We start from the raw sequence: 69572 nt of genomic DNA, 5'->3' as shown, positions 1-69572 counted from the left end.
GAAGCACGGCTTCCACTCATCTGGTGACCAGCTGCCTTCCCCCACAGCCCTTGGAAGCAGCAGCCGACGGTCGCATGTGCAACCTCAACGTCTCATATATATTACCGGAGATTAGAACGGAATATATCCCTAGCCAAAATGCATAATGAATGACTTTTAATTTGGGGGGTTGCTCCTTTGCCCTCCACATGCAGCTCGCCTTGCACCATCCAGGCAGGGCCGGTGCCAGACTATTTTGTGCCCTTGGCAAACACATCGACACTCTGCGCCCCTCTGAGGTCTGCACCCAAGGCGGCTGCCTAGTTGGTCTAATGGTAGCCCCGACCCTGCATCCAGATCTGCCTCAGGAAACTGGTTTACTGTCATGCAGACATAGGAAGCTGCCTTATCCCGAGTCGGGCCAGTGGCCCATCTAACTCAGTGTTGTCTGCACAGACTGGCAGCGGCTCTCTCCCGGGTTTCAGGCAGGAGTCTTTCCCAGCCCTACCCAAAGATACTACCAAGGTTTGAACCTCCAACCTGCCCTATCCTCCAAAGATCAAGGAGTGCTCATAGGAACACAAGAAGCTGCCTTCTAGTCAGGCCCTGGGTCCATGTAGCTCAGCATTGTCTACACTGACTGGCTGCGGCTTCTCCAAGGCAGGAGTCTTTCCCAGCCCTTCTTGGAGATGCTGCCAAATATTTAACCTGCAGCCTTCTCCATACGGAGCAGATGCTCTGCCACTGATCTATGGCCCCACCCCATATTATAAAGTAAAGAATGGTTTCACTTGTTATCAATGTCATGTTTTCCTTGCACAGGGCAGTACACACAGTCTCCCTCCTATTTTATGCTCACAACAACCTTGCAAGGTAGGCGAGATTGAGTGAGAGCAACTGGGTCACCAGTGAGCCCCGCTAATGAGCAGGGATGTGAACAGGAATCTACCTGCCCCAGTTTATCCACTATAGCACATTTTACTGTCCATTGGGATCTGTTTTATTAAGACTTTTGGATGAAGGAAGCTAACATACTTCTTGGTAACCAACCAACTATGTCTCTTGATCCTTCATGGCAGGTCGAAAGACCCCTCCGTCTGGGGAGGTCCATATCTGGGTCAAGGACACCAAAGATCTGCCCCAGTTACGTCCCTCCGGAGTGGGCTCCTTTGTGAAATGGTAGGTGTGTCATGGGGCGGGGGGTGGATTTCATACCCACACGGACCCAAGCAAGCACAACCATATGCTTCCATGGTGCTCATTCATCACACATACCTTCGCTGACAAAGAAATGCTCAGAGGTGTCCCTACCACTTTAAACCCTAAGCAGTTTAGAGCCAACATATCTGAACATGACTCCACCCACCATATAAGATCCATGAGGGAAGCCCTCTTTTTGTTTCTCACCTCTGTCTGATGCTCAGTTGGTGGCGATGCAGGACAGAGCTTTTTCGGATCCCCCACTCTGTAGAACTCCCTGCCACTTGAGGTTCACTTGGTGGTGCCTTCCCTGCTCGTTTTCCAATCATCTCTTGATATTTTTTTTATCCCAGCAGGCCTCTTAAGTGTGTTAAATGTTGCCACTATGAATTCCGCTCTCTTGGCTTGGGATCCAAGTTCCATCGTGGATATTAAAGTAATAATAAATAGTAATAGCTAGGCTCCGGAGGGCTTGAATTCTGTTTGCTTAGCTGAATGACTGGAAAAAATAAGTGGAAGATGACATTTCTCTGTCGCCATTCTGCCTGATGTCAGATGCTCTTTCTCCCTTGCAAGCTACGTTCTTCCAGACACCAGTAAAAAGAGCTACCAGAAGACCCTCATTGTACAGAGGGACTCCAACCCAGTGCTTAACCACACCATCGTGTACGACGGCTTTCATACAGAAGATCTGAAGGATGCCTGTGTCGAGCTGACCGTCTGGGATCATGAGAAACTGACCAATCACTTTCTGGGAGGGATCCAGCTGGGACTTGGGACAGGTAATAACGAGGCCCTTTCGCCTCATTCCAGTTTCGACATGAAACATGTTCTCCTTGCCCAGAAAATATAAACAGGGAGAGCAGACATCCAAAGGGCATGTTTTGGACCGCAAATCAAAATGGAAAGGGCTTCTCTTCAGAAGCGTGGCTGGGCGGAAATTAGAATTCACAGCAAGCCAGGCCTCTGCACCATTGAAATCAATGAGTACCGTTCATTTCCCATTAATTTCCCATTAATTTTAGTAGGATGTAGTCATGACTAACATAGCCCGGATGATTTCAGGGGTTGAACCTGAAGCCATCAGCATGCAAGTTGTACACTGGACTCGGGTCAGGACATCCTAAAATGAATGACAGCGAATGCCCACTAAAATGCACTGGTTCTTTCCAAATGGCAAGGGGACTGCATGGAATTTCTGAATGGCCAATGGAGAGGAGAGGAGAGCTGGTCTTGTGGCTGCAAGCATGACTTGTCCCCTTAGCTAAGCAGGGTCTGCCCTGGTTGCATATGAATGGGAGACTAGAAGTGTGAGCACTGTCAGAGATTCCCCTCAGGGGATGGAGCTGCTCTGGGAAGAGCAGAAGGTTCCAAGTTCCCTCACTAGCATCTCCAAGATAGGGCTGAGAGAGATTCCCGCCTGCAACCTCGGAGAAGCCACTGCCAGTCTGTGAAGACAATACTGAACTAGGTAGACCAATGGTCTGATTCAGTATATGGCAGCTTCCTATGTTTCTAAGCAGTGCATCTTAGTGGGCATTCCCTGTCATTCTTGACTATATGATCCTATTGATATATTTGTGCAAGAGTTTGTTTCAATTTGTCGCTTAAGATGATGGTGAAATGCAGCAGTCATGCTAACTGAGGAAAGAGGCACCTCTTAGAAAGTGGTCTAGTTCTCTTGCATTTAGCAGGGGGAGAGCAACTGTCCCTCTTCAGACCAGTACACTGTCCCTACAGTGGCTGTTGGCTGGCGTCTCTCTTGTGTCTCTGTGGGGCAGGGAACCATCTTCTCCTTGCTTTTGCTATGAAAGCTGTTTGGGGAATTTTTCTGCTCGAGAAGCAGGGTAGACAAGTGAGGGGGATAAATAAGAAGTGGGGCAAAGACCGGCCTTGCTGAAGGGGCCCCTGCTGACTGGGCCGAAGGGCACCTTCTCAAAATGGCGGCTCTCTCGTATCCCACAAGAGGGGGAGCAACTGTCCCTATTCAGCCCAGCCCAGTGTCCTTCCCAGTGGCTGTTGCTGGCGTCTCGTTGGTGTTTCTTTTTCGCCTGCAAGCCCCTTGGAGGCAGAGAACCATCTACTCATGCCTTTTGCTGTGGAAGCCCCTTTGGGAACCTTTTCTGTGGAACGGCAGAGGGGACAGCTGCTCCATAAATAATAAATGAGCAGCCCCCCTCAGGCAAAGGTCGGCCTCGTTAAGTACCTGCTGACCAGGCTAGGGGGCACCTTCTCAAAATGGCAGCTCTCTTCCATTTAGAGGTGCTGTCCCTGTCCAGCCCAGCCTAGGTGGCTGTTGCTTGGGCTCTCCTTTGTCTTTCTTTTTAGACGGTGAGCCCCTTGGGGCAGAGAACCATCTTCTCACTCCTGTTGCCTTGGAAACTGCTTTGGGGACTTTTCCGGTGGAAAAGCAGAGGGGACAGCTGCTCAGTGAATAATGAATGAGCGGCCCCCTCAGGCAAAGGTCGGCCTCGTTAAGGGGCCTCTGCTGGGCCAAGAAGCGCCTTTTCAAAATGGCGGCCGGGGAGAGCAGCTGGCCCTATTCAGCCTAGAATAGCATCCCTCCCAGTTGCTGGGGGTCTCCCTTGTGTCTCCCTCCCTTAGATTGGGAGCCTCTTTGGGGCAGGGAACCATCTTTTCTCCTTGCTGTTGCTATAGAAATTCCTTTGGGAACTTTTCTGTGGAAAAACAGAGAGGACAGCAGCTGCTCAGCGAATAATGAATGAGCAGCCCTCTCAGGCAAAGGCCGCCCTCCTTCAAGGGGCTCCTGCTGACTGAGCCAAACGACACTTTTCCAAAATGGCGGCTCTCTTCCATTCAGCAGGGGGAGAGTAGCTGGCCCTGTTCAGCACACAAAGTATAGCAGCCTTCCCAGTGGCTCTTGCTAGGATCTCTCCGCGTCACCCACCCCTCTCTCTCAGCTTGTTTTAGACCATGAGCTCTTTTGGAGCAGAGAGCCATTTCCTCATCCCTTTTGCTATGTAAACTGCTCTGAGAACTGCTGTGATATATATGTGTTGCAGCTGGGGACAATGGGAGTTGTAGTCCACCAACATCGGGAGAGTCTCAAGTCGGCCATCCCTGCTTCCGAGACCAGTGTCGTTGAGCCTGGAAGAGCCTGTGGGTTAAATGAGTGGCCTTGAGTAACAGGGTTGCCAACCCTGACTGGAGCTCTTCCTGCAAGGTTCCCCCTGCTCCCATTTTTGTAATGCAATATCTTTCACCACACCAGGCCAGAAGAACCTCCAGGATTACTTTCAGTAGTGGATCCTGGAGGGCAGGGCTGGCAAACCTCAGGTCGCTCAAGAAAAACAGCTAGATCTAACCGCTGTGACTATACTGTATTTACCTGAATACAAGACTAGGTTTATTCCAAGTATTTTGATCTTAGAAATCAGGAGGTCATCTTATATTCAGAGTCCTGTTATTTTTGAGTCAATGTAGGTATAACTTGAATGTAACCTCTACTTTTTAAGGGGATCGTCTTAAATTCAGAGTCATCTTCCATAGGGTATTTCCATTTTAGACAGTCAATGGTGCTTTTCTTCTGTGTTTGACAAGAAACACCATTAAGGGAGGAGAGCTGGTCTTGTGGTAACGAGTATGAATTGCCGCCTTTGCTAAACAGAGTCCACCCTAGTTTGCACTGAATGGGAGTCTACATGTGTGAGCACTGTAAGATATTCCCCTCAGGGGATGGGGCCGCTCTGGGAAGAGCACCTGCACACTTGCATGCAGCAGGTTCTATAACTCAGTGGAAGAGCATCTTTTTACTTGCATGCATAAGGTTCCAAGTTCTCTCCCTGGCAACTCCAAGACAGGGCGGAGAGAAACTCTGGCCTGCAGTCCTGGAGAAGCCGCTGCCAGTCTGTGTAGACAAGACTGAACTAGATGGACCAATGGTCTGACCCAGCCTGAGGCAGCTTCCTATGTTCCTATGATACACACAGTCCTACCATGAACTTGACTGCTTGCAGCAGAGATTATGACCTCTCAAAAAAGGAGCACGATCATAGGTTGCCCCTTTTCATAGCCGCTGATACAGCAGTTCATAGGAATATAGGAAGCTGCCTCATACTGAGTCAAACCCTGGGTCCATCTAGCTTAGTACTGTCTACACTAGGGATTCTCAATGTTGGGTCCCCATATATTATTGGACTTCAACTCCCATAATCCCCAGCCCCAGCGGCCTTTGGCTGGGGATTATGGGAGCTGAAGTCCAATATCATCTGAAGACCCAATGCTGAGAATCCCTACTCTACACTGACTGGCAGCGTCTCTCCAAAGTTTCAGGCTGGAATCTTTCTAGCCCTACCTGGAGATGCTGCCAGGGATTGAACCGAGGACCTTCTGTATGCAAGTCCTACGGTGGGCATTCTAAAATGAATGGCATTGAATGCCCACTGAAATGCACTGGTTTCTTCCTAATGGCCATGAAATGCACCGAATGGCCATTTGGAAATGCCATGCATTCCTATGGCCATTTGGAAGGAACCAGGGTATTACAGTGGGCATTCCCTGTCATTCATTTTAGCACATTCCCTCGAGTCCTCATGATCAAATGCATGGTGTCAGCCTAGCGGACATAGGACCCTTGGTCTGTCTGTCTGAGTATTGTCTACACCAGGGATTCTCAACGTTGGGTCCCCAGATGTTATGGGACTTCAACTCCCATAATCCCAACCAAAGGCCGCTGGGGCTGAGGATTATGGAAGTTTAAGTCCAATAACTTCTGGGGACCCAACCTTGATAATCCCTGGTCTACACTGACTGGCAGCAGCTCTCCAAGGTTTCAAGCAGATGTCTCTCCAGCCCTACTTCCACTGAACTACCGCCCCATCCCCCAAAGGGAATATCTGACAGTACTCACATGTAGACAGCCATCCAAATACAAACCTGGGCAGACCCTGCTTAGCAAAGGGGATCATTCACATTCTCTACCCCAAGACCAGCTCTCCTCCTCCCCGAGGCTCACTTGTTTCTTGTTTCTTTCAAAGGCTCCAGCTATGGGATTGCCGTTGACTGGATGGACTCCACACAAGAGGAGGTCGCATTTTGGCAGGAAATGATGACCACGGCGAATGAATGGATTGAAGCGTCCCTGCCTTTGCGCTCTCTGGCTGGAAAAAGGAAGCTGAAATGAACAGCTGGCAGCAGCCCACAGAGGAACGGAGAACCGTTTACACAGAGAAGAGGGCCAATGCAAAGCTGGCTGACCTCAGGATTGCCTGTGCAATGCACTTCGAAAGGACAAGGTATTATTACTCATCCCAAGAGAGGACTGAGCGGATTTTACATCCCAGCTAGCTGAAAGACCTGCTGCTCGTCACCTCTCCATCATCTAGACCTTAGATTTTATTCGACTTTGGGTTTGTACCCAGAGAGCAGGGAAGAAATGGTGTAAATATGTTTATAGTTTATTTTATTACAGTGTCCATGATGCTGTTTCGTTTGTGCCTCCCCATAGAGGAAGTTATGACAAAACTTTGGCTAGTACAGCCACCAGTACACACAGTATCACAACAAAGTTGAAGCAAACCATGATGCAAATGAAACATGAAAAATCTGTACTAGGATATGCCTGGGTTACCAGCTCTCCAGGATCGACTGAGGGTTCTCCAGGAGCTGGCATTCATCTCCCATCCACATGTTATGTTCAACACTTGTACAGGTGCACAATGTATACAGGTACAGATCTGTACACAGGTACACTCATTCACATGTTATGCTGAACACAGGTACAGAAGTACCTCTCTATACCAGGCATTTGAAGGGCCTGTATCCAGGTTCACTTTTGAAAGGAACAAAGGGACAGTACAGTCATTCACACAAACACATGTACAGCATAATGTTTGAATCGGGCTCAGAATGCTGAAGATTTTAATGGTTTGATATAATGAAAAATATTTCATTAGCGAGTCTCCAGGAAGCACTTCAGTCTGCTATCGGACCACAATCCCATTTCTGACCTTTTGTGTGCTGACCCCTGGAAACAAGTGTTGAATACAGTCTAATCCAACAAGGTACTTCCTACATCCTTAAAGGGGAAGGGGCATACCCCAAGAGGGATCCCTGTGGGATTTTAAAGACGAAAAGATTTATTGGGGTCCCTGGTGAAAGAGCCTCTTGTCCACAAAAACATTTGTTGCAATAAATCCACCAGTCTGTCTGACTGGTACAAGATTGGAGAAGGTCCAAGGTTGAAATCATTTAATGTTGGGGTACTGTAACAGACTTCACATGGCTACCCCTCAAGAATTTAATACGGGCAACTTACACCTTAACTGCTGCAAAATCCTGAATGCCTGTGTTCTTGCTTCGTAAGTTTAGACCACAGAGAATCTAGTAAGGGGGCCGGGTGACAGGCCACAGAAGAATTAAGCCTTCCTCTGCTGTAAGAGTTCTCAGCCGATGCCATTGTAATCCCCATATGTGGTTGGACTGCAATTGTCATCACCATGGTGGCTGGGGATGATGGGAGTTGTAGTCCCAACAGCTGGGGACCCAAGGCTGATAAACCCTACCTGACTATATCCTAACTGGCTGCAGTGGTCTTCAGGTGGGGGCCTTTCCCACCCCCACCCACCTACTTGAAACTGTATATTCAGTCATAGGAACATAGGAAGCTGCCATATACTAAGTCCAACCATTGGACTCTCTAGCTCAATATTGTCTACCCAGACTGGCAGCGGCTTCTCCAAGGTTGCAGGCAGGAGTCTCTCTCAGCCCTACCTTGGAGAAGCCAGGGAGGGAACTTGGAACCTAGATGCTCTTAGCAGCTGCATCCTTTGAAGGGAATATCTCACAGTGCTCACATGTGGTCTCCCATTCAGACCCTGCTTAGCTAAGGGGACATCATGTTTGCTACCACAAGACCAGCTCTCCTCTCTATATGATGTCTGCAAAGAATGGATCTTTGACAAGCCAGGCATGTTCTCTCTCACTGAGTTGTGGTCTCTCCTCTGGCATCCAAAGGCTTTATTTATTTGACAGAGCTGTGCTCTTTAGTGGACGCATTAAACGTCATTACTCAGATTTCCCTTCCTTCCTTGCCGTTCCTGTTAAGGCAAACCTATGCAAATAACTCTCTTTGTAACGGGTATGTTCATATAACCAAGATGTCCCTTACCTTCATCAGGGGCAAATATTTGGCACTTTATTCTGTTCATTTCATAATCTGCGTTTAAATGAACTCTAATTTAAGAGAGAGTGCTTTATAGGATATTAATTAATATTTAATACTGTGGTTAATAGTAATCACAGTAGCAGATTACGCTGTCCTTCAATCTCTTTGCAGGATGATTACGCTGTCCTTCAATCTCTTTGCAGGATGCCACGCAAATACGTGGCAATACCATCTCTCTTTTACTTTAACAGTTGAAAACACTTTATAAACCCGCAAAATAGGTACTGGTCAATGTCATGAACAGGCCTGGAAGGCTTTTGACAAGTGTGAAGATACTGTCCTTGTTCTCTACGCTTCACGACCTGGCTATATGACTTTTATGCATTTCACTGGGAAGCAGGAAAAATGTTTCTTAATGCTGTAGGGCCTTGTGCCTTACACCTATGAAAACATGTCTTGATGTTTAACTGATACATAATAAACCAAAAGATTTTGTTAGTCCTTCTCAGTTCTTCATTCTGAAACACTTTGCTATTTTTTTTTCTCCACTGCAAACCTGTATTAATGGTCTGCAACATGCAGACTGGATCAGCCAGACACATCTTCAGACGGTAGAGCTCCATCATCTATACCTTAGATTTTATGTGACATTGGGTAGATGCCCAGAGAGCAGGGAAGAAATTGTGTAAATATGTTTATAGTTTATTTTTTTACAATTGTCATGAGGAAGAGCGGGATATAAAAGGTAATAAATACATACATACATACATACATACATACATACATAAAGTGGTGTTTTGGGGTCCCCAACCCCATCCAAAAGAATTGTCCCTTTTCTAAGCAGGAGTCACCTTGGTTTGCATTTGGATGGGCAATTGCAAGTGAATGCTGGAAGATATTCTTCTTAAGGGATGGCCCCATAGCTCCGTGGAAGAGCATCTGCATGCTTGCGTGAAGAAGGTTCCAGGTTCAAGCCCTGGTAGCATCTCCAGAAAAAGACTGCTGCCTGAAATTCTTGGAGAGTTGCGGCCAGTCAGTGTAGAATGTAGACAAATCTTAGCTAGATGGACCAATGGCCTGACTCGGTGAATGGCAGTTTCCAAGAAGGTTTGCCCCAGTCAATCATCTTCTGAATTCTGGAAAATAAAAGGTGAAGGAAATGATGATGAAGGGAAGGATCCTGGCTGATATTCAGAGCAAGGAAGTATTGGTGCAGTGAAAGAGCAGTCCAGTGCAACTTGCCTAAAAAATGCCCACTGCAGTGGGGAAGCAGTACTTTTTGACACTCCCTTTCCCCAGGATGCCCTCAGTTAAGGTTACCAACAGGGTGACGTAACCTCAGGGCAAGTTTAATTGTAAACCGCCCGGAGACTCAAGTTTTGGGCAGTATAAAAAATGTTAAACAAACAAACAAACAAACATAAACCTTGTACACTGATCTGGGCTTCTCAGAGGAAGGGCAGAATATACATGTAAAAATAAATAAAATAAACCGCCCCTTATTAGCAGGGACTGCATTTATTTTAGCCCCAAATAGTCTGTCCCTCATGGGGTGCCATTTGTCCCTTATTTTTCAGCTTACAGCCATCAATGACGGACTCACTTCGCATTCTCCAGGTATCAGGATCATGGAAACCATGCAAGTGATGGCTGCTCGATTGTGCTCATGGCTGAAGCTCTTTTCACTGGCTAACAATGCTTCTCTTTCTAGAAAGCAAAATGACATCACACCCAATTTGGCTGATCATGGTTATATCCATAAGTGGAGGAGAAGCAATCCAAGTTGGAACTCAAACCATGGTTTAAATTGAAAGCGGTTTTTTAAAAACCCAGCCACAGGCAACTGCACAGTGCCACCTGAACATATGTCCCCGAGGGCTGTGCAGCCCTCTGCTTCCCCACTGCACCGGTGCAGTTAGTTTGGAAATCCTATTAGGCTGTTCTCTTGCCCCGCTGGGACATCCTTGCGCTACATCAGCCAGTGTACTTAAGATGCAACAGAAATGCTTTTCCACAGCTGAAGGTGCAGAGTGGCCTTCCTGGATGAAAAACGCACAAGCAGCCCTGAGGGTTATTTGAGTTGTGCCTGTGCACCCTTCCTATTTGGGGCTGTGTTTTCCAACAGAAATGAGCAGAGGCTCACATGAGAGTATGCAATCAACAACACTGTCTCTGTCGGCGCTTCGCTGGCCCCCATGCCTAACTTATCCCAGCTGGTTGGTTGTTTCAGTGTACAGTGTGTATGCAGGTACAAATCTGTACACAGGTACAGTCATTCACAAGCTATGCTGAACACAGGTACAGAAGTGCATTTCCTATCTGTAACCTGCATTTGAAGGGCCCGTATCCAGGTTCACGTTTAACATGAACACAGGTACAGTCATTCACACAAACACCAGTATGCGTGTACAGACATCCGCACATTTGCACAGCATAAATTTCTGAATCGGGCTCTAGGCTTCTTCCCAGGATGTCCCTTAGCAGAGTCAATCATCAATCCAGGTTCTTCCTTAGCAGCTAACTGTATCCCCTGAGCAGACACATGCAAGCTAGCTTTGCCCATTGATAAATCTGAAAACTTCCTTGGAGAGAGGCAGTGATTGCTGGAGGGTATTGTCATGCCCCTGATCACCTTTTCCCATCCATTCTTTACTGCTGCTTATCTGATCTCTCCTTTGCTAGCCAATGGCTCCTCCCCTTCCAATCCCCTGATAGAAAAAGCAATTGAAAGAGAACTAGGACAAGCAGCAACAAAGAAAGGCCTGATTCACACCGGCATCCAAAGCTAGGTTTAATGTGGGTTACCAACATTAGGTTGATTGCGGGAACCCATGCCAAGATGAATTATGGCCCGAGCTGAAGCTGAGATGCTTGCCTTGGAGTGGAGTCACACAATCACACTCATGACAATAACCCGAATTAAACCTAGATTCAGACAACTGTGTGGACTCGACCAAAGCATGGAGAAAGGCGACCATGGACTCTCTAATCTTCCACCAGCTTGCTCTGGCCACCTCGAAGAAAGCTCCAAAATCCCCAGAAGGCAGAGCCCTGACTTATGTGTGGCTAGATTCCCCAGAGGTTGAGTACAACATCTGGATCCTGAACAGGATCCTGTTCACAGTTCTTGCCCCATCTTGGCCGAGCACCCAGACAGGCCAGAGGGGGAGGTCCCGTGGGGTGCCAGGAGGCAAAGAGCAGAGGATCAGCCAAGGGTGGGTATCAGATGCGGACAATGAGGCCAGAGGCATGGCTGAGGAACAGCAAGCTGATGAAGGGCCAGAGGCAGAAGATGCAGCGAGAGAGCTGGGCTGGTGGCTGGATACCAAAGGCGAATACTCAATCATACTACCTAGGAAGCTGCCTTACATGGACTCAGACCATTGGTCCTTCCCTCTCAGCACCGACTACCTGACAGAAGCTCCCCAGGGTCCCACAATGGCTCCTCCCTCCCTCCCTCCCTCCCTCCCTGGGGATTCCAGGGGCTGAAGCTCAGTCCTGCTGCATGCTAAGCAGAAGCTCTACCGTTGAACTACAGCCCTCTCCCCGCAACTCGGCCTGCTAAAAACCTTTTGTGTTTTTAGTAGCACCAACACCCTAAACAACTGAGCTAACCAGCCAGCTTCTGCTCAGAGGTTTTAAACAGGATGGGTGTGTGTTCTTCTCCCTGGGTGGTGGTGGGGTCACCCTGAATGAGCCGACATTTGCTGATGATGGTGCTCAGCCCAGCACTGCAGCCGAGAGAATGCCCGGGACCCCCGCCCACCCACCCCTCCCTGGCCGGAGACCAATCTGCCAGCTGGCGGAAGGATTAAGAGGTGGGTAGCACCTAGGACTGGCTGCTAGAAGTCCCAGCAGGAGACCCCCTTCCTTCCACACCCTACTACTGCCATGCAGATGAATACTCACTTCGGCCAACTTTCATATTCTGAGCACACGTGATCCGTTTGCATGCCTGGCCCTTCAGTTCCAGTCTCCTGCAGAGGGCTGGAGACCTCCGAGCCCCCTTCCTTCCCACGCCAACATCCCATGTGCCAGTGGCTTTTCTTTCACGCAAAGCTGTACATTAGGGATCTGCTAAACCTCCACACCTCCTTGAGGAATTTCAGCTCGACTTTCCAAACCTCTGCTAGCTTCCCACAGTGGGCTGGCAAGCTGGATGCAATTTCGGTAGAGCCCATGTCAGTTGCTAGATCTGCTGGGAAACGGCTTTCAGTGTGGACTGGGGGAGTGATTCAGCATCTGGTTTATGCAGAGCCCTCCATGTATAACTATTATGTGGCTTTGCCTTTTAGGACAGACTCCCAGGGGTGCTCAGCCTTGGGTCCCCAGGTGTTGTTGGACTACAGTGCCCATCATCCCCAGCCATGTTAGCCTTTGGCCATCATAGGAACATAGGCAGCTGCCTTCTACTGAGTCAAACCATTGGTCCATCTAGTGCAGTATTGTCTACACAGACTGGCAGCGGCTTCTTCAAGGTTGCAGGCAGGAGTCTCCCTCACTCCTGCCTGGAGATGCCAAGGAGGGAACTTGGAACCTTCTGCATGCAAGGACGCAGATGCTCTTCTCAGAGCGGCCCCATCCCCTAAGGGGAATATCTTACAGTATTCACATGTAGTCTCCCACTCAAATGCAAACCAGGGTGGGCACTGCTTGGCAAAGGGAAGAATGCATGCTTTCTACCACAAAACCAGCTCTCCTCCCATAAATTCCCATCGTGGCTGGGGATGATGGGAATTGTTGTCCAACAACATCTGGGGACTCAAGGCTGAGAATCCCTGCAACAGCTTATTCTGCAGAATTATTTGCAATTAAAATAAAAAATAAAAATAAAAATAAACAATAATAAAAATAAACAATAATAAAAATAAATAAAAATAAAGAATCAAGTGACTCTCTCATCATCTTGTCTTCACTTTCTCTGAGTGGAACCCTGTTTTTACAACTTCAGTCTCAGGAATGAGGGGACATCTGCAAGTTCCATTCCAGTGTGGGGATCCCTTTGCTCCAGCCAGAAACCGCAGGCGCCACCCCCTTCCCTCTCCCCCCACTACCCCACCCCACATCCTGCCACCACCTAGAACTCTGAGGAAATTTCACACATCACCATGACTCTGATTTTTACTATTGTTTTGCATGGCTCAGCTGTTCCAAGGAGACTTTTGGCCCCAGTCTCCAACAAACACAATGACGGAAAATGTGAGGTTTAAGGCATTCTCTTTGCAAAAACAGAAGGCTGCTGTTCAGTGCTGGAAGCTTTCTCTCTCTCTCTTTTTGCCAACTCAAGGGAGCTTACTAGTTTGCCCTCTCCCCACCTTGATGAAGACATCAAGATAAACTATATTTATGGAAAAATATATATCAAAAAATGCACAAATTATGGGCTTGATCCAGCCAAAGTTAAACATAAACAACGACAAATATTTATATCCTACTTATCAACAAAAGCTTCCAAAGCGATTTACTTAGAGAAATAATAAATAAATCAAAGGGCTCCCACTCCCCAAAGGGCTCACAATCTAAAAAAACAACATGAGATAGACACCAGCAACAGTCACTGGAGGTCCTGTGCTGGGGGTGGATAGGGCCAGTTACTCTCCCCCTGCTCAATCAAAGAGAATCGCCACGTTAAAAAGGTGCCTCTTTGCCAAGTTAGCAGGGACAAACGTTAAACCCTTGTAAGCTCCAATATTTCAATGCACAGACTCAACTCTCCCATTGAAAGCAACGGGCTTTCATTGTGCTTAACTCTAGCTGGATCCTTCCCCATGTATATCATCCAAAATGCATATAATCCAGAATGGATACTAGCATAAAATATTTTTCGTGCCTCCATTGCGTCCCCTCTCCAAATCTACATATGCTGCAGCAACTGGTGGTCTTGAGGTAGCAAAATGGGTAGTAACAAAATTGATAATACTGTGACCCGCTCAAGAACCACCAGGCTCGCAGCCCGATTTTCTGCAATCGTGGGAATAGCCTCCGTTTCTATTGCTGTTGCTTTGCATCTTTGATGGTTATATTATGCTTGTTTTTAAATCTCTTAATCAGATCTGTATTTTTATCTTTTTGCTGATATTCTTGCCTCCCCATCTCTGGCAACTTTTAAAAAGGCACTGAAGACATATTTGTTCACCCAGGCTTTTAATTAGCTGTATAGTTTTAATACTTTTAATGTTGGGTTTTAAATTATTTGAATGTTAATGATTTTAATGTTTATATTATTTTAATTGTAAACCACCCAGAGATGCAAGTTTTGGGTGGTATAGGGATATGTTAAATAATTAAAATAATAAACAAACAAATGATATTTTAATTGTTTGATTTTTGTAGTCTTGTGTTAACTTTTGTGTGACCCACCTTCCAATGGTTTTAATGAAAAGAGGTATAGAAATGTAACAATAAAGAAAGAAACAGAACGGATTGCTCTGCGAGGCACCATTGCTGTGGGGACGGATGGGTCTATTGTGTGCTGTATCGGTGAGTTCCAGAGGCTCCTTGTTGTGTGACAAGCCATAGAAGAATGGGTTCGCAGAATGACAACAGAGTAGCACCATCCGTGTGTGTGCCCTGAAATGTGCCTGACACAATTGTTGCTTCTTTCCTCCCAGGGGCCTGAAGGCGTCATGGCGCCAAGCCAGTAGACCTGTGAAACATCTAGCAGGACGTGAGACTTGACTGGCCATCTGCTGCGCCTGGCTTACTGGCCACAATGGCCTTCGGAGGGCAGCCCTGCTATGATCCAGAAAGGAGGAGATTCCTGGCCCGGACCCCCTTTTACAAACACCCCCCCCCCCGCTCTGCCAGGTTTTCTGCTCCTCAGAAACTCTATGATCCAAATGTATTAGCAGCCTCTCCTTCAGGCACCGTAACACCTGTGTGGTGGAGACGTCTCCCTTTGCTTCTCTGGAGATCTGGGGGTCCAAATGTTGGGAAGATTCCTCCTGCCCCTTGGAGGAAAGGCACGGCCCTGTTGTCACCCAGCCATGTGTGCTCAGGAACAGACTTCAGTCTGGATCCCAATCTGAAGGGTTGCCAACCTTTTTTACTGGCCTGGCTCCTTTAAAAATGTCTTGACATTCAAGAATTAAGCAGCTAAAGCTTTTGCTGTCATGGAAATGCAGACATGGGAAAAGCTTTGGCAATTTAATTTCTGTAACCAGGTATCTTCTAAAGGAACAGGAGCAGGATTGGTTAGAGAGTTGGCAACCCTGGGTGCTTGTGCCCCATGCCCACCACTAGGCCCTGAGAATTCTGCACTGGGGGTGGGGTGGGAGATGGAGGGAGGATAGAAAGGGCCAGTGCTGCCAAGTGGCACTTATGTGGAGGATGGGAATTGCCCCCTCTTGATGTAGCCTGGCTCCTCTGCTCGGATCAAAAGCTTGACCAGTTTGAGCAGGTGAAGCCATTCCTAGCCAAAAGAGATGGGAAACTGCTTCACTAGCTTAAGCTCTGCATGTCAGGCGTCTGCTGAAGTCACAGGAGCAGGACCAGGTAGAGAGTTGGCAACCCTGCCTGTGGGTGCCTCGTGCCCACCACTGGGCCTGGGAGTTCCGCCATCCTTGTTTAGATCCAAATATGGCAGTTGCTGGGGGGGGGGTGTCCCCGGCCAGGAGTGTTTACCGGTCGCCATGGGGCTGGAGGTTCCGCTGCTGCCTTCAAACTGTCTGGACTCGACCCTTGGCAGGAGGACTTTCTGGCCTCTCCTGCTGCTCACGGCAAATTTCCGTCCCATTTTGGCCACGAGGGAGCGCAGAAGATGGCCTCGGGCAAGGAGTCCAGAGTGAGTGTCCACCGCCCGGCCCCAAATAGGTTCATGTGGTGGCAGGTGACCCCCAGGTGTTGGATTTGGGTCAAGGTGGAGACATTTAGGAAGCGACACTGTCCTGGCCCCTTTGGGCTGACCATGGTGGGCAGGAAGGGATTGGCCCAGCCCATCTTCTCAGGGTCTTCATGGAGCACCGGCCCCTCATCGATGGGTCAGCCCCCCCTCCTCCTCCAGGACCTCTTCCAGCAAGGAAGCACAGAGTGGAGCCACCTGCAGAGAGCTGGAGAAGGAGCTCCTGACCTCTCTGAGCTGCTGCCCAATATAGGGGTTTCTCATTGTCTGGAAACACACCAGCAGGGATTCAAACCAACAGCCTCCTGCTCTCTAGGCAGGTTGCTTCCTTGCTGGGCCATTAGGTGGCTTTAAAAAAACATTGGTCATTCTTGGGAGCTGCCGGGTATGCCTGCATTGGATGCTCCAAAGGGGTCAGGCTCGGGAACACTTTAAGTCTCCAGCAACACCCCTGCAGAGAGGCCTTCTCCCTCCCTCCCTCTTTGGATCGATGGTGATGATGACCTCCTTGTTTTGGAAGGCCTCTTCCTCGGTAGCTTAGAATGAGAAAATACGAGTTTCATTGTTTGTAAGCCTCTTTGATATTGTTAAGCTAAAACTAGGATATAAAAGAAATGAAACGTTGTGGAGGGGGATGGAGGGGAGGTAGAAACGGCAAGATCTGCCAAGTGGCACTTATGTGGAGGATGGGAGTTGCCCCCTCTTGATGTAGCCTGGCTCCTCTGCTCGGAGCAAAAGCTTGACCAGTTTGAGCAGGTGAAGCCATTCCTAGCCAAAAGGGATGGGAAACGGATTCACTAGCTTAAGCACTGAATGTCAGGCGTCTGCTGATGTCACAGGAGCAGGACCAGGTAGAGAGTTGGCAACCCTGCAGATGTTGGTGCCTCGTGCCCACCACTGGGCCTGGGAGTTCCGCCATCCTTGTTTAGATCCAAATATGGCAGTTGCTGGGGGGGGGGGTCCTCGGCCAGGAGTGTTTACCGGTCGCCATGGGGCTGGAGGTTCCGCTGCTGCCTTCAAACTGTCTGGACTCGACCGTTGGCAGGAGGACTTTCTGGCCTCTCCTGCTGCTCACGGCAAATTTCCGTCCCATTTGGGCCGCGAGGGAGCACAGAGCATGGCCTCGGGCAAGGAGTCCAGAGTGAGTGTCCACCGCCCGGCCCCAAATAGGTTCATGTGGTGGCAGGTGACCCCCAGGGGTCAGATCTGGGTCAAGGTGGAGACATTTAGGAAGTCCCTCTTGGCCCCTTTGGGCTGACCCATGTGGGCATGAATGAACTGGCCCAGGGCACCTTCACTGGGTCTTCATGGAGCACAAGCCCCCCATGGATGGCTCAGAGCTCCCTCAGCCCCCTCCCTCCTCCAGGACCTCTATCTTCCCGCGAGGAAGCACAGAATGGAGCCACCTGTACAGAGCAGGGGAAGGACTCCTGGCCTCTCCGAGCTCCCGGCAGGCAGCTTCCCCCTTCAGAAGTCACAGGAGCAGGATGAGTTAGAGAGGGGGCACCTTCCCAAGTGGTGAGACTCTCCTATTGAGCAGGGGGGGAGCAACTGGCCCTCTCCAGCCCCAGCACAGCATCCCTCCCGTGGTGTTGCTGCCATCGGCTTGAGGTTTCTTTTTGGACTGAGAGCCCTTTGGGGACAGGACATCATCTCATTCAGGTGTTCTCGGTTCCTTTCTCTGTGCCTGTCATCCGCTTGGAGTCTTTTGGTTGGAGAGTGGTCTGGAAATATGCGTAGCCGCAGAAGTCCTTGCTTAGATTCAAAAAGTGGCCGTTGCTGAGCTGTATCCCAGGGCTGGGTATCTTGACCTGGTTGCCATGGCGCTGGGGTTCCGACGATCCTGATGGGGATGGAGGTTCCGCTGCTGCCCTGGGAGCCTCTGGACCGGACTGGTGACAGGAGGGCGTTGCGGTCTCTCCTGCTGCTCACGCCAAAGGTTGTCCATTTGGGGCCACCAGGGAGTGCTGAACGTGGCCTCCTCTGGCAAGGGGATCAGCGGGAGGGCTCACCACCCTGCCTCAAACAGGGTCAATGGGGGGTGGGGTGGCGACCACCAAAGTTCTCAAAGCGGTTTGGGTCATGGTGAGAAATCTCGGAAGTGAGTCCCTCCTGGTCCCTTTGGGCTGACCCCGGTGTGTCTGAACAGACTGGCCCAGCCCATCCTCACTCCTGCTCTCCTCTCTCCTGGACAGGACAAGGGAGAAGGAGGCCCCTTACTCCGCGGCGTGGGCAGCCTTGATGGGGCTACTCCTGTGGCTCCACTCAGGTACGTTCTCCTGCTCCTCCTGGGTTATCCGGGCCCAGTCTCGATGGATGGCACCATGGATTTGAAGACCACTTGGGACCCTTTCAAGAAACATGGCCCCGGCCAGGGTTTCATAAGCTGCCCCCCCCCAAGAGGTCCCTGTTCACAAGAAGCACCAGACAGAAAGGAATGACAGCAAGGGCAGGCCAAGGGGTCTCCAAAGCCCATCAGTCTGAACTACCTGGGCTTTGGGGGAGGCTCCAGGGGTTCAGGCACAGGAGGCGAGGCAGGGCTCTCATGCACATGGAGCTCTCTAGGGTTTCCAATGGGGAAGGGTCCCCTAGCCTGCTCTGCCAGGACTGGGGGGCTGAGAGGCCCCATGGGCTGGTGTGCCTGGCCCACCATTTCTCTGTGCCTGGATTCCAGGTGAGCCCTGCAGCCACCCAGAGCGGGAGACTGGAGCCAGGGTGTGGCTGGCTGCTTCTTCAGGGCTGGATCCCCTGGTGCCTCCTTGAGTGGCAGCAGGGGAAAGGGAGCAGTTGGGGTGGGGAGCAGTGGAAGCCCCTCTGGGGGGCAGAGGAGGAGGTCGTGGCAGCCCCTCGGAACAGGTGGTGCTGAGTCAGACCATTGCTCTACTCGCTTCATGGTGGTCTACTCTGACCAGCAGCCACTCTCCAAGCCCCAACCAGGGGAGCTGAGACGTTTTAGAGGTTTTCACACCAGGCGACATACAAGGGCGCAGCAAGGTTGGAGAGGCCCAGAGACCAGATTTTAAAATGGGGCCCCCCTCAAAGTCCAGGGCCTCCGCACACCCCAGGCCCCCAAGGATTTAAGTCTGATATTTCAAAATAAGTATGCTGCCTGGAAATACATTTCACTGAATACACACACACAAACACTTCACAATATATAGTGATATACATTGAGAACTATATATTTGTGCTACATTTAATGCCCAGAACACTCTAGAAACACTAATTATTAAAATGGGACCCTCGCTGCAGATTAGCAAAGGAGACTTTCAACCATGCAGGGTGAGCCTATGTCTGTTTTCTCAGAATTTTGAACAAATTCGGTAATGTTTGATTGCAGGAGGTTTTTCACAGGAGGCTTTTAAAGCCCTTTAACAGACATCTCCTCTGGAATGGAGGTGCTGCATTCCCAGGTTGGCCAGATTGACCCTGAAGTCCCTGCGAGTTCTTGGGGAGCAGTTCACACACAAGAAAAATAAAATAAAATAAAATAAAATAAAATAAAATAAAAGCACCACACATGCTTCACAGTTCTCACTCAGACTTTCTGGGTTGTAAAACAACTTGAGCATCAGTACATTTATGAATGAACTAGTATTTTTTAGCCCGTTAAAATAATGGGCACTAGAACCTTTTTTCTTATTTTTGGTTTCCTTTTTTCCTTCTCCCTCTCTCTCGCCCTCCTTTCCTTCCTTCCTCTCTCTCTCTCTCTCTCTCATTCCTTCCTTTTCTCTCCCTCTTTCTCTCTTTCTTTTCCTTCCTTTCTTCTATCTCCCTCTCCCTCCTTGCGGTTTTCTTTCTCTTTTCGAGAGTGCCGCCGGTGCCGCGGGCGGCTGGGTGGCCGGGCCTACAGTGCTGCCGTCGCTGTGGGCGGCTAGGTGGAGAGTTCCGCCGCCGCAAAGAGTTCTCCCCGGTTCCCGCTTGTTCTCTGTTATTCCGGTTCCCGCTTGCTCTCCCTCGCCACTGCCGCCTCTGCCCTCCCCGGTTACTGCTTGTTCTCTGTTATCCCGGATCCCGCTTGCTCTCCCTCGCCGCTGCCGCCTCTGCCCTACCCGGTTCCTGCTTGTTCTCTGTTATCCCGGTTCCTGCTTGCTCTCCCTCGCCACTGCCGCCTCTGCCCTCCCCGGTTCCCGCTTGTTCTCTGTTATCCCGGTTCCTGCTTGCTCTCCCTCGCCACTGCCGCCTCTGCCCTCCCCGGTTCCCGCTTGTTCTCTGTTATCCCAGTTCCCGCTTGCTCTCCCTCGCCACTGCCGCCTCTGCCCTCCCCGGTTCCCGCTTGTTCTCTGTTATCCCAGTTCCCGCTTGCTCTCCCTCGCCACTGCCGCCTCTGCCCTCCCCGGTTCCCACTTGTTCTCTGTTATCCCGGTTCCCGCTTGCTCTCCCTCGCCACTGCCGCCTCTGCCCTCCCCGGTTCCCGCTTGTTCTCTGTTATCCCGGTTCCCGCTTGCTCTCCCTCGTCGCTCCCGCCTCTGCCCTCCCCGGTTCCCGCTTGTTCTCTGTTATCCCAGTTCCCGCTTGCTCTCCCTCGCCACTGCCGCCTCTGCCCTCCCCGGTTCCCACTTGTTCTCTGTTATCCCGGTTCCCGCTTGCTCTCCCTCGCCACTGCCGCCTCTGCCCTCCCCGGTTCCCGCTTGTTCTCTGTTATCCCAGTTCCCGCTTGCTCTCCCTCGCCACTGCCGCCTCTGCCCTCCCCGGTTCCCACTTGTTCTCTGTTATCCCAGTTCCCGCTTGCTCTCCCTCGTCGCTCCCGCCTCTGCCCTCCCCGGTTCCCACTTGTTCTCTGTTATCCCGGTTCCCGCTTGCTCTCCCTCGCCACTGCCGCCTCTGCCCTCCCCGGTTCCCGCTTGTTCTCTGTTATCCCGGTTCCCGCTTGCTCTCCCTCGCCACTGCCGCCTCTGCCCTCCCCGGTTCCCACTTGTTCTCTGTTATCCCGGTTCCCGCTTGCTCTCCCTCGCCACTGCCGCCTCTGCCCTCCCCGGTTCCCGCTTGTTCTCTGTTATCCCGGTTCCCGCTTGCTCTCCCTCGCCACTGCCGCCTCTGCCCTCCCCGGTTCCCGCTTGTTCTCTGTTATCCCGGTTCCCGCTTGCTCTCCCTCGTCGCTCCCGCCTCTGCCCTCCCCGGTTCCCGCTTGTTCTCTGTTATCCCAGTTCCCGCTTGCTCTCCCTCGCCACTGCCGCCTCTGCCCTCCCCGGTTCCCACTTGTTCTCTGTTATCCCGGTTCCCGCTTGCTCTCCCTCGCCACTGCCGCCTCTGCCCTCCCCGGTTCCCGCTTGTTCTCTGTTATCCCAGTTCCCGCTTGCTCTCCCTCGCCACTGCCGCCTCTGCCCTCCCCGGTTCCCGCTTGTTCTCTGTTATCCCGGTTCCCGCTTGCTCTCCCTCGTCGCTCCCGCCTCTGCCCTCCCCGGTTCCCGCTTGTTCTCTGTTATCCCGGTTCCCGCTTGCTCTCCCTCGCTGGTGCCGCCTCTGCCCACCCCGGCTCCCACTTGTTCTCCTTCCCCGCTTCTTCTTCTTTTGACCTGGGAGACAACATGGCCACCCGTGTCCCTGCGGCCGTATCTTTCTCGGGCGCTCTGAGCATGCACTCTGCGCATGCCCAGAATGCCCAAGAAAGACATGGGCGCAGAGACATGGGTGCACACTTTAGCTCTTTGAATGAATGAATGAATAAATAAATATAATATTGTGTGTTCCAGAAGTTTTTGTAATTTTCTGCCCTGAAACAAGCCACTTATAGGGCTTTTTTTTAAAGCCAGCAAATTTCCCAAGCTGTTTTAAATTAAATATTCAGAGACTTCTCAGTCTCTCTCCCCCCCCCCCCCCATATCAAAGCCCTATGGCAAGCAGATCCCTATATATGGGCGGGGGGGGGGGCGGTGACCACAAAAAGGAGTTCAGGTTCTACCTGGCAAATGCTGGGCTGGGCGGAGGGTCTGCTGCAGAGAGCTCTGGGGGCCACCCTGCCTGCCTCCTTCCTTCCTTCCTTGCTTGCTTGCTTGGGGCCTCCCTCCATGTCTACTCCAGTTCAGGCTTCACTGGGGCCTACACGGAGGCCTCCCTGCAAGCCTCGCCCGGGAGAAAAGCAGCTCTTGGCAGGCAGCTGGTCTGGTGCCTCGATTGCCGGCCAGGAGGACAAGCAGGAGAGAGGCGGGCAAGCAGGGCAAGTGGCCGAGGGGACCTGGGGCTGGGCAGGGGGCAATGGGGAGTCATGCGAGGAGTCTCTGGGGCCCCCAGGCAACCGCCTCCCCTTGCCTAATAGTAGTTACGCCCCTGGCGATATATCAATTAGATTAAACTAAACAAAGTCCATGAATGTTGCAGGGAGGGGGAGGGTTCTTGCCTCCACGCCCTGCCACGAGGCATCCGGCTGTCCGTTGTTGGAAACGGGGTACTCGGGGTTCCTTCGACACACTCACTCCCTTGTGTCTTTTGTCTTTTTTCTCCTCTCAGTGACTTCCAGCCACAGGAGATTAACGAACAGCGCTCCGTGACCGAAACCAGCAAATGGTCACTGGTAAGGGATGGAAATCCAGTCCGTACATGGCAGGGCTGGGAGGGGGTGGGAGAGACCCCATTTGAAGCGAGTCTAGAGGGAGTGCGGGAGACCCAGTCTGAGCAGGTGGGAGGAACGTTTTGAGAACTTGTCTTGCAAAGCCATAGGCTTCGAAATTTGCAGTGGTAGTAGCCGTGAATTGGGTGGGTGGGATGAGTGACCATCGGGGCTCAACTGCAAGTCACTCATGCCAAGGTGGAAGCCCCTCCCTATGGAGGAAGTAGCATGGGAAATTGGGGGATGGGAAGTGCTGAGAGGGAAGAGGGGTGTCTCTACCTGCCTTCCACCCCTCGCTTCTTCATTCCGCTCTCCTGCCCCAAATCACTCCCTCCCCGCAGGGTTCCAGACTTTGATTTTCTTCTGGACTACCAAGCACAAAACATGTCCAGAAAGGGAGCAGTCTGGAGGGGAACTAGAGTGGGGAAGTCTTCCTTGGGGCAGATTGGGCACTCCTTCCCCTCTGCCCCTGCTCGGCTCCACATCACCCCCTTTCCGGCTTGGCTTAGCATATAGTTGAGCATCAGAAGGGCCCTCAAAAGACGAGGCTGCATCAGACGGCCAGTAGCTCTTCCCAGCAAAGAGACAAACCTAGCTAGGCTTCTCTGATCTAAAAGCACCTCCCCTGAATGTGAAACCATAGTGTCCCTTACAGCAAGAGGCCTGACTCTCATCCGGGATCCTGTGACTCCAAATGGTCTAATACCTAGGATCTCACCCAACTCCCCAGGAATGGGGGGTGGGGGGGGGGAGGCTGATCTCTGGGCTTCAGTAGATTTTGGGGTTTGGTTCCTCTCTGAGCATTTATTTTTTGAATGAATGGAAACGGATACCATTCCTATGTGTTTCCATTCGCTCTGACACAATGGCACCCATGAAATAAATGGCCATGAAAGTGTGTCCAGTTTGTAGGTCCCATTCGCTGACATTGGTTTTAGGACTGGCTTCTTGTGGTGTACCTGGGCTCCCACTCAAGGCCGGTCGATCTCTATCGGAGACCGAAGGGGCAGCCATCTCTTCCCCAAAGGCATTGCCCTCCATTCTGCCACCCATGACATTCTGGCAGGGCAGGGCCTTGTTTTTTAAGGAAGGTCCCACGCGCTGGAGCTTCCATTCAGACCCGGTACTTCAGGAAGGATGCACTCTCTTTGTGGTGGGGAAAGAGAAACCAAAACCAATGAGTGTAAAAATAGACTAAAATAAACACACACACACACACACATATAAATCAGCTGAATGAAAAGAAAATATGAAGACAAAAATTTTAAAAAATCAAGTTTCAATGAGATAGCTATAGATATATATTGCAAGACTCTAAATAGTAGCTTAGATGCATCATCAAGAAAAGCAATATGAGAACAGGAAGTGTCTCTTTTAGTCAGCAACGCAACTGCAGGGGCCCAGTTCTGTGGGGGAGCGTCCCCAGCACCGTTTTGAGGTGCAAAGGAGCCACTTCCTGCTTTAAGCGCATCTGTTAAGGTCCCTTTGAAGGAGGTGTGACGTTTGGCTCCCAGACGCCCTGGAAAGATCAAGTGGGCGTCAGAGCACCCATTCCTCTCTCCTCTCTCCTTCACAGAAGTCATTCTCGGACGGCTCCAGGATCCAGCATGTCAAGAGTGGGAACGGGATCCTGGATGAAGCGGTTGCCAGCAGTTCCCAGAGGAGGTAGAGTTTCTTCTTGAAATGTTGTGTAGGGAAGATTTTCTGTCCCACAGCCGGCCTGGATCTGGGATGGATCCAGTGCAGCTGACTGGCAAGAGGTGCAGGACCTACAGAAATGATGTCTTCATACATTTTGTAGAAGAATTCAGTCCTACAAGATGTGGTGGTGATGTCCACTAGCTTGAAGGTCACAGGGGACAGCTTCCTGGAGGCATCCGGCTGTCCCCTATTGGAGGCAGAGTGCTGGGCTAGATGCATCTTTGGTCTGACCCAGCAAGGCTTTTCCGAGGTACTCATGCCATTTTATTTCTTCCTGCAGTGTCTTCACGGTTGAGGACGATGGGTGGTTCCTGCAGACCATTGCCACCGCATGGTCTTGTGAGGTAAGGACACAGTTCCTGTCACTTTTGTGGATGGGATGCTTGAGGAGTGAGGGGAGATTGCATCTCCGCCTGCAGCAGACAGAAGTTGGGACGGATCCAGAAAGGGAACCCGAGACCCTGACATGGGTCAGGAGATGAGAGGGTCTTCCTGGCAGAGAGACTCAATGTCTCTAGACTGAAGAGGCATTTCTTGAGAGACAATCATCACCCGCTCAGGTCAAAACAGCAGCCCAGAGTCTTCACAGCAGGAGGGATGGCCCTCGCTCCAGACTCAGGGGCCCACCTTGTCTCTCCCTTTGGAAAGAGGGAGCTAACCTGGGAATAGGAGAGCAGAGGACATGGTGGGCTTGCATGAAGAAGACTCTAAGGGCCAAACTATAAATACCAGGGGGTCCCATTCGTATTTGTTTCCATTCCCCATGAAAGGAATGCAGGAAAAAATGGCAAGAAATGACAACAAGAAATTAGCATTCAATTCTAGAGCTCCTATGCACTGACCTTTCTGTTAAGGACTGCTTTTCTTTGGGTAAAGAAAGAGATCTCGGAGACCTACCTGACATGCTGTCTTTGGACCAGAGCTCCAGAATGCTGCCATTTTGTTGACCACAGCAGAACGCATATCACAGTGGAGGTTCATTGTTGGGCATACCATGAAAGAAAATGGCCACAAGCATGTGGTGGCTGTGCCCTGGCACTCCCAACAACAGTTAATGTTAGAGCACATTGTTTATTTTTTTTAATAAGACTTTTTTATTTAAAAATCAAAATAATCTAAAGAAATAAACATGAATTCAAAGAAAATGAAGAGAGAAAACCTAAACCCCAAGGCCCTAGGGAGATCAGAGTGAGCACAACTTCACGCATTGCTCTCCTTTTTCTCTCATTTGCAGGGTGCCGACATCGAAGAGGCCGAGATCCCAGAGGTCAACACAAGGGATCAGGAGCTGGACGTGGAGAGTTTCATCAGTTCCCATAGGTACTCTTTTCTCAGCTGGAGGGGCAGATCCAGAGCTCATGGAAGCAGAAGACTTTCCTTAAGAGCCCATCCTGGGGCTGGGGGAGGTGGTTAGTTTAGCAAGAAGCCAGGGGTGGGCAGAAGCTCTGAGCATCTTGGAGAGTTGTTTGTCTCCTCCTCTTTCCACAAGGGGACAGGGGTCTCCATGCCCAGCCTGTGGGCTTCCTGCAGGCATCTGGCTGTCCACTCCTGGAAACAGGGTGCTGGGCTGCATGTCTCATTCTTCTCATCAAGCAGAGCTCTTTCTAAGCACTGCTCTTCTGATCTCACGTGTCTTCTTTCTTTCTTTTCTTAGCGTCCAGAGGCCAAGCACCGTACAGAGGAGGCTGCACAACACTGCTGCTGACGAAGAGCCATCCCTTGGAGAGGTCAGAAAGCATCAACATCCAGTCCCTCCCTTGGAAGGACTGAGGGTTGGGCTTGTGGGTCCCCCGTGTTGCCCAGGAGTAGAGAGAATGTGGAATGGCTCCAGTTTGAGAAGCTGCAGGGTGGGTGGCCACCTTCTGACAAGAGTTTGCTTAAACCTCCGAAATGGCCATGCTGTGGTGCAGAATTGGCCTCCCCTGTAGCTCTTCTGGGACATCAAAGGTCTACTTCCGGCCCACTTCCTGTATCCAGCTCACCTGGCGATGACCGCTGGGAGGTGCCCGGCTGGCCTTTTCCCTGCCGAAGCCTGGAAAGCTCAACGCGAGGGCCAGAGCAGCCATTTCTCCCTCCTCTCTCCTTCACAGAGTTCTTCCTTCCCGGGGGCCGAGACTCCGCAAGCCAGCGTGGAGGACAAGGGGTCGGAAGGGGACGGTGACACCAGTTCCCCCAGGTACCTTTCTCAGCTGAAGGGCAGCTCCTGGGATCATAGAGGCAGATCACCTTCCCTGGGAGCCTGGGGTGGGGGCGTTTCTGAAAGGCCTGAGCACCCTGGAGGGATATTTCCCTGCCCCCCTCACTGCACGAGGACGGGAGCTCAGCACAAGGAGTAGACTAGCATTGGGTGCAGCACAGAGCCCAGAAAATGCATTTTCTCCCTCTCGCCCCACACACCTCATATTGAAAGCTACGGAATTCACAACCACAGGATGGGCTAATGGCCACTAGGTTCAGCAAATGATTAGACACGTTCATGGAGGAGAAGCCAATTGCAGACTATTACCCATGATAGCCAAGGAACTTCAGAATCTGCAGGGGTGTGTGTGTGTGTGTGTGTGTGTGTGTGTGTGAATAAACACATTTTGATGCCACATATAACCAGGTCTCAAGTGGTTCACAACCAACTAAATAGGCATCTGGCTGTCCACTGTTGGGCTACACGTGTCTTTCACCTGACCCACAGGGCTCTTGGCATGCATGGATGTTCTTATGCCCCGTCTCTCCTTTCTTCTCTCAGAGTCCCGAAGCCAAAGAAGTGGCTAATCAAGAGGCTGCTGAACACTGAAGTGGTGGAAGACTCGTCCTCGGCAGAGGTCAGGAATGCTCATCCATTTTTTCAGGTGGATGGGCTCTGGGTTGTGTGTGTGTGTGTCCCCTGTTCCCCGATAGGAGACAGAACCTGGAACAGTTCCAGTTCTAGATGCCGCAGGGTGGGAGGGATTTGGATGAGTGGGGTGGGAAGAAAATGCAGGGCTCCCATTGAGGCACTGGGAAGGGGTTGGAAATGCGGTGGAAGGCTCTTCTGGGCAGAGATGCCAAATGCCTTTGTTCTAAGAGGCATGTCTGGTTTTAGAGCATGGCTGCACAACCTTGGGCCTCCTGCAGATGTTGGCCTACAACTCCCATAATCCCCGACTATGGGCCACTCTGGCTGGGGATGATGGGAGTTGTAGTCCAACCATGTCTGGAGGGCCGAAGTTGTGCAGCCCTGTTTTAGAGGGTCATCCGTTCATTGGAACCCTCAGTGCCCCTTACAGCACGATGGATGACCCCAAACTACCTGCTCCTCTGGAAAGTGTGGTCAAGCCCTACTCAGCAGGAACAGGGTGCTGCCTGGACTCAAAGCTAAGTCCCTTGGGCTCAGTTCCTCCTCTCAGAAGCCTCACAAGGTCAATGCAAGCCCTGGAACAATCCCATTTCTCTTCTCTCTCCTCCCCAGTCCTCCTCTACGGACGAGGATGACACCATGTATGAGGTGAGCAGCATCGAGGACGAGGTGTGGGACTCTCCACCGGCCCCCGGTTCGGCCAGGTAGGTACCCTCCTCTCAGCTGAAGGGCCTTAGGAGCCAGTAGGGAGCGGGGGGGGGGGGCTTTTAGCGTAGCCAGCAGAAGGCTGCAGGGGACAGGGGCAGCTCCCCCATGTCTGAGCCCCACAGAGGGATGTTTCCTCCTCCTTGCCCTCTGAGGACTCTGGAGGGGGAGTTCAACCAAGGAAGCCGATTGGCAGCAGGTGCGAGACAGACACCAGCAAGTCTATTGCTGGCTGTTAGCAGAGGGAGCTCCGAGACCCCCATGCTGTTGGCATGACCCGGTGTTGGGGAGAAGGAGCAGGGGAGGGCTCCTGTCTCGATGCCCTCTCTGAACACTTCCCAGGGCTTCTCAGTGGGGCACGAAAGGCTGGACTTGGGAGATCTCTGGCCTGGTGAAGTTCCCCTGCCAGCCACCTCCCAAGGGAGGCGAGATCCTTGCTCAGCATCTCTTTGGGTGCTCGTGTTCTTCTCCAGCTGGCTGCCATCTCCAACAGGACAGACCTTTGAGCAGCTTTTCTCTCTCCTCTCCTCTCTCAGGAACATCGGCGGCGGCGAAGAAGGAAGAGGACAGCTGGCCCCAGACTGGTTCTCCTCGGTCCATCTGGGAGAGGTAAGGGGCGGAAACCAAGGGTGACTTCCCTCCACCCCTCCGCCCTTCCTTTCCTGCACTACGCAGCATGGCGGCTTGGATGGCAGCCACTGTTTACACGGGAGGCGGGGACTTGCCCTTCCCCCTTGGGGATGTCTTTCCCTTGCAGTGGACCTCATGCTCCCTGAGCCAGAGGCAGCACCCTCCAGGCCCAGATGTGCGTGCAGACACCCATGGCACTGGCCTGGCCCCGGGGATTCTCCTGACCCATAACTGTCCCTCGGACTGTGTGCTGAGGCCCGGCCCTCCCCTTCTCCTCAGGGGAGAGCAACAAAGAAGATCGGGGACGTCATCCGGTGCGTGGAGTATGCCAGTGAGGTGGAGGAGAGGTTCCCCGAACTCCTGGTGGGCCTGGTGAACAAGATCCTCACCGGCCTGCAGAACACCACCGAGGGAGTGGGGAACCGGGAGAGCCAAGACCTGCCTCCTGAGTAAGTCATGGCGCTGGGGAAAGCGAGGCCAGCAAGTCCTCCTTCCAGCACTCTGGGAGGACAGGCTAGGGCCATTTGTCCCATGTCCCACTCTGATGGGTGAGGAGCATTTCTGGCCTGTTGGGGTGACTCTGGCATGGTGGTCCCCTCCCTCAGCTACACAGAGGAGACCCCAGAATTTGCAGCCCTCTTGGATCTGCAGAGAGCCTTAAAATGCGTCTGCAGTGTTAAAAAACCAGCTGTGGGGAAAGTCACTTCACCCCTGTGGTCTCCCTCCCATGGTCCAAGACAGTCCCTCCACCCCTGACACTACGCCACCCCGCAAGGAGACACACACTTTGGGGACAGCCACCTCCTCTTCTCTTCTCTGCAGGGAGACCTCGCAGATTATCCGGACCCTGCTGGAGAGGGTGGCACAGGTGACCCCAGAGAAGACCTGCTGGGAATCCCTGTGCTCTCCGCAGAGCTGCCTCCAGGGTGTGGCCCTCTTGGTGAGGTAAGTAGGAGTGAAGAGGAGATTTCTCAGGAGGCCTGGGGGCTGGGGTGGTTTGGGTCAGGTCTGCTCTTTCCGGGCCTTCCGCCCAGGACTCAGCAGGGTCCTTTGGTGTGTTGCAGGGCTCTCCTACAGACACCATCCTCCACAGTGGCCAGGCTGAAGGCATACCTGGCTTCCCTCTTCAGCCTGGACAAAGATCCAGAACAGCATTCCCTCGCAGAGGTGGCCTTCTTTGTGGAGGTGAGCAGCGAGTTCCTCGGCGTGGGCTTCCCTGAGAGGAGGGTCTGGCCCCAGGGGCTGATGGATGTTTTCCTCCTTTCCCTCTTTTAGCTGCTCCTGAAAGACAAAGACTTCGCCGCCTTGGAGAAGACTTGGACGCTCCTGGTAGCGTGGCTAGTCCACCCCAGCCAGAACATCCGCTACCTGAGCGAAAGGGGACTTCTCCAAATCTATGGAAAGCTGAAGGCGGTGAGTGACCCAGACCCACGACCCCGGGAGCATCTCTGGGCATGGAAACTCCTCTCTTTGGGGAGGCCTACCTGAGGCTGGTGCTCCTAGGCATCCCCAGGTGTGATGGGGAGATTTCTCCAGTTGGGTGGATTGAGCCTGTGGAACCCTTGCCACAGGATGAAGGAGAAATCCTTAAGGGAAGGCACAGAAATGCATCTCTCCGTGGGAGCCCTGATTCCCCACGTGCTCCAATGCCGCCTTCTCCCCCCTCTTTGTGCCTCCGGCATGGCTTGAGTGATCTCCTCCCCAAGGCAGTGGATGGAGGCCAAGCGGCATCAGCCCCCCGAGAGGCCTGTGGTCTGTTTAGCAGGGGGTGGACTAGCATGGGTTTGAAAGAACTCCAAGGATCCACCTTTTTTCACCCTAGGCAAAGAAACCCCAGGATTTTAGTGCCGGGATCCTGGGAGGGCTCAGGACCTCCAGTCTGGAAGCCACTTTGGGGGTCCTGGCCTTCATGGAGCGGCTGAGGCACTGCCCATCGGAACATCAGGCCACCGTGAATGCTGCCCTGGCTGCCCTGTGCCGCCCTCTCTTCCACCACGTGAGTACTTGCACGCCAGCCCTCCCCCCCCCCCGGCTCTATGAGGGCCGGCCAACCTGTAGATTCCGACCGGCTTGGAGAAGGGAAACCGGACACCCCCTTGAGACCTCTTGCAAGAGACCCATGCAAGCTCTTCTTCATGGTGATGGAGGTGAGGAATTCCTCCCTGCCAACGACAACCCCTGTTTTTTTGTAGGAGGAGGCTAAGATCCGAAGGGCAGCCATGAAGACCCATCTGGATCTCCTGCAGCACCGCCACCACCATCATGAGGGTACAGAAGAGAACATCACGACCCTCATCGCGGTGCTGATGCATGTGGAGGATGAGGACCTGGAGGTAGCACAGGTGAGAGCCCACTTTTTCCTGCCTCCTCTACGAAGGTGTTTAGGCTTCCCCAAGTCCAGCCGCCCAGTGGCAGGCCTCAGAGCTAGCCTCACGGCGTGGTGAATCATCCAGCTGTCCCGCTGTGGCTTGGCCCATCCAGGCCTCTCTGAAACCTTTCAGGGAATGGACCTCTCCACCCCCTTCTACTTTCTCTTCCCAGAGTTCATCCAGGGCCCTTCTTTCCTGGGATGGGGAAAAGCTTCCCCTCTTGAATCTGGCTGCCCTCGGCTGTGCTTCAGCCAACGAGAGGCCACCAAAGTCCAAAATCTCCCCTACTCCTTGAAGCCCCCTAAGAGGTTTCTTGGAATCCCTTGGGAGGCTTTCCTACTCCCATTCCGGTCTTTCATTGGCAGGCTGCAAAGGACAATCTGAGCCTCCTGGCGGAAGCCCTCCTATGGCACCTGGAGGGCAGGCTGCTGGCGCGGGACTCTTACAGCCTGCAGGAGCTGCTCCACAAGATCGCCAAGCGTCTGGTAAGGGCAGCCCCTCCCTGTCCGTCCCTCGGCTCAAATGGCTCAAGGACCTTTGGGCGATGCTTTGCTCACTCGGGATTTGTCTTTGCTCTTGATCCCAGATTCGGCAGCTCGGCACAGAGGACGCCGTGGAGATGGAGACCACCAAGATCCTGGGCTTCTTCCGCAGCGAGCAGCCTTCAGTGAGGAGAACAGCTGCCCTGCTGATCGGTAAGGGAAACAAGACCTTTGGGTCTCCCTTCGTGGGTCGTCTTGGTGGGCAAAGGTTCACTCTCCTTGAGCGCACTTCCAGAAGGGTGGGGGGGCAGGAGCTGTTCCCTCCCCAGGAGGACTGGCCCAGTGAGCTAGGAGTCTTGACTTCATTTCCTCCCAAGGTGACATAAGAGTCCCTGGAGGAATGGCTCAATCTGTCAGTCCCAGAGGGAGCAGAGAGGGGAGGACTTCCTCTCCTGAATGATGGGAAGTGAGCTGTCCATGCGCAGGGTCCTGAACTGTGGTCCCATTTCCTTCCACCCTTGTTTTTAGGTCACCTGGTCCACAAAAAGGGCAGCATCCTCACTGAAGGGAACATAGAGACCTTCCATGCTGGTAAGTGCGGGTTTCTGGGTGGGAAGGGGCAGTTTCTGTGAGGGGAAAGGCCTAGGTTTAGGGACCACAGACCCTCAAATGGAAGGTCCCAGTTGCATCCTCAGGGATGCCCAGCAGTAGGGTTTCCCAGAGTGAAGGGGAGAAAGAGTCAGGACTTGCTCCCTCTTGGTGTGGAAATGGTGGGGCTTGGCGAAGGGTGGGGTGATCTCTTCATGCCATTGCTGAAGTTTCTCCTTCATCCTTCCAGCGCTGGAGAGCTTGCTTGGCGACCATGACCCCGAGGTCGGGAGAGTTGCCTGCAAGACGGAGAAGATCGTGAAGAAGGCCTTTTCCCTCCACTCCCGGCACGGGTTGCGGGCTGCCGTTCGGCGCTTGTGGGCAGGCTGTAAGAAGAAGAGACACCCGCCAGAGTACGGTGATCTCTCCACCTGACCGACTGGTGAGCAGACCAAGGCAGGGCTTGACTTGAAGGGGCCCCGATGGTTAGGGAGGGGGCTGGGGCTGCAGGAAGGGCGGGCAGGAATCTGGGCAGCCCTCCCTCGTGTTGGAATGCCATCTTCGGCCCTTGTGGCCAGTTGTACAAGTAGCCCAAGGGAAAGAGGAAAGATCTCTCTTCCCTCTGGGAAATGAGGACACGGATATTCTGCCAGGAGTCCCTGGTGCTGGGTGGTATCATGGGGGAGAGTGTGAGAAGACCCCCAATCTCTGAACCAATGTCCTTCTCTCTTTCCAGGAACAACAGCCCCGTGCTCTCCCCTGGAAGATCAGCAGCTGAAGGGAGACTGAAGAAACACCATGCAGCGCAGTGGATCAAGACCAGCCAGAAGACCTCCTCCAACCCCGTGGATAGAAAGAGCTGTCCACAAGACGGCAGCAGGGAAGTGCAGTTCTGTCTGAGGAGTGAGGGGGAAGCAGGCTCCACTCCCCTGGCTGAAGGAAGCCCCGCCTCCGGGGTGCAGAAGCCCCTCCCCTTGCCTCTGCTGCAGGCTGTGGGAGGAGGCTACAGGACCACCCTGCCCCCAAGTGGCCCTTGGGAACCATTCTTGGGCTCTCCTTGGGTCCGGGGAGGCTGTGTGGCCCCAGCAGGAGGGCAAGGTCACCGCCTCCCTCCATTTCCACCAGCTGGCCGGGGAGCGCCCCCTCCTCCTTCCACCTTTCTCCCCTTCCCCAGCGGCCTGGCTTCCCCTGGCAGGGGAAGCACCATCCAGGCATCCGCCCCCTCCCCTGCCGAGGGTGTGCTCCTCCCCCCTCCCCTCCCGCAGCCACGCCTCCCTCCCCCCTCCGCTCCCTCCTCCGCCCTCCCAAACCGGGGCAGCAGCAGAGGAGTCCGGGAGACTGGGGGGCCCCCTGCAGCCCCAGTCGCGCCCCCTGGTGCTGCCCGGTGGCAGGCCAGAGAACCCTCCTCTCCCTCCCGCTCCCTGCTGTGTAGCACGTGATGAGGCGTCCAGCGGCAGGCCTCCCCTCCCAGGCCTCCCCAAGTCTGGGGCGCATCCCCTCCCCTCCCCTCCCCTCCCTGTTACACCAAAGGGGCTCCTCCTTCTCCACCCCAGAGGCGAGGGGGCAAGGGAGGCATCAGCCACCAGGTCTGCCAAGGAGGCCGAGGGAGGGTGCTTGGGCCAGGCTGGACGATGCCTCGACCTCCCGCTTCCTCACTCACCCCTGCTCCCTTCCATCTGCTCTGGGCAAGCGAGGAGCCCCTCTTGCTCCAGCGGGCAGGGGGGAGTGAGCAGAAGATCCTCTTCGGAGCGGGGCGGGAGGTGTGGCCATGACACCGTCCCTTGCTGCACAGTGGGGAGCTGAGGTCAAGCAGAATTCTCTGGCTTGTCCCCCCCCGTCAACCCCCACCCCCCTGCCCGATCCCCGCTTGCTGGGCTGCCGGAGCGGAAAGGGAGGAGGAGCAGGGCAACCCCACTGACGCTGCTCTGTGCTTCTTGCAGGCATGTGCTGCTGCTGGGCGGCTGGAGGAGTCAGTCGATCCGCCCCAGAAGAGGAGACCAAGTGAACGTGCCTGCAAGGAGCGGGGTGGGGGGCTGGCTGGGACTCCCCCCAATTTTGTTTGCCCTCCCATTCCCTTTGTGACCCTGGGCTTCCTTCCTTCCCTCCCAGGGGCAGAATGGGCTTTGCTGGTCGCCCTGTTGGGGGCCGAGTAGGAATTTTTGGCTTTCCCACAGATTGGCCGAGATGGAAAGCTTTTTTGCCTACTCCATTCTGCCCTGTTTTGTTTCCTTTAGTTAGAAAGTTAAGTGACGACTTGTGGCCTAATTGAGTATCTTAATAAAGTTGCCGCTTTTGTTAGCATCCCGCCGTTTCTTCCTCTTTCCTTCTCGTCTCCCTTGGAGTCTTTGTGCCAGATCTGGTCAGGGCCGGACGGGGGGCACTGAGAGGGCGCCAGAATGTGTGTGGGGAGGGCGCCAGATCTGGAGAAGAATCGGTCGTGAAGGGTGAGAGTTGGGGCGCACGGGTAGGGCACCCCGGGAATCTGCCCTGTTGGCCTGTGGGCCAGCCCGAGCCTGTGTCTGGTCCGTGATGGTGCTCGGTCGACATCCTTGTTGCTTCTTCTATGATGCTGCTGATCTCAGCCTTTTGTTTCACTGGAGAGGGCGCTAGAGAGAGAGATCCTCAGCCCCCCCCCCAGTGCCCCCCCATCAGAGCTGCCCCGGCCCCATAGGCCAAAGGCCATCAATATCAGAGCGAGCGAGAGTGCCCCAGTCCCCCCCCCCAGAAGAATCCCACCCAAATTCGAGCTGCAGCCTCCACCATGAGGTCTAGAAACTTCTTTTTTTGAAGAGGAAAACAGAAAGCTGGAACTCTCACCATTCTGCTCAAGCAGTCAGATGTCATTTCTTGTACTTGCACATAAACCCTCTTCAGACAATACGTTGTATGGGTGTACAGATGGCAGTACGCGTATATGTGTTTGTGTGAATGACTGTACCTGTGTTCATTCTGAAAGTAACGCTGGGTCCAGGCCTCTCAAATGCATGATTCAGATCGGAAGCATACTGCTGAACCTGTGAGCAAGGCTTCCCCTGGGGCGACCCGGGGCTGGGGGCGAATCAGCGTGTGCGAGGCCTCCTTCACACTTCAGTATAATTCACATTACATGTTCACACACACATATAACTTCTTTATTTGACACATTTGCGTCCCTCTCTTACCCTCTTGTCAGCCGTGTCCTAATGGCCGGACAGGGCTATCGTCTCACCCACACGATTCCCAGAATTCTGGGGAACCGTTTTACGATCACGAAAACCTTTCCTCCGAAACAGTCGGATCATTTTTCATGGTTCGTGGCTCCCGACTGGCAGCCTAGTTACTTCCCATTTTCTGAGATTGTGGACCTCTGGCCGGCCACGTTGGCTTGGAAGATGGGGCGCTCCTTCCCGTCTGGGCTCGGCCGTGCTGGAGGGGCAGTGCTTGCTTACCTCCTCTCCGGTGCTCTCGGGGGAGCCTGCAGTGCTGGGTGGGGCCGGAGTTGGTGCTGGAGGCAGGGGCTGCGGTGGTGTTCCTGGCCCGGGTCTGGTGGGCAGCGGCAGACCTGGCCTCGGCTGAGACTCCTGGATGCAAGAAGAGGAAGTGAGGCGTGCGGAGGGTGCCTGCTGCATCCTGGCCCTCCAAAAGGCGAGGCGCGACTTACGAATAAGAATCCGGTGAATATTTATTGACCACTTGTCAACAAGAATTTCTGCAGGCGATTCACATAGATATCAACGATATCTATGCCCACTGCCCGTGAGCCCGAATTAGTTGCGAGGCAAGGCGACCCCTTTACGGCCGGAAGAGGTGCCTCTGCCCTCATCTTGGGATGGGGAGCTCCCTGCTCCTCTTCTGTCTCCCACCCTGGCCTGCAACTCTGCCTTGCCCTCCAAACGGCACATTCGCCTTCATGGGTCCCTGGGAGAGACTGGACAGGATTCTGCCCTTTGCCAGGGATGGAAGCTGGGAGCTGCTGCAGAGAAGGCACACAGTCTACCACTGAGCCGTGGGCTTTCCTGGCCTGCGGGGGGGGACCTCTGGCCGGCCACGTTTGCTTGGAAGATGGGGCACTCCTTCCCGTCTGGGCTCGGCCGTGCGGGAGGGGCAGTGCTTGCTTACCTCCTCTCCGGTGCTCTCGGGGGAGCCTGCAGTGCTGGGCGGGGCCGGAGTTCGCGCTAGAGGCAGGGGCTGCCGTGGTGTTCCTGGCCCGGGTCTGGTGGGCAGCTGAGTCTCCTGGATTCCAGGACAGGGAGAAAGGTGTGAGGAGGGTGCCTGCTACATCCTGGCCCTCCAAAAGGCGAGTCACGACTTACGAATAAGAATTCAGTGCATATTTATTGACTGCTTTTCAATAAAAGGTTCCTCAGGCAGTTTACATAGATAGAAATAAAACGGGCCCCTGTCCCCAAAGGGCTCACAGTCTAAAAAAGAAACATAAGATAGACCCCAGCAACTGCCACTGGAGGGATGCTGTGCTGGGGATGGACAGGGCCAGTTGCTCTCCCCCTGCATCTGGCATATGATGTGACCAAGAGAGCGGGCAGGAGATAACGCTCCGCAGCACCCTCCCGTTTCCGCCTGAAGTCCAGCTGATCCCAGGGGATGGCCACGTTGGCTTGGGGAAGGAGAAGCTGCTTGCAAGCTGCCCAGTCTCGGCTCACCAGTGTTGGAGGGGCAGAGCTTCCCACTGGACTGGGGGGGGGGCTCCAATCTCCACCTGCCCCCTCGCAACTGCAGCAGCACTGAGGCCAAGACCCTCCTCCTCTCTGCCTGAGACAACCCACAAAGGGCTGAGCGCAGAGGGAAGCGTGTCCCAGAGAACTGGGTTCTCCGTGTGGGGCCCACATGCTTCTGATTTCCTCACCTCATCCAGCTTCCGGAGGGACCTTAATCTCTGGAAGCGGCCCTCCTTCCTGTATTTGTCCAGGATGCTTTGTTGCTGCAAAGCCTTTTCCTTTGGACCCTGGTGGGGAAAAAGAGCCATTCACCAGCCAAGGCCGAATGAGGTGTCTGCATGAAATTCATCACAAGCTAAGCTAAACAGCACCCTTCGTTTTCAGTGTGATATCCATCTGACCCCTCCACCTGCCAGACGTGTGTTCTCCGGACCCTGGTGGAACAAACTGCAATTCCCCAGCTAAGGCATGAATGATTGGCTACTTGCTTTGAAGGATTCTTCCTGCTGCTAGATATGATGTGATGATTTAGGACAGAAAGAATGACCCACCTTGAATCCACTCTCATTCCGATCCAAGAATCTACTCTGAGAAGAACAGCTCTGATACAACAAACCCCTGTGCCCCATGGGTTTTGGGTTTAGGGATGGTTGGAACCCTATGTGCACTACATCACCACTCGCTCGAAGCAACCCTGGTGCACCCCAAGTGGAGTTATGGGGCTGCTGAAATTCCCCATTATTCCCGACGGAGAGGAAGCTTAAAGATGCGCAAACTTCAGAAATTCTTTTAAAAATCACCCCTTTCACCAAATTCTTTGAAATCTGGGTGGTAGGAGGCACCCATTGGGACACTACTACCTGACCCACTCTTCTGCCCCCTCTGACACTGTCAAGAGTCAGCGCCCACCTCCCACAGGTTCCTCCCCATCTCCTCTGATCTAGTTTCTGATTTAGTACTGTCAAAAGGGCCCCCGCTTGGGAAAGTGTCAAGATCACTGCTCTGAGGTCTCGATCCCTTCTCGGACTCTGGAGGCATTTCCTCCGACTTGGGTCATATGCTGTGCTGGGTGGCCGGACCCTGTCAGTGTCTGTCCCCACCTCCCACAGGTTCCTTTCCCTCTTCGCTGATCTTCGCTGAAACACGTTTGCTCAGAGGGTGGTGGCTTCCATCCATTACAGCAGCAGAGCGCTGGTGGAAGGAGGTTGCAGAAGTCCAAAACGGAGGCACTAGCCAGCCACCCTAACTAGCCAGCCAAAGATCCAATCCTGCACTGGGCTTGTCAACATTGCTGAAGCAACGTCTACCCTGCTCTGGTCTCCCCCACCAGCTCAAGGGTCCCTGTCGGGAGCTCCTGAATTTCCTGCCAGAATCTCTCTCCCCCTCCGAGTAGTGTTCTTCGGCGGCAGGCCCATTTAGCCTAAGTGACTGTCCAGTCCTGACTGTGACAACTTGTTCCTTGGGCATGTGTGCAGCTTCAGAAAAATCGGAATACTCTACAATGTCCTCCTGGCTGCATCTTTGGATGAACTTCCTGACGGTACAGTGCTGGCATCTGGACCGGGCTGGGGGTGGGTGGGGATGCTCCCTGAAGGGAAAAAGGACCCCTTTGTTCCCTGCACCATCTTGTTAGGCCTGCAGAGAGTACTGGGAAGTGCAGCCCTCCACAGAGAGCTCTTCAGAGAGGGCTCCATCTCTCGGAAAGGGCCCTCCTAACACTGAGGAAAGAGTAAAACTGTGCAGAGGTCAGAACCGTGGGAAATGGCGCTCAGGCTGAAGGGTTTCTGCCCAAATGCCCCCAACTTGGAAATGTGTCGAGGTCACTGCTCTGAGGTCTGGGTTCCTCCTTGCACTCTTGCCTGCACCCTGACCCCTGAGACTGCTGCAACTCCACCCTGGCCAATGACCCAGCAGGGAAGAGGATCCTCTTGGAACCTTTTCCCCACCCCCTTGCTTTAACTATGCCAGTGGCCTCCCCATTGGCCACAACTGCCTTTTCCAAAATTGCACCAGCAATACAACTCAACTGCAGTTGCTTTCTGCTCATGCATGGATGAGACCAAGCCAACGAGTATTCCGTGTTGTGTCTTGACCAAACCCCACGGAAAAGGGTGCTCAAAGAAGGGCAACCTTGTTTTCCAAACCCCTTGCTTAAGGGGTTGGGTGGTCTTCCACTCTAGGCTGGACGATGCCATACAAGATGCTCCTCACCTCCTTCCGAGCAAGCTCCCCCAGATGCTCCAGCTGCCACAGGGGGTCTGGCTTCATACGCTCCTATGGACCAAGGAAAGAAAGACAGCTCTTATTTCCTGGCACCTCAGCCTCGACCATCCCAGTTCCCCTTGGGCCCCTACTCCGTGGGAGAAGCGCTGCTGAGTGTGCAGAAGGCCCCAGGTTCCTAGGAGCTCTCTTGCACCAATCCCCACCACTAGCATCCCCACAGGCTTGACTGACAGCAGCACTTCTCTCCGGTCGAGAGCTGTAGACCTGCTGCCAGCCCACCACTCTGCTCAAGCCTCACTTCCAGCCCTTGGAATCAGATGGAAAGGAGAGCGAGAGCTGGGGACACTGCGACATAGCCAGCTGCCTTCTACCGAGTCTGACCAGTGGTGCATCTAGCTCCGTATTGCCGACACAGTCTGGCAGTGGCCGCTCTCCAAGCTTCTTTCCCAGCCATAGCCGGAGATGACAGGGATGGAACCTGGGAGCTTCTGCATGCAAAGTAGATGCTCCAGCACTGAACTACGGCCCCATCCCCTGGGGGTCCTCGGCATGGTGATGGCATCACACCCAGATCCCTGGATGGCAGCCAGAGGCCACACCTCAGCATCCTCTGCACAGCTTGAACACCCTGGGAAATATCCTATGGATGCCACCTGCTGAGTGGTCAGAGAGAAATCTCTCTCCCTCTCTCCCAGGACTAGAACCAGAGGTTCTCCCATGAAACGGACTGCCAGGAAATTTAGGACCGACCCAAGGAAGGACCTTTTCACACAGTGCCTCTCAACACCAGTTGCAGGGGAGCAACAGCAGGAGGGGGGCAGCTTCCCAAGACATCTGGTGGGCCTCTGCGGGAAACAGGGTGCTGAACCGGATGGGCCTTGGGCCTGATCCAGCAAGGTTCTTGGATCCCCTAAGCCCATCTCAGATTCCCTCTCACACTGTCTCTTGCAGCAAAGCCAGTAGACCGGCTTCTTTTCCCTTGGACCTGGCCCATTTAGCATTAGCCCCTTCCACTCTTTGCCCATACTCCTTTTCCAAGACCCTGAGGACTTCTCTTCGAGATCAATCCTCTTGGCATCCAAAGGAGGAAATGCTGTCCTCATGGCTGACTCTGTTCCCCCTCGCTAGGTAGATGCATGTCTGGGTCAGGACAACCATCCCTATGAAACCCCCCATTCTTAAAGATCTGTCACTGTTTGGGAAACAGGATGCTGGGCTTGCTAGACCTTGCTAGAAAGAGAGGCAGAAGTCACACAGCTCCTCCCTGGGGGCAGCCAGAAAGATGAGGAGAGAGCCTGCAAGCAAGATGGAGAGGAGGGGTGAGGCTGCTAAAGCACACCTTTGCTCGGTGGCCACTCCCTGACTGTCCTTTAGCTCCCGCCCTCCCTTCATCCGCAGGGCCCACTTGGCACCAGGTGACCCTTCCTACCTTCCTCAGCAGGGAACCCCAAATAGGTTTGCAGACATAGGCCACAACCAAGAAGATGGGCCTTTGAATGGCCACAGCCAGTGCCTTGAGGCAGAAGGCCATCTCAGTGTCTGGTCAGTAAGGCTGAAGTTGGCCAACTGTCCTCTGGAGCATCTTTTGCCATGGACACCGGAACTCCCAGCTCTGTTCTATTAGGGGGATGGGCACCGGCCAGGCAGAGACAGCTGGGAGGGGGGAGACGCTGACTGGGGGAGCAGAGACTGTGGACTGGGGTGCTGGAACTGGGGTAGGAAAGCTATTCTTGGAGCCTTGGGGTGCCTGAAGAAGAGGCATCGTGAGGAAGAAAGAGAGACCACTCCATCTCTCATGGGTGTGTGTATGTGTGTGTGTTTGCATTTGAAACAGTTGTGGAGCCTGAGGGCTGAGCCCCATCCTTTTTCACCTTTCGGCAACCTGTCACAGTTTTCAGGCACTTCATATGCTTTCACTGAAATCAGACTAAGGAAATGCATGGCATGGACTGGCTTTGTGTGATCGATATGGGTGCCGAATGCAGCTTGTCTTGGCACAGAGTTGGGTGAAATTAACAAAGAGTGTCCCACCTTTGGGGAAGCCCAGAGGACCCACAGGCCTACCAGTTGCCCTCCGGGCAAACCACTGCCAGTCAGGGTGGCCAACTGCTTTTCTTAGCCACGCTCCTGTGTCTTTAAGAGCAGCCCTGACACACCATCAATTCAGAATGGTGATGCTTTCCCAGGTTAGGGGACAGGCCGCCACCAAGGAGGTTTCTGCAAAAACGTCTTGAGAGCTAATGATGACCACACAAAACGCCCCAGTTGGTGCAATTTAATGAGGAGCTGGAAATGGAAACTGACCCTCTCTGATAAGAAGAGAGATCCGCACACTGAGCAACCGCTGCCTCTATGCAGAAGCCACAGATTGCTTCGGTCTGATTCCATTCCTCTCCTTGGCCTGCTTTTCCCAAAAGAGAAGCTGGCTCTTTCCCCGGGTCCGGTATTCTCTGGCCATCAGAGCACATGCAAGTCAGACCGTCGAGAATCTGCCTCTGCACCTGGGAAGAAGCTGCAACGTGGCGTTGGTGAGCAGGGCACCTTCTGGCTGTGTTCATTTCCTCCTCACCACGGCCAGCTCTCCTGAGGCCACTTGGTAGAACTGCCCATGCCAGGAAAGCACGGAGGACGTTTCCCTTCGACTCTGAATTAATAGGGAGGGGAAGCAAAGGCGAAGGCAGTCCTGGGCAGGCTTCCTCGGAAGCAAGCCCCCCCCACCCCCACTGCTCCCCCTCCCACTTGGCTCATACCCCCCACCTGGTGGTCCCCACCTCTCCTGCCCAGGTCTCCCCCTCCTCCCTCAGGCTTCACCTTCCATGACTCCCAGCGCAGGATTTGGGCTGACATGAGATTCCGGGAGGCCAAGGTTTTGCAGCCTGCAGAACTCCCAAAGTTGCCAAACTGCTGCATTAGGCACCTGGTGGGTCAGCCTCGGAGCTCCATTGCAGGACGATGGAGAGCTGGTCTTGTGTTAGCAAGCATGACTTGTCCCCATAGCTAAGCAGGGTCTGCCCTGGTTGCATATGAATGGGAGACTTGATGGGTGAGCACTGCAAGATATTCCCCTCAGGGGATGAAGCCGCTCTGGGAAGAGCAGAAGGTTTCAAGTTCCCTCCCTGGCTTCTCCAAAATAGGGCTTCCTGCCTGCCTGTAACCTTGGAGAAGCCGCTGCCAGTCTGTGAAGACAATACTAAGCTAGATAGACCAATGGTCTGACTCAGCATATGGCAGTTTCCTATGTTCCTATCTCTCTCTTTCTCAATGGACTTGATAAACTAGGAGAGAAAGATCCCCACCATCAGTCAGGCCAACGCTCAGCATTCCAGATCCCCATCGCAAGGGGGGCCATGTCAAGCAAGGGCTCCGTCAGGCTTCCTGGGCTTTGGAGAGCCAGATCACAAACACCTCTCTTGCTCTTTTGGCCTGACATTGTGCTGGGGAGGGGAAATCTGGCCCTCCAGCTCTTGCTGAGCGACCATACTGATGTGGATGGGGCTCGTTCCTGGGTCAACGTAACCAGTCAGTCAGACACAAGGATTGGGAATGATTCATTGAGGCTTTATTGCTTCTGCAGATAGCAATAGGTAAGCAGTAGGCTCATGCTCTCAAACCGATTACAGTTTGGTTACAGGTGCACCTACATTTATACAGACAATCTAAATGGTGCTGACGCCCTAGACACAGTATGGTGGTCCAAGTATCTAGTACTGACTTTGCGTCTTTCATACCGCAGTGATTTCAGTGAGTGGAAACCGTTGACTGGGGAGCCCTTTCACCTCCCGCCAAGCGTCTCCCTCCATCCCCAGCTTCCGCTTTGCCAAACGTGGCCCTATCTGCCAGCATTGGCCTTTGTCAGTTGACAGCGATCCCATTTTGAGATCCCGTCTTTTGGAATATGCAAAAAAAATCATGTGTCTAAACAGAGCAAGGATGGGCTTCATCACGGAAGGTGTGTGAACGCCTCCAGAGAGAAAGCCACCGGGAGGTGCCTGCCTTGGAGGAGCACTGGGGAGAAGATGCTCTCTGAGTCCCGCTGACTTCGGAAGCATCTTTGACCATTCTCCATCTCAACGGATGCTGGGACTCCCAGCGCTGTGGTATTGGAGGGGGGGGCACTTCCAAGAGGGCAGGCAGAGAGAGCTGGGAGGGGAGAGATACGGACTGCTTGCATCCGAGGCCGTGACTCACTCATCTGGCGCTTCGACCTGGCCTGATTATTCTTCATCCAGATTCTGGCTGTCTTTTATCTATACTTAATGAAGCCCATTTCTCTATATTACTCTTTGTATTACTACTACTAAGGATATTTACAGGTGAAGCTCGGAAAATTAGAATATCGTGCCAAAGTCCATTAATTTCAGTAATGCAAATTAAAAGGTGAAACTGATACATGAGACAGACGCATTACATGCAAGGCCAGATAAGTCAAGCCTTAATTTGTTATAATGGTGATGATCATGGCGTACAGCTCATGAAAACCCCAAATCCACCATCCCAGAAAATTAGAATATTACATGGAACCAAGAAGACAAGGATTGAAGAATAGAACAATATCGGACCTCTGAAAAGTCTACAGTGTACTGTGCTTGATTGGCCAGCAAACTCGCCTGACCTGACCCCATAGAGAATTTATGGGGCATTGCCAAGAGAAGGATGAGAGACATGAGACCAAACAATGCAGAAGAGCTGAAGGCCGTTAATGAAGCATCCTGGTCTTCCATAACACCTCAGCAGTGCCACAGGCTGATAGCATCCATGCCACGCCGCATTGAGGCAGAAATTGCTGCAAAAGGGGCCCAAACCAAGTACTGAATACATATGCATGCTTATACTTTTCAGAGGTCCGATAATGTTCTATTCTACAATCCTTGTCTTCTTGGTTCCATGTAATATTCTAATTTTCTGGGATTGTGGATTTGGGGTTTTCATGAGCTGTACGCCATGATCATCACCATTATAACAAATTAAGGCTTGACTTATCTCGCTTTGCATGTAATGCGTCTGTCTCATATATCAGTTTCACCTTTTAATGTGCATTACTGAAATTAATGGACTTTTGCACGATATTCTAATTTTCCGAGTTTCACCTGTAGCAATAGCAATAGCAATAGCACTTACATTTATATACCGCTCTATAGCCGAAGCTCTCTAAGCGGTTTACAATGATTTAGCATATTGCCCCCAACATATTGGGTACTCATTTTACCGACCTCGGAAGGATGGAAGGCTGAGTCAACCTTGAGCCCCTGGTCAGGATCGAACTTGTAACCTTCTGGTTACAGGGTGGCAATTTTACCACTGCACCACCAGGGGCTGTATATACCTCTTTTCAACAAAAGGTGTCTAAGTGGATTGCACAGAGAATTATAAAAAATAAAGAAGAATCCCAGTGCCCAAAGGGCTCACAATCCAAAAAGAAACAGGAGGTAGACACCAGCAGCCGCCACTGGAGGGATGTTGTGCGGGGGATGGATACGGCCAGTTGCTCTCTGCTGGGATATGCAACAGCTTCGGCCCAACTAACTGTGCATCGCTTGCATCATGCATCATGCAATTGCTCTGCAGCCAGAGGGGACAGTGTAGTTTCCTCTGGGCTGGTGGGGCTAGCTAGGAGTTTCTCTTCTCCTTCCTGTTCCTGGGCTCTGTTTCCTGTGTGTGAGTCGGTCGGTTCTATTCTGATCTCCCCAAGTGCCTCTTTGGTTGGTCTCCCAAGGAAAGTGAGCTTAAGCCTTTCTCTGGGGCTTGTTCTGGAAACCAGGCAGACAGCTCACTTTCTTGCTGCTGCAACACTCTCCCCCAGCTCAGGAAGGAGAACCACCCATTGGGAAAGGCCCCTCCCTCTTTCCCATCCTGGTAAAAAGCCGAGGGGGGTGGGGGGAGATGGCCCGTCTCCTGCAGTCAGGTTTCCCCCACTCGCCTTCCTGCGGTCTCCCTGGGGATGACCGTGGCACCGATCCCGCATGCCATGCAGCTGCCTGCTCTTCTGCAGCATGTGGGTGGCACTCCCAGGCCTGGAGTGGCATCCTACATTTCGTGGCTGTCAGTTTCAGGGTAGTCCCCCGGGTTCGAGTATGGTGAGAGAGGGAAGGAAATGTCTCTCCGTCCGCTCCTTCCACACCATGCATGGAGGATTGAAATGAATGGGCTGAAGAGAGGGATGAGTAACTTGTCTCTCTGCTTCCAGTGATGCTCAGTGGTGAACCTCATGATGTCATAATGTAGCCTGTAGCCTGTCTGGTGTCACAGTGGAGGGTGGGATTTGTAGGCAAAGCTAATCCCTGGCAACTCCCTTGTGGCGGTAGCTGGAATTCCACCATGATGATAGAAAACCGAGCAATCTGGAGATTAGGTTTCCCCATTTCTCACCTTCCCTGAAAGACTGATGTGTTATTGGTCAATGCAGTTTTGATCCTTCAGTTACAGATCAGACGTTGAACCTTTCAGGCGCGGAAATGAGAGAAGTGGCCAAGCCTGGACCCAAGGGCTCATCAGCCTCAACGTAGGAAAGAGGGCCCATTCAAAATCTTGGCCAGCTTCAGGAAGCTGGTGAGTAAATCAGAAGCACACCCCACTGAGAACTAAGTGCACTGGGGCAACCTTTCCCTGCACTCATCCTCTTTGCTGAGGCCTGTGGGCTGTCTCATGCATGCCCAGGGGGTCTTGGCTTGCGTGCTGTTGGAATTGGGGGTGGGCAGGTGGACATTGAACCCTCCCCTTTACTGCTACGTGGCCGCTCCCATCTCCCACCGGGGCCAGGAAAACCCATGGCTCCGTCACGGATGGCGTGTCTTCTCTGCAGAAGGGGCCAGGGGCCATCCCGGGCATCTTCCATGAAAGGGTTTCAGGAAGCAGGCCCCAGAAGGACTTAGCTTGGCCTGAGAGCCACTGCCAGACAGAGCAGTCAGTGCTGTGCTTGCGGAACCAATGGCCAGCAGAAAGATCACCCATGCCTTGGGAGAGGCACTTCTGAGAGTGAACTCAGACAGGTGTTCATATCCCAGAGGAGGAAGTGGTCTTCTTATGGGGCTTGTCCAAGCAGTGGTCAACTTCAGGATCTAGAGGGGAACCTAGGAAGCTGCCTCATCCCGATTCATCCGTCAAGCTGCTTGGACAGGCAGTGGCTCTCCAAGGTTGCAGGCAGGAGTCTCTCCGAGCCCTGGGTGGAGGAGATGCTGCTGCCAGGGAGTGGACCTGCGACCTGCTGCCTGCAATGCAGATGCTCGACCCCTGGGTTATGGCTAAAGCAGAGCCCAGGGGGCCTTGGCCTGGGGGTTGTTGGAATTGGGGGTGGGCAGGCACAGATTGGTGTCCCCCCATCTGTCCTCTCCCAGTCCCAGCTGCAAAGCACCATGTCTACCTCGTGAGCAGCCCCTGCCCCCACTGTCTCTGCCCCTCGCCATCACTGCAGCCTCCCCCTGCACTACCAATGATGTGGCAAGCACTTCCGCTCCAGTAATGCTGAGCCTCGACTAGCAGCAGCGACTCCTTTCCCCATGGGGCCATCCCCAAGCATCCGATGGACACCAGGCTGGAAACTGAGGCTGCTGCTTAGCGTCGTCTCCCACCCACTCTCTTCGTCAACCCATGTGGGCCCTCGAAGGTAGACCTCAGAAGGGCCTTGGCGCTCGTGAAAGTGGGGAGGGGTTGGCGCCCCCCCCCCCCCGTTGTTCTGGAGTCCAGAGCACAGAAGGAGCCCTCGGCATGCCTATCTTCTTCTTCTTTAATCCAGGGGACTCTGCAGAGGCCAGTTCTGCCGCCGCCACCCAGACTGGGACCAGCAGGACCAGCCCACTACAGCCTCTGCCTCCAGTGACAGCTCCAGCCCCGCCCGGCACAGTGGCCGCACCCATTAGCACCTACGATGTGGTAAGCACCCAACCTCCAGCGCTGTTTCACCTAGACTGGAAGTACAGCCTCATCTCCCCCCGCCCCATCCCGCAAAGGACCCTTGCAGGCTTTGAATGTGGCCTATGGGGCGGGGAAAGAGAACGCTCCGCCGCTTGTGCTACTTGCAGGCTTCACAAGGAGGGTGGGCAGAGAAACCCTTCTGCAGAAGCAGTTGCGGAGGCTCAAAGATATTGAAATCCAGCCTAGAAAAGCCCATTGCTAGAGGCAGCAACGCAGGCAAGATACTGATGTGTTTTAGTAAACCAAAGTAACTCCATTTTATTTAGAATACCTCACTCTAACTTCAAGTAACCCCAGCCCAGCTCAGGCCAGCTCAAGGACACGGCCTCACATGATTATCTCTCTCCACTTAATTGTATCTAAAGAAACTTGGTTCTCACCGTTCTTTGCTGACAGTTAAAGAAAACAGGATGTAACCAAATAAGGGGTGATCACCAGATGAACAATGAATCTTTTGCATGCGTACTAGATGCTTAGTCCACCATTTTGTTGCCATGTATACTATGTCTAGGGTGTCAACATCATTCAGATTGTCTGTATAAATGTAAGATGCACCTATAACCAATTTGTATTTCAATGCAGAGCAATAGCCATTGATTTACCTTGCTGGCTGCAGCAGCAAATAAAATGGCCTCTAATTGATCCCCACTGAGTCTGTTTGATTGGCTAAAAGGCGGACCCAGGGACGAATCGGTATTCACAACAATTTGGTGCCATGACAGTCGGATGTGACTCTGGGTGGACAGTCTGACCCGTCACGGGACAGTGAGATCCAGCGCGCCCCACAGCTTTTGTCTGTGGAGGATTCTCATGGTCCCGGGATGCACCAGTCGTCACAACGTGCCACATCTGGGAATCGAGGCAAGAGTGAATGAAAGTGTGAACAGAGAGAGTGAGTGAGTAAGAGAGTGAAATCCAAAGACGTCTTTTGGTTCTCCTCAGCCCAAGAGGGGCAAAGGGGGGGGGAAGCCCAGGGAGGGGCAATTTTCAACCCGAGAAAAGGGGGGAAATCCTACAGCCGAAGAAGGGCTGCCCACGCAGGGGCAAATTAAGCCAAAATCCCGAGGGGGGGGCAATTTAAGCCAAAAAGTCCAAGCAGGGGCGGTTTAATCTTTCAGCTCGAGAAGGGGGAAAGAGAGAGAGAGAGAAGAAAAACAAACAAACAAAAAACAACAACCCCACAGCCGAAGTAGGGCTGCCTGGGAAGGAAATAAACAGCCTAAGCCCGAGCAATTCAAAGAGGGGGCTATGGGTAGCAGAAATAGCAAGTACACAAAATCTGAACGGATTTCATGTACACCTTTGGAGTGTGTGTTGAAAAATTGGGTGATTATCATGGGAGCAAAGAGTGCTCTTAGAAAACATGATTTGAAATGCCTTTGTATGAAAGTTTGGCCACTATGAACTCGAGTCAGAGGCCTCCTGACTCCAAAAATAACATCCTTTTGCACTTGCCTCTGTTTTAGAAGTGTTAAGGAAGGAAGAATGCTTGTCTTTTGCAAAAATCATTTCTCTCTCTGTGTTCTGTTTCCAAGTTGCTTCCAAGCTTTGCCCGTGTGTTGCAAACAGTCTGCAAACAGTCTCTGCCACTGTCCTGTTGTAACCAAGCCAAAAGATAACACTGTTCTAGCTGCAAAAGTTTCTCTGAACAAAAGGCTGCTTTTGTTCTCTTTTTCTTCTTTTCTATCTCTCTTCAACTACTTCAGTTGGAAAAGAGGAAAGAAAATGGAGTTTTGAAGGAATGCATATGGGAATTGCAGACAAAAGAAGAAGAAAAACCTAGAAGGAAATACGTAAAAGGATTTTGGTTGGAGGTTGTTAACAACAACAAAAAGAAAAATGCTTGAAAAGCACCAGTAAGTTATAAGATTGTGATGTGGAAAGGTAATATAGAATTACAGGTTGTTTTTATGGATGGCTGTGATAAGTTTGTTCTATTTAAGCTACTTTCTTAACTGAGTTTATGGCTAACAGATTGAAAATGTTATAAAATTCCTTGTGACTCATATGGAGTTTTCTTTGTTTAGTCCTTTGTTCTGTGAAATACACAAGACAAGCCTCAGTGTGTGTGTGTGTGTGTGTGCATGTTTCTGAGAGGGAGCCCAAAGCTCTGGTTCTGTATAGGAATTCAACCCACATCAATTTTATAGCTCATCTCTGTGAAGATGAGGTTTCTGTTGTATTTATTCTGTTTATTCTGTTGTATTTGTGAATGTATTTATACTAGTGACATGTTTGTGTTTTTTTCCTTTCTGTAAACTGTTCCAGACCAAACTTGCTCTGACATTGAATTCCAAAATTCACAGTTATTATATTAATTGAACATAAAATTGGTCATGGCCTGAGCAACACAGGGAACTTTCAGCGGTCAGCTGGCCAACTGAGGGCTGAATCTTCCCACCTCTGCAAAAGTGCTGCTTATGGCTAAATGCATTAGGCATGAGAGCAAGCTCTATTTCATTCTTTCTTATATCAAGTTAATTGTGATATTTCTGCCACTACCGAGTCTCATAAGCCTTTATATGTTATGTTTACTGATTTCCTTGAGATGGTCTCTTACCATTTTCCGTGAGCTCAAAACTCTAAACCGGAAGTTTCCCTTTCAAATTCTTGCTCACAACTGAGCTGATCCCTGATGAACAAGGATAACTCCGCCCATTTCCAGATGGGAGGGGGAAAGAGGTTCTCTGTAAAGCAGTTTGTGTTCCAGCCAGATTAATTGTGGGTGAGAAGGAAAAATGGATTTTAAGATAAATGAGTCTAATTGTATTACTGTCATGTTTTTGCAAAATCTATGCAATATTTCTGCTAGCTGAATTTGGTGTAAACTGAGAACTAATGATCAAATGGTCTAAGGTTCAAAAAAATTTTTTTAATTTGTCTCACCACCAGCCCTGCTTTGCCTTCACAGCAGCTGAATCTTAAAATCCCAGACATGAGATTTGATGAAAGGAATTTTGTTTTGCCAATCCTGCAAGTGGCAAGGAGTTCCAAAGCACCAGTTTGCAATTCACCTTGGAAATTTCCCAGCTAAAAGGGATTAGTCTGGGGCAATAGATGGCTGACTCCCTCACACATGACCGAATATCATGTGACTTTGGTGGGGAATTCTGGGGTTTCCATGGCTATTCTTAATCCAGCTACTTTACTTCCTTTTGAGACTACAGAAGACCAAGAACATGATTGCTTGCAAGCTGTGGACTGCATCTATGCCAAGCCGTCCTGATCTTAAAGATCAACCTCTCCAAAATGCAGACATTGATTTGTACACAGATGGAGGCAGCTTCATGTAAGATGGACAACGTAAGCTGGCGATGGAGAAGTGACTGACCATGCTCTTTCTCCAGGTATCTCAGTCAGCACAGCTTGCAGAGCTCATCACCTTCAAGGTAATTTTTACACAACTCATGGGGCCACTTGGAAAGAAAGAAGATTTTTAACAGTGGGAAACAAGGAAGTAAAATATGGGACACAGATATCAGAACTCTAGAATGCTGTTACACTACTAGAAGAGGTTGCAGTCATCCATAGCAGAGGTCACCAGAGGGAAATGACCCAGTGACAAAAGGTAATTGGATGGCAGATGCTGCAGTTAAAACCGCTGCTCCTTTCATTCCTGTTTCCAAGCAACTTTGATTCCTGTGCTAACTATCTTGGCACAAACCCACCCCCCACACACACATATTCAGAAAAAGGACATTGACTTTGCACCACAGCAGGGGGCGCACTTAGAAGAGGATGGCTGGTAAAGAACAGCAGATGGATGTGGAATTCTTGCAGAACCAATCCTTTGGTTTTTCCTAGTCAATACAAAGACACTTTTGTGCCTCTTGGATGTACCCTTTTGCAGAACATGTGGCAACAGCCTGTGTAATTTGTGTAGTAAACAATCCTACTTTACCAAGGTATAGTAGTATCTCACTGGACATACCAAGTCAGGTAATGCCCAAGCTGTGGGTAAACAGAGGGCAGGGATTGACTGTGGGCTATCTTTTTCCTTGTCTCGAGAGGTTGTTTTCGCTTTACAGAAATGTCAAACCCAAACTTGAATCCATCAGTGACTGGTTAATTATGAGGCTAAAGATGGAGAACAGGGACACCACAACTATCTACACGTTACTGACGATGAAGTCAGTTATACTGGATGGAGATTGATTGCCCTGACAAAGGACTGTAAGTATGATTGTCAGCCAGTGTGGTGCAGTGGTTAGAGTGCTGGAACAGGACCGGGAAAACCCGAGTCCAAATCCTCATTCAGCCAAGACACTTGCTGGGCGACACAGAGCCTACAACTCAAATGATTTGGCCTGCCTCACAGGGCTGTTGTAAAGAGGAAGAACAGGATGCAGAAGAGAATGTGAGATGCCACATGGAAACTGGACTTTGTTAGCAGTGACTGTGATTGACCTGAAAGGCTTGAATGCCTCCTCAAAACCCCAAACTCACAAGGGAGGTGAAAGATGTGAATGCCTTTTTCTTTTTGACTTTATTGCCTTGCTTTTGCCCAGGATTGCTGTTTTGTTCTCGTGATCAGAAACCAGCCTACAACACAAGCCAGCCAGCCTCCAAGAAGCACCGGCTCCCACACACAGCCTCACGCCTGGCCACCAAGCCTCAAATGAAGACATCATCCCCTGTTCTGATCTTCAGGGAAAGGGGGGCCCAAGGCAAACAGGGAAACAAAAATATAAATTGGGGGGGGGGGGAATTGCCAAAAGACCATATTGAATTAGCCTCAGGTTTTGTCCATCCTTTGTATTATTTGCCTTGAAAACTTGACTATTCCTTTTGTGCTAATGGTTGGCACCCAGAGACTTAGTCTCGGGATGCTGTCCCTACATGGGGGGGAGGGAATTGGCAACTCACTTGCCTGTCTTTCTCTCAAGTAAACAGGTTTGCAACCAACAGTGCCTTGAATTGTCTTTCCAAGAAGGATTGGTCCTCCCCAGATGTAAGGAATACCTGGATCCATCGCCAGAATGTGATCCCAAGGGAGTCTCCATCAACAGTGACCCAGGAAAACTAACCAGCAGCAGCAGCAGCTACCCGGGGGCAGTCCCTATCTGCATTTCCAATCCAACCCAATGGTGACAGAACGTCCATCTACTACCCTGTCCTGTGTTCGAGGAAGAAGGCCTAATGCACAGTTCATCTTCCTGCTCCTAAGTGCTGTAGGAGAGGAATAGACAACAAACAAGCAAGCCAATTTGTTCACTTTTCTCTGGAGTCATACATGCAACAGCACTTCCCCAAGCTGTAAAGCCCTGGAACCATCCTACCTGGGTAAGATACCTTGTCAAAGACACTATTTCAAATTCTGCCAAAGACACGATTTCAGATTGCCCACAAGGGGAGGGAGTCAAGGCTCCCAAACACATGAACATTTGAGCTTGTGTGTGGACACTAGCCAAACAAGCCAAAACAACACGGATCAGGATAGCCAAAATCCTGCAACGTTTTACAAGAGCATTTGGTTCTCAACTGAAGGACTAAAATATATTTTTCCTTACCAGGGACTTTTAGATTTGGAATTCTAAAGCTCTCCATGGCTTCCTTTTTGGCCATGACAGACTTTAGAGGACACTAAGGGGGGTGGGAGTTGATGATTTGCACCACTTTCTTTTATTACTTTCTTGTAGTGACTATGTGCTATCATTATGTTGAAAACCTTGCTATCTCCTGTGCTGTAAGATCATGGACCTCACATGCTTGCTCTCCAGTCATTTCCTTATTTGTTTCACTTATATATTGTGCCAATCATCTCATTGTTTCAACCAGAGCATTTACCTGCAAGTCTGCACCTATCCCCAAGTTACTGATCCCTTTGTGATCTAAGACATTAAGCTGGCCCAAGCTTTACCTGCAATTTTATAGGCACTTGTATTAATCAGTGTGATTATACATGACTTGTCATCGCTATCGCTTTCCACAAACTGATAATCCATTAATCACCAGAAGCACCTGGGTCCACAATGCAAGACTGTTATTGATACTTTATTTGGGATAAAGATGGTTTAAAATCATGTTGCTTGCTCTAAGTTGTATAATCTTTATATGTACACTTTGCTGCTATGTGTAAAACTTTTTATCTATATCAAATCATGCCAGATATGGGTCGTTAAGGATGTGTGTGTGATGTATAGAATTATATAATTATGTTTGTAGCTCTAGAATATTGTATGCAATGTGCCTGCCATAGCACATACCATTTCTGTAAAAACTATGCTTAATGCATCACAAATGTTTAAGGCATCCCAAAACCACATGTGTCCCAAACCCTTTAGCCACACGAAACACAGAGTTCCATCTAAGAGTTTGTGTTAAAAAGGAGCTATTATTAATATTTCCAAACAGTTAGAACTTTCATCTAACTAATATGGAGAGCCTATGGATTTATAGGCACAGAAGATAATTCTAGTTATAGCATGTGTTTTCTTTGTATTGATAATCAACATGTTGCTGCTTATAATGCATTCCAGCTTTAATCTAAATGTTGATGAGAACCTTTAAACCTTGCCACAATGTAAGACCCATACATATAGCTGTACCTTTACAAACCTTATTTAAGGCATCCTGAAGGTTCAGGATGATGCAGTGTTTAAGGGGGGAATTGATGTGTTTTAGAAAACCAAAGTAACTCCATTTTACTTAGAATACCTCACTCTAACTTCAAGTAACCCCAGCCCAGCTCAGGCCAGCTCAAGGACACGGCCTCACATGATTATCTCTCTCCACTAAATTGTATCTAAAGAAACTTGGTTCTCACCGTTCTTTGCTGACAGTTAAAGAAAACAGGATGTAACCAAATAAGGGGTGATCACCAGATGAACAATGAATCTTTCTCATGCGTACTAGATACTTAGTCCACCATTTTGTTGCCAAGTATACTATGTCTAGGGTGTCAACATCATTCAGATTGTCTGTATAAATGTAAGATGCACCTATAACCAATTTGTATTTCAATGCAGAGCAATAGCCATTGATTTACCTTGCTGGCTGCAGCAGCAAATAAAATGGCCTCTAATTGATCCCCACTGAGTCTGTTTGATTGGCTAAAAGGCGGACCCAGGGACGAATCTGTATTCACATCAATACCATGAGGGCAACCACCGCAGATTCCAGTTCAGGATTCTCCATAACAAGCAAATCGACAATCAAATCAAGCCCTCTGGACCTACTGCTGCTTTAAATACTGTGAACAGATTGCAACAGAAGGTATTTTTCACAGCGCTTAGGTCAAACACATCTCCGTTATAGCAACAGCATATCAACACAAGTAGGAATAGACGTAAACAAACATAACAGTTGGTTTGCACAAGTAAAGACTTGGATATATAAGAAGAAGAACTATATGTAACAATATATCCCAGGCATGAGCATGTCTTGAGAAATGAAGAAGGTTTCACATCAATCCTAGACTTGGGACAAACTCAGTTTCTCACTCTTTTTGCTTCACAGCCACAAAGACCACCTCGGAGGGCATTGATCGACCACCTCCTCAGGCTGATCCTTTCTGTGCAAGTAAAGCAGGTTTCATTCTGGAAAGACTTGTGTGCTTGCCCAGGCTCAAAGGTATTGAAATCCAGCCCAGAATCCCTGTTGCCACTGGTAGAAACACAGACAAGTTACCATTACGGCAACCACCACCCATTACAGTTCAGGATTCTCCGTCATAACCAAACAGACCATCCAATACTGCAACAACTCTGTATCAGCTGAACAAAGTGCATTTCTGCCCTAGTCAACCTTGATTAAGAAGCAGAAGGGAAAACCCTCCTGCAGAAGCACATCCTCTCTGGACCTTCTGCTGCTTGAGATCTTGGGAGCAGATCACAGCTGGAGGAGTTTCCACAATGCTTAGTCCAAATGCAGTTGCACTGTAGCAACAGAGCAATACAAGTAGGAATAGAAAATAACAAACAAATCAAGCAAATAACTGCAACCAACTTCTCTCAGTCTGACCCTGCAAAGGAGAGAGGAGGAAAGGAATAATTCCCTGCAGCTGGATCAATCTTCACGGCCTTCCTACCACACCCTCACTCCCGAGGAAGCTTTTTTGTTTGGTGTTGTAAGCACTGCCACTGCAGGTCATGGAGCAATTCATACACTCTGAGTAAGACAGGTCTCTCTTTTCAAGACATTACAGAAATAGTTTGGGAAAGAACATGACTGATAGGCTGATCGAATATTCACCCATGCATTTAATAGATGGGATAAGATCATTCTCCAGAATGTTCTCTTCAGCTCTAATCAATGCATTGGTCAGTATTCTTTTCTAAGTCGGAACTTGTGATCCTTTCAGGGCAGCCTTTCAAAATCGTGATCAAATGGGTCGGCTAGTGGGGTAGTGTATGCAGGCACCGTGAGTAAAGGGTGCACCTTGAAGTATAGCTCAGCCCCCAGATGCTGCTGCAGGCCTGTGTTAAGGGCCCTATTCAAGAAGCCAACACTTGTGTGCGCCTTGTGAAGTTTCAATGGATAACACACCACAGAGCTGTCCTCATGGCTATTAGTTGGTGGGACAAGCTCCCAGACTCTTTCAGGAGCTCTGCACCCTCCCAAGCGCCAATCACATACCAGTCAAAAACCTCATCAGAGAAGAGGGAAAGGAATGCATGGGAGGCGTGTGCAGACACTGACAGTGTCATCCTACTTTCCCAGAGCATAGGAGCAAAGTTGGAGGAAATGCCTTCAGAGTATCAGGAGGAATCCAGACCTCAGAGCAGTGACCTTGACTCTGTTCCAAGCAGGGGCCATTGGGGCAGAAACCCTTCAGCCTGAGAACCATTCCCCACTGTGCTGACCTCGGCATGGCCCGGCTCTTTTCTCAGTGACGGCAGGGCCCTTTCAGAGAGAAGGAGCCCTCTTAGAAGAGCTCTCTGGGAAGGCTGAAGTTCCAGCATGCCTGCCAACATAGAACAGGGGCTCAAGGGGGTTCCTTTTTCCTTAGGGGAGCACACACACATATAAACACTGCGGCCTGTGCAGATGGCAGCACTGCACAGTGGGTATGGTCATCCACACATATGGGTCCAGGGCGACTGTGCAGAGTTTTTGGCTTGGGCTGAAGCTGCGCACAGGCCCAGCAAATAATTTGTCAGGGTTAGGGCTAGACAATCACATAAGGTGAAGGAGGCCTGCTGCTGAAGAACACTGCTTCAGGCAGCTCTGAGGGGAGCAAGATTCGGGCAGGAAGATCAGGACCTTGGATAGCTCCAGACAGGAACAGTCCAACTGGTGGGGGACACCAGAGCAGGGTAGACGTTGCTTCAGAAATGTCGAGGAGCCCACTGACGGCTTCCATCTCTTGCTGGCTAGTTAGAGTGGCCGGCTAGCACAACAGTTGTGCCCTTTTGCCGCATCTTTCCACCAGTGCTCTCCTGCTGCTCAGAATGTCAGCCACCATCTGAGGAAATGCATTTCCAGCCCTCTGGGTACCGAGCCTGTGCCGAAACTTTCTCTTGCAGGTGGAAGAGCCCTGGCTTACTGAGTGTCTGTCACAGGGTGACTATTAATTTAAATGTGCACAATGGCGAAAAGAAAAACCTGCCCATCACATGAGGAGACCTCTCAGCGTACGTTCTAATAAATCTTATCTTCCTAACAGAAGATGAAGGGGGGCCGGAACCCGAGGGAGGGACAGTGCATCTGGCACTGTCCATCTAGCATCAGTTGGTTCGCATGTCTTCCCGCCCTGGAAGCCTTTCCAGTCTGAGGTGATCCTCTGCCTTAGGCCAGATCTAGGGAAGGTCAGTGCAGTAGTCCCATGATCATTCCTGTGATGTAGCTGAGATTTCAGAAGTGGGTCTGTGTCCTTTTCTTGATTTCTTTTAGAAGTTGAGAAAAAGTCAAGATGGCACAGGGGCTCAAGGGGATTCCTTATCCCTTAAAAGAGCACACACACACACCGGTCCTGCACAGAGAGCAGCACTGTGAGACCAGACCAGATGGAGAGACCAGAGCAGGGTAGAGGTTGCCTCAGCAATGTGGACAAGCCCACTGCAGGCTTAGATGTCTTGCTGGCTAGTAAGGGTGGCTGTCTAGCAGAACAGTTTTGCGTTTGTGCAGCATCTTTCCAGCAGCGCTCTGCTGCTGCTCCGGATGGCAGCCACAGTCTGAGATCATGCTTCTTCATACCTCCGGGCACCGAGCCTGTGCTGAACCTTTCTGTTGCAGGTCCAAGAGCCTTGGCTCGCTCCAGGACTGGGTGGAATTCTCCCTGAGCGTGAGCGCTGGCTACAAGAATTTCCCTGTGGCATGATGAGACCTATGCTCGTACGTACACAACAGTTTTGCCATATACTGAGTGGCAGTATACCATTAGTCCACCTAGCTCAGTATGGTCTACACAGAGTGGCAGCGGCTTCTCCAAAGTTGATTGCTCAGCATCATTCTTATAGCACTCTGTGGTTCTGGATGTCAGCCACCATCTGCGGAAATGCATTTTTGGTCCTCGGGGTAGTGAGCCTGTGCTGAACCTTTCTGCCTCAGATCCAAGAGCCTCAGCTCACCCCAAGACTGCGTAGATCTTGCCATGGGAGTGAGCATCACCTAAGGAATCTGAACATCTCATGCCAACACCTATCCATATGCATTTTATGCAAGGCTTAAGTCTCCTATAGAAGAGGAATGGGGGTTGGAACCGAGGGGTGGACTGCATTCTCGGGCCATGTAGGGAGTGCTAGATCTTTCCCCATTGCACTTGTGCAAGGGGGTTCTGGTAGAGTTTCTGTGAAGGTTCAATAGACAACACACTACAGAGCTGTACTCATCATGGCCATTAGCTTGCTAGGACAAGCTCCCAGCCAGTCTCAGGAGCTGTGCGCCCTCCCACTATGGAGTCACGTATGCATCAAAAATTAGATCTGAGAAGAGGGAAATGAACCCGGGGGAGGTGGGCACAGACTCTGGCAGGGCCATGCTACCCAGCACACTCAGCCAGCAAATAACCCAGATCGGAGGAAATGCCTTTAAAGCCTGTGTCCGCCTCCCACGGGACCCTCCCCTCCAACGACCCAGCCCTCAACTCACACATTAGTTGGGGAACACCAAAAACATGCACAACCCCACAAGGAGAACAGGATTCCTGTACCATTCAGTCTCTGATTTGGACTGTGAAAACAGCAGTCCTGAGAGAACGTTGAGTATTCCCATGATGGAGCTGAGATTTCAGAAGTGGGTCTGTGTCCTTTTCTTGATGTCTTTGACCCAAAGTGCAGAAAGGCAGGATTGCATAGGCCACTACTTGACCTGTTGTCATTAACCTTCTCACCATGGGTATTTGCAAAAAACTCCACCGAAGAATGCGGCAGACAAAGCAGCTCATCCCACAGAATACTGCAAGCCATAGAGGTAGTGTTTGGGAAATGATGCCGAAATGATGCCGATCGCGGAGCTGGGGAGGACCAGCTGAGCTTCAAGAGAGCTGTTCTCATGGCCATCAACTGGGTCGGACAAGCTCTCAGCCAGTCCCAAGCCCCAGTCACGTAGGAATCATCAGAGAAGAGGGGGAGACACCCGTGGGAGGCAGGCACAGACTCTGCAAGTTTCACCCTACTCAGCCAAACTTCACTAACAGCTTGCATATAAGATCCAAGAAGTGCTCGGCATTTGAGTTATTAATCTCTCAAATTCTGCCAAATCTCTGAGAATACAACCTTGCTTTTGTATTTCCTTCTGTGCTATGCTCTTGATTGGTGAATCTTGAAACCAGCCTCCACTGCAAACTCCAGCCCTTTCCACAACCAAGGCCGAACGGACCCGACCCTACTTTGTGGTAAGCACCCTCCCTTTCCAAGGAATCCTGGGCTCTCTACTCCTGTGGGATGGCGCTTGGAATTCACCCCCCCCATATCCCCCTATTTCTCCAGCAGAAACCCTGTTTCTGGGTTTCAAGGGTTGTTGCAGTGGTGGTGGTGGTGGTGAGAACAACAACGATGAATTAGATGTGTAAACCTGACTCTGACTTGGCTGGCAAATGGCTCTTTTGTTCCACCAGGAGACAGACCCTAACCACCCCAATCTGTCCTGTGGGCCAAACCAGAAAGCAGTGCTCTTGCAGCAGGTGGGCCGAGAAAAAGTCCTGAGGCGCTTGCGCAAGCTGGCACAAACACACCACCTCCACCCTGTGGGAAGAACTGCCCCTCCAGCACGAGTGAGCCTAGACTGGGTAGAGTAGTAGCAACTTCTCTTTTACAAGCCAACGTGTCCATCCTCATGTTCCACCATGGCCTGGGAAGCTCACTGCTGCCTGGTAGATCCCAGTAGACCCTCTTCACACCTTTCTTCCTGCCCTTGTATCCATCCAGGAGAATGTATCTCCAGTTTGTATATTAGACCCAAGAAGTGCTCAGCACTTGAGTTATGAATCTTTCAAATTCTGCCAAATCTCTGAGAATATCACCTTGCTTTTGTTTTTCCTTCTGTACTGTGCTCTTGATTGGTGAATCTTGAAACCAGCCTCCACTGCAAAGTGTCACTTTCGTGTGTTCCACCAGCGTCCCAAAACCCAACATGTCTGCCTTACCTGTGGCCTCGACCCCACAACTGCATTCCCTAAAAAGAAAGGAAGGTTTGAGACATTGGAACGCTTTCGGAAGCGGAATTAGGTGAGGAAATCAGAATCGCGCGGGCCCCAAACGGAGTACTAAGTTCTCTGGGACAAGCTTTTCCCTGCGCTCTGCCTCTTTGCTGAAGCGTGTGGGTATCTAAGGCAGGCCCCAGTAGGGACTTGGCACTCTGGATAGTGGGGAGGAGGTGAGAGCTGGTCTGGTGGGCGCCTCAGGGACATCTTGCCCCCTTCGAAGAGGACAGCAGTTCCTTCCAAGCACAAGTGCAGATTACTCCATTTTCAAAGTCTGCATGCCTTGGTGAAGACCAGGGAGTAATTGTGGAGGAAGCGCCTCTTGGGAAGTGTCGCCTCGGTGTGCAGGAGCTGTGAAAAAGACAATTTCCATGCAAAGGATCACCAGGAAGGGGACTGAGAACAGAGCTGCTAATATCATCACCCCTTGAGACATCCACATTTGGAGTCATACTCTGTACAGTTCTGGTCACCATATCTCTCAGAGGACATTCCAGAGGTATGAAAGGTGCAGAAGAGGAAACCGAGAGGATCAGAGGGCTGGAGCACCTCCCGTTTGGACACAGTGTATCATGAATCTAGGGAATTCTCTGCCACGGGATGCGGTGCTGGCCACCAGCTTGGAGGGCTTTAAAGGGGACTCTGGCCATTTCACAGAGGACAGGCCTATCCATGGCCACTAGTCTGGACAGCTGTAGGCCACCTCCAGGCTCAGAGGCATGATGCCCCTGAGTAGCAGTTGCAGGGGAGCCGTGGCAGGGGAGGGGGCAGGCCTTCACCTCTGGCCTGGGGGCTTCCCAGAGGCAGCAGATGGCCAGTGTGGGAAACATGAGGCAAGACAGGATAGCATGTCTTTCCTGAAGGATCTCCTCTGAAAAAGGGCAGGGTCAGGGAAGACCCCCTCCTTGTGCAGCCATTAAAACTTCTCTTCACTCATCAATCCTTTGTCTGGGATGACATCCTCATGTCGCTCTCTTTTCTACCTTTAGAAGAAGAGCAGGAAGAGGAAAAGGCCATAGGATCCAGGAGAAGGCCCAAGGTAACTTTGTTTGAAGCGCAGGAGAGGCCGGGTACGTTCCAAGGAGATCAGGGGAGAGTCCTCCGAGAAGTGTGTTGTGTGCTGCCTTCAGCTCTTCCGCCACACTCACCTCCTCTGGAAGCAACTCTTTGGATCAGTGGACCGTGGCTGTGCTTCCCATGAGAGCTTTCCTGATGTGTAAATCTCCACCTTGAAAGCAAGACTGGGGTGGGGTGGGGGATCTGAAGCACAGCCGGAGCTTTGGTCCTCCCAGACCAGGACTGGCATCAACGACTAGCAGCAGCTCTGCAGGGTCACAGGCAGAAAAATTAACTTGGCCCGGGGCAGAAATCTCTTGTGGGGTCCTCCGCGATGCATCAAGATGGTTCATACCCTCCGGCATCCGGATGAGTCTCCCTTTCTGTCCTAGGGTTCTGGCGTGGCTTCTCCCTGATCCACCTTTTGTCCACAAGGGGGAAACGTTCTCGGATGGGGGAGCATTTGTTCACCTGAGCAGAGCCCACCCTGCGCCATGGGAAGGGGTACAGGTTGGTCAGCTCCATGGAGATGTGGGAACTAGGCCTGAGGCCGGGCCTGAAAGCCATGGGGCTGGGATCGGTGCTTTCCTGGATCTGAACGGGCGGAAGCCTGCAGAGAAAACCCTGGCCAGCCGCAGGGCCTGATTCCTTTCCTCCTCTCTCTTTTGCACGATCAAACGGAGGAGAAGCTGGCCATAGTGACATTTTTACTTCACTTAACTATTTTCATTATATTATTTAGTATTATTTGCTTAATTTATGATTGCATAGGAATGAGATATATATAAACTTGGGCGAACCTACTCTTTGTATATGTATTTGTGTTCTTACTTGTATTGATTTGCTGCTGCTAAAATGCAAATGCATTTGACCACCTCAGCCCTGTGGAAACACCTCCTGCTGGGGTCTCTTCCCCATATTTAAGGCACCTGTAGGTCCAGAGCAATTGCTCCTGTGGAAGGCTTTTTCCTTGTATTTCTTCATCCGAGTTGGCCATCAGTCTCTTTTAGAATCTCTTTAGCGTTTCCCTCAGAGGTTGACAAGCTGCCTTGATGACGATCTTCTTTGATGCCTCTTTTCGTGGGCTTGTCTGTTGGAAAACTGAAGAGCAGATCTGAGTCGTGCAGAAATGCACTTGGCCCTGCTGATACAGAACTGTTGCCTGGGATATGTTATTACATCTATTTCTTCTTCGTATATATCCAAGTCTTAACTGGTACAAACCTACTGTTTGTTCCTTTGTTTACATCTACTCCTACTTGTATCGATATGCTGTTGCTATAATGGAACTGCATCTGACCTGACCACTATTCATTATTGTTGTTGTTGATGTTCTTGAATACAATCCATGACTAAAAAAACATTTCCTTCCAGTATCTGTCTCATAGGAACATAGGAAGCTGCCATATACTGAGTCAGACCATTGGTCCATCTAGCTCAGGATTGTCTACACAGACTGGCAGCGGCTTCTCCAAGGTTGCAGGCAGAAATCTCTCTCAGCCCTATCTTGGAGAAGCCAGGGAGGGAACTTGATACCTTCTGCTCTTCCCAGAGCGGCTCCATCCCCTGAGGGGAATCTCTTGCAGTGCTCACACTTCTAGTCTCCCTTTCATATGCATTCAGGGTGGACCCTGCTTAGCTTAGGGGACAAGTCATGCTTGCTACCACAAGACCAGCTTTCCTCTCCTCTCTCCTTTGAGGCTGATTGTACAATACGTCACCAAGGCCATAAAAAACATTCTTCCAGGGGACTGACACCATGCAGCCCTTCTGGTTTGGAGTTGGGGGGAGCTTTCTTCCACCCTGGCTACTGTTTGAAAATGCCAAACAGCTTTTTAGCACTTCACCCCTTGCACGCCCACACTGGAGCACTTTGGCATCAGATGCTTTTCTTCCCCTCTTCTCTTTTCAGGGCCAAAACAAAGACCCCCAAATCTCAGCACCCAGTCTTTGGCAGAGTCAGGCTCAGGTGCATTATCTCCTTCAGAAAAGGTCCCAACTGTCACATTGAGAAGCCCTGAAAAGCAGTGCAGAGGAGGCAGGCAGGGCTGTCCCTGGCTGGGCTGTGGGGCTGTAGGGCTGTGGGGCTGTAGGAGCGAGTGGGACCTGGCTGGGCTGTGGGGCTGTAGGCTGTGGGGCTGTAGGAGCGATTGGGACCTCCTTCTCTAGCTTTGCTAGGCCCCGGAGAAAGGCAGTTTTCAGAAGCCCCTATGAGGAAGCAAGATTCGACGCTTTAAAAATTCATGCCAGCCAATCTTAACAATGCATAGACAACCCACTACTCTGTTGCCCTGCTAAAAAGCAGGATTTCCACCTCCTTGTTCTCCTGCAGCCAATACTGAGAGCCCGAGCGGTGGCATAGTGAGAGTTCTGGGGGAGACCAGGGGAGACCTGGGTTCAAATCCTCCTCTACTCAGCCCTAATGCTCACCGGGTGATCTTTGGCCAGATACTCAGTCTCTCTCATCCTAACCTACCTCACAGGATTGTTGCCAGAATAGAAGGGGGGAGGCAGAACCGTGCACACCATCCTGACGGAAGGGCAGGATATCAGTGGCATGACAAAATACATGCCTGTGGACATCCCAGATACCTATTTATGTTCAGTATTAGCCACATTGCGACCTCCAATGGAAGTATCGCTTGGGTGGTCAGTGCCAAAACAGAAGGAAAAGTCACCTACTTGCAATCAATTTAGGCGAAATACAGTATATGTCCCCCAATTGGGATTTCAAACTAGACAGCAGATTGGCAGACACACCAACATTCCGTCTCGCCCAGCACCGCCCAGCTCTGACTGGCAGCAGTTTCTCTTTCCGAAAGCACTGACTCTTGGTTCTTTTCCCTAGTTCCCTTTTCTTGATCTAAAATTGCTTCTCGAGCTTCGATGAGCCCTGTGGGGCATAGAAATATCGTTTCAGCAGCAGCAGTATTACATATCTGTTTCGGAAAGAGATGCAATGCTCCTCATGGAGGCACAACTGGGACACCTGTGGGCAAGGTGGATTCAAGATAACCAGCAGATATGTCTAACCAAACTATGAAGGAAAAGAAGCCAGATGGGGGCTACTCCTCCAAACTGCCCCAATGTAACTCGCTGGAGTGGAATGTTCATGGACTCTAGGCAATTGACAGGCAACTAGCTGGGCAGAGCTCATGGGGCTCAGTGGCAAAGAGGGGAACAGTAGGCTGTAACTGAAAGAGCAGGCAATGTCTCCGCTTGCAGAATACTCCCTCACAGCACTCACAACCCCTTCTGCTTCTGAGGGGAAAGGGGGTCTCAAACTTCCTCCTTGCACAGCCTCAAGGCATACCAGGGATATGCTGCAACCTTTTCTTGCGGACCTATACTTGCAAGAATCGATTCGGCATAACAAGTCCTTCCAGAGACTGGGGCCCATCCATGCTTGCTGTGTGAGATGGGTGTGGCACAATATTGACCCGGAAGGAGGAAGGGGCGGAGCTCAGGGGAAGATTACCGCTTGGGTCGGCTGGAAAAGACTCCTGCCTGAAATCTTGGAGAGCTGCTGCCAGTCAGGATGGAAAAGACTGAGCTGGAAGGACCACTGGTCTGATAGGGCCACTTCCTAGGGATGAGTAGACAGGTCCAAGCCTGGAGAAACCCTGTTTGCTGAGAAGGGTGAAGGAGCTGTTGTCTAGACTGAGGGAGAGAAACACAATGCCTCCTCTACACCCATCTGCCCAGTGTCATCACTCCTACCCAACCTGCATTTCAAGTTGAAGAGAGTTCCAGGAATCACCACCACCAGGTGGCTATTTCACCACCTGCTGGAATAGCCAGACAGATGTTCCCAATGGCATCCCATTGAAAGGTGGTAGATAAGTGTTTGTAGTCATAGCACTGTCGAATTAAGGCTTTGGTGCTTCCAGAGGAGGGCCACGTAGAGGCTTTGAATCCCTGCAGTCACGGCTGGGTCTATTCCAAGTGTCTCACGTGCTCACTGCATACAGTCTGGGAATCTAGCATGCATTGGGCTTTCTGCATCTCAGCAGAAAGAATGAAACATGAAGGTCCAAAGCTACCTTTGTCGCTTGAGACCCTTAAGCAGTTCAAGCTGATTTTCCAGTTCCTGTCCCAAAACTGCACCCAGATGGTAATTAAGAGCCACTTACAGTTCCTTTCCCAGAGGCGGTTCCTGGACCATCCAAATCTGCGTATCCTGCCACCTGAAGAAAAGTGTAATTACTACATTATATTTATTGTAAATCAATAAAATTTATTTTTAGTGAGTTAATGAACTTAATTTATACCTATGTCAACCGCTTTGGGAACTTGAGAGGCGGTATATAAAGATTCATCAGCTTTGTAGAATTACTACACGCAAAAGAGAAGCCCTTATTAAAAACTATAGGGGGGGGGGAGAGAGAAAGGAGAAGAACGCTGGAAAATGGCCCATTATGGCTAGGAAGAGACCGTTTCCTCTACCTATGGAGTCTGGCAAGATCTTCCAGTCAGAACCACTATCAACCCAATGAATCACTGTAGTTTTGGAAAGCATGACTTGCTTTCTTTCTCAAAGGTTCTCCAACTGGGTCCCCATATGCTCTTGGACTACAACTCCCATCATCACCCCTGAAGGCCACTGTGGCAGGGGATGGTGGAAGTTGAATTCAAATGACCTCTGGCAACCCAGGCTGGAGAACTCCTGCTCTAAGACAAGCAAAGCCAACTGGATTCCCACGCTGAAGCTCCCTAGGCTGATGGGTTCTGCAGGAGACCAGCATGGACAGAGCTGGATGTGCTAAGCCCTGTTTTAATGGGCTCCATGTTTTGAGACTTCACATGCTTTTTAGTCTAAATAGAAGGTTTGAAGTAACGGCCAAAGAAGAGTTCCCTTGGAACCTTCAGACTTGCAGGAGGGAGCAACCAGGATTTCCAGACAGAATAGAAGGTCACGGCATTGCTGACCGACAACACGATGGGAGAGATCAACTCTTTGGTACCCAAGCTGTCACTCTTCTAGAGAGGCAACCCATCATTTTCCAGGCAAGGACACACACAGTTGTAGACTGGATGGCACAGCAGCAGATAGGCCACATCATGCCACAACAATCAGGTCTGCAGCGAGGTTGCAAAGCTGGCAACCAGAAAAGACTAAAAAGACTAAACAGGCATGTGTCTCGATGGGATGGGTAGGAAAGTGATGTCCTTTCCCTGCAGCGCCCCCATGTCCTGGGATCCTGGAATAGACACGTGGCCAATATGCCCAAGTCAGTCCATGAACCCCACCCCTAGAGCTTACCGTGCAGGGAGGGAGAGGAACGTCACCCCCCATTTACGCTCGTGGGTTTCAGACGCCCATGACCAGGGGCAAGATGTACTCTGAGTCTGCCGAGGATCTTGCCTCACATACTCAGCAGTTTCTCTTTTCAAGCGATTACAGCAGCAAGGGGTGTGTAGTGGGCTGTCCTTAGCTTCAGCTTGTCAAATCCCTGCAAAACCCAAAGCAAACCAAAATCAACACCAATCTTGCAACCACCATGAAACAGATTCTCTTCAACAATGACACCGACCCATTAGACAAGGACTCCAAAAACCAAGCAGGCAATAATCAAATCCAAAAGTGCTCCTGCGCTTGGTTGCAGGACTGGGCCAATTGCTTGGGGCCAGAACTACCACAGACCTCTCATCCCAGATCTCCCTCTCTCTCGGCAAGGTTTGGTTTCATGAAAGCTTGCCAGATCAAGCTTTTGAAAACGATGCACGAGTTACAAGTTGCTCGGTCCCTTCTGAGAGCTCAGTGGGGCTGGCAGTTTCTGCTCTCAGCTAACGGCAGCGACATCTCCCCGAGAGAAGAGAAGAGCAGCCTTGCTAGATCAGACCCAAGACCTCTCGAGACCAGCCTCCCGTTCCCCACAGTAGCGCACCAGTGGAGCCCTCTGGGAAGCTCACCACCAGGAGATGACAGCATGCCTCCTCTCCTGCTGTTGCTCCCCTGGAGCTGGTATTCACAGGGGCCCTGCCTCTGAGCCTGGAGGTAGCCTCCAGCCATCAGGACTAGCTGCCACCGAGAGCCCCGCATGGATTGATGTCACTCTCTTTATATCCAAGGAGCCCAGTGTAGTGAACAGGGTTCTGCTTCCCCCCACAACCACCCTGTGAGGCAGGTTATGCTGAGAGAGAAGTGACTGGCCCAGAGTCACCCAGTGAGGCTCAAGGCTGAACAGAGATCCCATCTCCCTGCTCATCGCCCAGCACTCTAACCACTACACCACGCTGGCTCTCAAAAGAACCCTTTTCACCCCAGAAGGAACGAGTTTCAAAGTTGTTTATCGCCAGCACAATTAAATGCATACATCAAAGATCGTTTCAATGGAACTTTGAAAACTACTTCTAATTGGAAGATTTGGGTTTCATTTTTGTAAAATGGTGTGCAGCTAGAATGCAATACATTTCATCGTGACCATTCCTAGGAAGAGATGAGTTGCCCTTCTCTGCCCCTTGAGAAGCAGAGGCCACTGCCATGTGTCCAGCTGAGCCCCTCTGGATTCGGGCTTGAGAAGGAATTCTTTTGAGTCCTACAATGTCCTGGGGGAAATGGAAAAGATGGAGGATTCACGAGGATTGGCTGGAGAAAGGACGCCAGCAGCTGCTCTTGCAGGAATCCACTTGGCTCAGAACAAGCTGCCTCTCCCAAGCAAAACTGCAAAGATGCTGCCTGACCAATTCTTCACGGATGCTTTCCAGGGCCGTTCTGGGGACCATCGTTCTGAGCCAATTCAGGGGTTCTGCAGCAGCCCACCAAGTGAAACAGCACACGATGCTCCTTCTTTCCCTTCACTGGAGGCTTCCCCAACTTGGGTCTCCCAAGTTGTCATGGACTCCCATCATACAAATCCTGGGCTGCCCCGGCTGGGAATCCCCACTCAGCTCATCAGGAAAACGGGCAGTCACAGCATGCTGTCCTGCAGGGGTCCGAGGACTGGGAGGGCTGCCAGGGGGTCCTCTTGCCCCGAGGTTGCCCCTCCCCAGGCTGCAGCCAGCTGGGTGCTGAAGCTCTGCATCCCCTCTTCTCCTTTTCCCCAGCCTCGCACAGAGCACTCCCCTTGACATGGACCGGACAAGACTTCCATGAGACGGCTTCTTGGCAACTTGGGAGGGGACAGAAATAGCCACGAGCCAGTGACTGGAGTCGCCCCCACCCCACCCCCTGTTGTGTTTTTAGGAGAGCACACACTCTTAGAAGGTGACAGTTGTGAGATGGGCTCCTCCAATCCCTGACTTGCATCCAGATTCAGTTCCTCCTCCTCATCGACTCATTAAAATGGGACATGTAAACCTGTCCCATTAATTTTAGTGAGTGTACTCATGAGTAATGTCTGGATATCAGTCAGTGACTGGCGTCTCCTGTCTCATAACGGCCACATTTATGATTCACACACACACACACACACACACACACACACACACTTGCTGCTCTGGGGTATCTGAGCTGAAGGTTTGCCATGGGACGGGTAGACTGCTTGTAGAGGGTTGGGACCCCTGCTCTCTATAACTGTACAGAACATGATTCGGCTGCATGCCACTGAATGCTCCCTCTTCAGGTTCTGTTTGGGCAGGAGGAAGGGAAGTGGGGTCTGTCTATCACAATTAGAATTGCCTTGAGATGGTTCGCCTCTCTGAGGGCAATTTGTTCAGTGCTGCGTTGTGCCTCCAGTGCCTCCTCCTTATGGTTAGGATCTGGTTTCATCTCAATTGCTGCCGCTCCTGCTTGGCTGCATCTCTTGAGTTTTGGCTTCAATTGATCTTTCCCCTAATTGGTTTGGCAGCAGAATCACTGACTGGGAGGCTCGTTTCAAACTGCCTGCAGGAGGCCCCTGCCGGAAAAATGATCCCATCTCTGGGTCTCCCTCTCAATACTCCTTATCTCTGGGATACCAGAAAGCCAAGATGACTATATGGGACACTCTGTGGGGTTGTTGAGATCTCCTCACCTTGTACAGCAGAGGGCCTTTGACCGCATACCACCCCCTCCTTTGGGGCCTTCCTCTTTCCATCTGCGGAGAAGAACACAAGGCTGAATTACTCACAAGACGACCCCTTAACAGCCGGAAGAGTTGCCTCTGCCCTCATCTTTGGATGGGGAGCCCCCGCCGCTCCTCTTCGGACTCCCACCCCTGCAACACTTCCCATCTGGGTAAGGCCATGCGGGAGGGGCAGTGCTTGCTTACCTCCTCTCCGGTGCTCTCGGGGGAGCCTGCAGTGCTGGGCGGGGCTGGAGTTGGCGCTGGAGGCAGGGGCTGCCATGGTCTTCCTGGCCCGGGTCTGGTGGGCAGCTGAGTCTCCTGGATTCCAGGACAGGGAGAAAGGAGTGAGGAGGGTGCCTGCTGCATCCTGGCCCTCCAGAGGGTAAGGCACGAATTACGAATAAGAATTCAGTGCATATTTATTGACCGCTTTTCAAGAAAAGGTTCCTCAGGCAGTTTACATAGATAGAAATAAAACGGCCCCCTGTCCCCAAAGGGCCCACAGTCTCAAAAAGAAACATAAGATAGACCCCAGCAACTGCCACTGGAGCGATGCTGTGCCGTTGGGGATGGACAGGGCCAGTTGATCTCCCCCTGCATCTGGCATTTGATGTGACCAAGAGAGCGGGCAGGAGAAAACGCTCCGCAGCACCCTCCCGTTTCCGCCTGAAGTCCAGCTGATCCCAGGGGATGGCCACGTTGGCTTGGGGAAGGAGAAGCTGCTTGCAGGCTGCCCAGTCTCGGCTCACCAGTGTTGGAGGGGCAGAGCTTCCCACTGGACTGGGGGGGGCTCCAATCTCCACCTGCCCCCTCGCAACTGCAGCAGCACTGAGGCCAAGACCCTCCTCCTCTCTGCCCGAGACAACCCACAAGGGGCTGAGCGCAGTGGGAAGCGTGTCCCAGAGAACTGGGTTCTCCGTGTGGGGCCCACATGCTTCCGATTTCCTCACCTCATCCAGCTTCCGGAGGGACCTTAATCTCTGGAAGTGGCCCTCCTTCCTGTATTTGTCCAGGATGCTTTGTTGCTGCAAAGCCTTTTCCTTTGGACCCTGGTGGGGAAAAAGAGCCACTCACCAGCCAAGGCCGAATGAGGTATCTGCATGAAATTCATCATAATCAACATCATCCCCAACGTGTTCCCAATATTGCTTCTCCAAAAGGA

The 69572-nt window shown here is 51.5% G+C and overlaps 3 protein-coding genes and 1 long non-coding RNA gene across 5 annotated transcripts in view; all 4 read left to right on the top strand.

Annotated features, from left to right (window-relative positions):
- LOC128350111 (synaptotagmin-like protein 2) overlaps positions 1-6624 on the top strand; it is an 11821-nt gene extending 5197 nt beyond the window's left edge. For both annotated transcript variants that reach the window (XM_053307819.1, XM_053307818.1), the window contains exons 3-5: positions 1059-1158; positions 1756-1961; positions 6177-6624. In XM_053307819.1, the coding sequence (XP_053163794.1) occupies positions 1059-1158; positions 1756-1961; positions 6177-6322 (452 nt within the window). In that variant the 3' untranslated portion in view covers positions 6323-6624. The remainder of the gene's footprint in view (positions 1-1058; positions 1159-1755; positions 1962-6176) is intronic.
- A 15361-nt stretch (positions 6625-21985) lies between these two features.
- Positions 21986-26385, top strand: LOC128350547 (uncharacterized). The gene is made up of 6 exons (XM_053308956.1): positions 21986-22302; positions 22593-22656; positions 24269-24357; positions 24674-24737; positions 25628-25713; positions 26322-26385. The coding sequence occupies exons 1-6, from the start codon at positions 22055-22057 to the stop codon at positions 26383-26385; spliced, it is 615 nt and encodes a 204-aa protein (XP_053164931.1). The 5' UTR covers positions 21986-22054.
- Positions 26386-28841: 2456 nt separating this feature from the next.
- Positions 28842-29740, top strand: LOC128350123 (uncharacterized). Its single transcript, XR_008319160.1, has 3 exons — positions 28842-29007; positions 29381-29503; positions 29623-29740. It is a non-coding gene; the product is annotated as an uncharacterized LOC128350123 (long non-coding RNA).
- Positions 29741-30357: 617 nt separating this feature from the next.
- LOC128350115 (uncharacterized) lies at positions 30358-34299 on the top strand. The gene is made up of 7 exons (XM_053307821.1): positions 30358-30554; positions 30751-30900; positions 31293-31412; positions 31514-31622; positions 31938-32000; positions 32248-32439; positions 32734-34299. The coding sequence occupies exons 1-6, from the start codon at positions 30468-30470 to the stop codon at positions 32430-32432; spliced, it is 714 nt and encodes a 237-aa protein (XP_053163796.1). The 5' UTR covers positions 30358-30467; the 3' UTR covers positions 32433-32439; positions 32734-34299.
- The last annotated feature ends 35273 nt before the right edge of the window (positions 34300-69572 follow it).

Source organism: Hemicordylus capensis, chromosome 3 (assembly GCF_027244095.1).
Source record: "Hemicordylus capensis ecotype Gifberg chromosome 3, rHemCap1.1.pri, whole genome shotgun sequence".
NCBI lineage: Eukaryota > Metazoa > Chordata > Lepidosauria > Squamata > Cordylidae > Hemicordylus > Hemicordylus capensis.
This window is presented reverse-complemented; position numbering and strand designations above follow the sequence as displayed.

Bases quoted from the DNA above. Each gene is read 5' to 3' on its own strand.
- LOC128350115 (XM_053307821.1), top strand. From the start codon at position 30,468: ATGGAGCGGCTGAGGCACTGCCCATCGGAACATCAGGCCACCGTGAAT. The intron at 30,901-31,292 runs GTGAGAGCCCAC...TTTCATTGGCAG, and splicing joins AGGACCTGGAGGTAGCACAG to GCTGCAAAGGACAATCTGAG. The intron at 31,623-31,937 runs GTAAGGGAAACA...CCTTGTTTTTAG, and splicing joins AACAGCTGCCCTGCTGATCG to GTCACCTGGTCCACAAAAAG.
- LOC128350547 (XM_053308956.1), top strand. From the start codon at position 22,055: ATGCTGGGCTGGGCGGAGGGTCTGCTGCAGAGAGCTCTGGGGGCCACC. The intron at 22,303-22,592 runs GCAAGTGGCCGA...TTCTCCTCTCAG, and splicing joins GAGAGAGGCGGGCAAGCAGG to TGACTTCCAGCCACAGGAGA. The intron at 24,358-24,673 runs GTAGAGTTTCTT...TTCTTCCTGCAG, and splicing joins GCCAGCAGTTCCCAGAGGAG to TGTCTTCACGGTTGAGGACG.